The sequence below is a fragment of the Triticum urartu genome, chromosome 4 (assembly GCF_003073215.2).
Source record: "Triticum urartu cultivar G1812 chromosome 4, Tu2.1, whole genome shotgun sequence".
Taxonomy (NCBI): Eukaryota; Viridiplantae; Streptophyta; class Magnoliopsida; order Poales; family Poaceae; genus Triticum; species Triticum urartu.
Window position 1 is genome coordinate 174157133 of NC_053025.1, and position 72089 is coordinate 174229221.

Consider the following 72089-nt stretch of genomic DNA (forward strand, 5'->3'; position numbering starts at 1 on the left):
ACATTTTAGCTTCTCTAGAAGCTTATTAACCATAGTGGAGAGAAGTCACATGTCTTTAAGAGGGGAAAGACATGTTAGCATATGTTGCTTTGTTCTGATTTTCTTTTTCCCTATCTTCTCCCGTTATCCAATATCAGATTCAGGGAGAGAATGAGTTCATATCTAAGGGAAGAAAATCTTTGGAATTCATTGCATCTCTTTAATCTTTGGGGACATGTCTATATCCAAATAGAGTACGAAGTACTCACTCTCTACATGTCATCCCAGTCTTGGTACTCTTGTGGTTTTCTCAATTTTCTCTATTTAGTAGGTGTTCTTGTGTTATCTAACCCTGTTTTCTCAAGATTCACCTCTTCCAAAGCCATCTGAAGACCACAAGGTAAGTATATGCATCACACTCATGTTCATGATGATCTCTTGTTGATGTACATATTGTTTGCAAGAAGGCCTCATGAACATGAAGGTACATTTCTTATATTTACATCATTTGAGCTGATGCATATAGCCAAGATACATGTAACTCATTGCTTGCTCTGACTTGCTTATGCATTCACATGCTCTTACATACAATCTTTACATTACTGAATACATGTAGGGTGAGCCTATGCATGTTACATGTCTTTCCAAAGCTTGACCTATTACTCTTCATATCTTTATCTAAAGCTTTGATGTATGTTGTCATAAATTACCAAAAAGGGGGAGATTGAAAGCACAAGTGCTCCCTGGGTGATTTTGGTAATTAATGTCAACATATCTCTTGTTGTACTAATACTTTCATCTAGTATATTTAAGAAAGTTCAAAAAAGGTGTGGCATGGACAACGGGATAAGGAACCCCTTCAAGATGCTAAGGACAAATATTGGCAAAAGCTCAAGACTCTTCATTTCTATTTTTAGTGATCCGAGATCACATTTAGTCCATACGAAAAGCCAATACTATTAAGAGGGGATGAGGTGTTTCCTAATAATCTACTTGCTCAAAGTGCTTAGTGATATGCTCCAAAGCCCTCAACCATTTTCTCAAATCCAAATATGTCCAAAACCGAAAGTCAAACTCGGCCCCACCGATTTGATTCATCCGGCACCACCAAGTTCACTTGACATAGCCACTGCCAAAAAACCTAATCTCCTCGGTCTCATCGATGGGATCTCGGTCTCACCGAGATGGGCTTGCAAACTCTCTGTTGCCTGTTGCAACTATTTCGGTCTCACTGAGATATGCAGTCGGCCCCAACGAGTTTGTTTGACCAACTCTCTGTTAGCCTATTACTGAAATCGGTCTCACCGAGTTCACATAATCAGTAAAACAGAGATAAGGTTTGTCCCAACCCTAGCTCATCGGTCCCACCGAGTTGATCATGTCGGTTCCACCGAAAAGCCTAACATTCACATTTTGAACTGAATCGGTCTCACCGAGTTTATATATTTGGTCGGACCGAGTTGGTTCAAATGTGTGTAACGGTTAGATTTTGTGCAGAGGCTATATATACCCCTCCACCCTCCTCTCCATTTATGAGAGAGCCATGAGAACGTGCCTACACTTACACTACTCATTTTCTAAGGGAGAACCACCTACTCATGTGTTGAGACCAAGACATTCCAATCCAACCACGAGAATCTTGATCTCTAGCCTTCCCCAAGTTGCTTTCCACTCAAATCATCTTTCCACCATAGCCAAATATGTGTGTGAGAGAGTTGAGTGTTGGGGAGACTATCATTTTAAGCACAAGAGCAAGGAGTTCATCATCAACACACCATCTATTACCTTTTGGAGAGTGATGTCTCTTAGATTGGTTAGGTGTCACTTGGGAGCCTCCGTCAACATTGTGGAGTCAAACCAATGAGTTTGTAAGGGCAAGGAGATCGCCTACTTCGTAAAGATCTACCCAAGTGAGGCAAGTCCTTCATGGGCGATGGCCATGGTGGGATAGACAAGGTTGCTTCTTCGTGGACCCTTTGTGGGTGGAGCCCTCCGTGGAATTGCACAACCGTTACCCTTCATGGGTTGAAGTCTCCACCAATGTGGATGTACGATGACACCACCTATCGAAACCATGCCAAAAATCTTTGTGTCTCCAATTGCGTTTGCACACTCCAATCCCATCCCTTTACTTTCTTGCAACTTGCATACTTTACTTTCCGGTGCTCATATACTGATGAGGACATGACTACCTTGGATACGACCAAAAATATTGCATACATGCATATTTGTCAGGTGATTTCTAATGCAAACTATTCAATAATCTATTTATGTTATCCAGAACAAAAATACTTCACACACTTTTGTGTTTTGTCTAATTGCAGGTGTATGGGACATTTGTACAATCCACATATGAAGATAAGGGAAAAGGAGAAGTTTATGTTGTGTTCAAAAAGTCCTCTCACGTCACTTTTGGGCCAAGAGAAGATAGAGTCCAAGTCTTTCACGTTCTGGATTCAGATTCGGACTGCACAGACATACCTGACTCAAAACGCCAACAACTTTTTCATACGGACTCCGAATTGGGTGATTCTTTTTTTGTTGGAAACTAGATTTCGTGCTTTTTCCAACCCAATTGGATTCACCTTCAAATTCGTCCGGAGCGTTGAGTTACGGACGAAACAATCTGACGTTGCAGCAGAATTCGAGTCAAACTACAAGCCCAAAGGTGTTGCATCACCTCCACTTGGGCCCATGAGCCTTGTACGACCTAGGGTTAGTTTTAGGCTGCCTTGGGACGTCCTCCCACCTCCTTGGCCGCCACCCCTTGCTCCTATATAAGTAGATCCATCTAGTAGCTTTTTCCTTGGGATTTGTTTAGTTAAAAGTTAGCCATTGCAACTTCGTGTACTTCGTTTGTGTCCAACGACCAGACCAAGACCACTTACGGATCCCCACCATTATCAATACCTCATATATATTTGCAATATTCAGATTGCTTTATCATATTCTTGCTCGTTCTTCGATTGCTTGCAGGAATAGACCTTCGTGGTCAGGCTGACCGTGCTTCCGGCATCGTCAGTAACCTCAGGAGATTGGTTTAGCGATTGCTAAGGCGCAACGTCGTGCACGTTTGTAGTCGGATCGTCAAAGTCGTCTCCACCAAATCGATAGTTATCATCTCATCGAAAGATCGGGACACCCTCGCCTCTATCAAGTGGTATCAGTTTTCAGGTTGCTCGGTGAGAATTTCCAGTTTTCCTAGATTAGATTTATTTTCTTACCTATTGTCCAAGAAAAAGCCACAAAAAAGAGTTAGATCTATTCATCCTTGGTCCAAGCCAGTCTGAGCCTTTGCAATTTTCTTTTCATTGCTTGCATAGTTGAATTATCGGTTGCATCGTCGTGTCGAGTTGCTGGTCTTAGTGTCTAGTTCGTTTAGAGTTTCGAGTTCTGTTCACATTAGTCACGCCACCGCTGCATCATTATCTCTTCCGCTGTCCACCACCCATCCATCAATTTCCACCACGTGCTACCCACCATTCATTGTCATAATAATAGTTGAGATCGTTCACATCTTCGCTTGATCCAATCTGCATCTTATCTAGTTTGTTTTGGAAAGAGGGAGAAAAAAGAGAGAAAAAAAAAGAGAAAAAAAAGAGAAAAAAAGTCAGAGAAAAAAGGAGAAAAATCAAAAAAATCGGCACAAACTTTTTCAGAGGAAAGTTGGAGACAAAGTTGTTGATATATCCTGCTTGGCTGTTGTTTCACATCATTATCTTTACTGCCGTTGTGATCTTCACTTATATCTTGCTGTCCAGAGCTACTTAGTATCCTTCATTGATGCTAGTTGTGCTACGACGTGACCTCATTAGTGTTCTAGGCTCGCGTCTCTAGTTCGGTCTAGCCTAGGACCAGCACAGTACCGTCGTTGAGCGTTTATTCAACATTGCATCTCTGAATTGATTATTGCTAATCTTTTGCTACCATATATAGCCAACCCAGCTCCACATATTTCTACACCGTGTATACGTACGTTCCCCTGGCAATCGCTTTACACAATCTTCAGAGTTATTTGACACCGTTGGTTGCCTGTCACCACCTGTTGCTTGGTAAGAACTTGTAAGATATTGATATTTGCTTTACTGTGAGCGCTTTACCACCACACCCTAGTAGTTCATAGGAACATTATTCTTGAATTTTGTTTCTTGTTTCTACTAATCATGACAGGTTCCGAAGATAGAAGTTCTTGGACGACGGACACATCTTCACCATCACGAGAGTTGGGACAACACACACAAGCACATGGTCAGGTTATCTTTTTACCGTCATTTGAGGGTAGATTAATCCTACTACTTATCTAGCTTGGGAGCTTGAAGTAGAACAAGTTTTTAGTCACCATGACTTTTCTGAACTTGAGCGAGTGCGAGCAGCCACTAGAGCATTTACTGATTTTGCTTCTGTTTGGTGGAGTGTACATTGTAAGAAAAACATTGATAACCAACCCACAACTTGGAAAGTTTTGAAAGCTGTAATGAGACAACAATTTTTCCCTCCTTATTATCGTCGTGAATTGCTTCGCAAATTTGAACAATTTAAACAAGGCAACAACACTGTTCATGCTTACTACCAAGAGTTCAAATCTTATATGCATCATTGTGACATAGAAGAATCTGAGAATGATACAATGAATAGATTTTTTGGTGGTTTGAACCATGATATTCAGGCAAGATTTCAGTATATTCCTCGTTGCATTACTGGTATGTATGTCCGTGCTTGTACCTTTGAGAGACAGATACAGGAGGATGCATTAGGTGACTACAACAACTACTATTCCAGTTCATGCTCACCACCGCCGGTGGGTTCCTCCATCATTGCACCTCGGATTATGAGCGCGGCATCATCTCAAGGGTATGGTACATTGTCAACGTCCGTACCTACATCAGCTACATCTTTGCCACAAGGTAACAGTAAAGGTATTGATGATATAACTTCACATGAGAATGATGCATGCCTAGTTAACTTGAATGCATCATGTATTGAGTTACCTGTTGATTTGAGCACACCACCTATTTTAAAGATTCTTGTTACTGTCATGAATGCGTCAGGTGATCAAACAACTGAAATATCAACAATTTTGAGTGCACCCATTGAATTAACTATTGTTGCAAAAGAACTAATATTCAATCATTTTGATATGGCCTCCAATCTTGGTGATGATTCTGTGTCCAATGACTTATTGCATGTTTGCTTATTTAAGCATGTTGTAGCATGTAAATTTGATGCAAGTAAGGTTTATTCACCAAAGTTGGGATGGTTTAAGGATGAACATTGCGAATCTTTTGAAATGAATAAGAGCTTCACTTATATGTGCAAACTGAGTTCTAATATTTTTCATGCCTTCTACTTCTTGTGATAATTTTTTGGATTTAGTTTTTATGAACTATGAAAGTTACTCATGTATACATGTGTCATACGTGCAAAAATCAAGGGAAGTTAAACTGGATGACATATACATATACAACATGTACACCTTGTCTCTTTTGTTAGCCACATTTCAGATTAAGCAACGCCGAGGACGGCTTTGTTTTCAAAAAGGGGAGGATGATGAGGACATGAATACCTTGGATACGACCAAAAATATTGCATACATGCATATTTGTCAGGTGATTTCTAATGCAAACTATTCAATAATCTATTTATGTTATCCAGAACAAAAATACTTCACACATTTTTGTGTTTTGTCTAATTGCAGGTGTATGGGACATTTGTACAATCCACATATGAAGATAAGGGAAAATGAGAAGTTTATGTTGTGTTCAAAAAGTCCTCTCACGTCACTTTTGGGCCAAGAGAAGATAGAGTCTAAGTCTTTCACGTTCTGGATTCAGATTCGGACTGCACAGACATACCTGACTCAAAACGCCAACAACTTTTTCATACGGACTCCGAATTGGGTGATTCGTTTTTTGTTGGAAACTAGATTTCGTGCTTTTTCCAACCCAATTGGATTCACCTTCAAATTCGTCTGGAGCGTTGAGTTACGGACGAAACAATCTGACGTTGCAGCAGAATTCGAGTCAAACTACAAGCCCAAAGGTGTTGCATCACCTCCACTTGGGCCCATGAGCCTTGTACGACCTAGGGTTAGTTTTAGGCTGCCTTGGGACGTCCTCCCACCTCCTTGGCCGCCACCCCTTGCTCCTATATAAGTAGATCCATCTAGTAGCTTTTTCTTTGGGATTTGTTTAGTTAAAAGTTAGCCATTGCAACTTCGTGTACTTCGTTTGTGTCCAATGACCAGACCAAGACCACTTACGGATCCCCACCATTATCAATACCTCATATATATTTGCAATATTCAGATTGCTTTATCATATTCTTGCTCGTTCTTCGATTGCTTGCAGGAATAGACCTTCGTGGTCAGGCTGACCGTGCTTCCGGCATCGTCAGTAACCTCAGGAGATTGGTTTAGCGATTGCTAAGGCGCAACGTCGTGCACGTTTGTAGTCGGATCGTCAAAGTCGTCTCCACCAAATCGATAGTTATCATCTCATCAAAAGATCGGGACACCCTCGCCTCTATCATATACTCTTGCCATGCTTGCTTGAAATGTATTATGAATGCTTAAACTTGTGCTAAAACTCCACCTCAACTTGAAGAAGTTAAAAACTGCTACTTTTGCTTGTTGAGGGTCTAATCACCCCCCTCTAGACACCTCTTCTCGATCATTTCACTGGTGTAGTTGTGTAATGGGGTAGCTGAGTGCTGAAGCTATATGATGTTGTACTCTAATGTATTTCAATTATGAAATCCCGCTTCCTTAATAAGAAAATGAAATATATTGTGTGCTTAATATGAAATGTCAATTAGAGTAATAAATGGATTATGAATAATAGGACAATTAGCCTGCTAATGTTTGATTAACCTACTAATTGGGTTTTTCTATTGCAAACAGTTATTTATAAAACACAGTGGGCGATGACCTCAGGCAACGCACATAGTTTCTAGGAATAAACAGTGTTGGATCAAAGAACAATCACACATGACTTCCTCTTGAAAACTCTTTTGTGTTAGGCCACCTTGCGCAAACGTTTACCACATAAAAAGTGTGTGTGATGGATAGACTATGCCACATAGTTTCTTCTATGCACCATGTGTGATGCATTCAACAACGCAAATGGTAAAATTGTTAATACCATGTGCAATGGCAACGCTATCACAAATTATTTAATGGGGAAAATTGTGTGTTATGCACATGCAAACGGAAAAGTTTTCCTTGGAGTGACTATGTGGGATGTATATACGAATGGAAACGTACTTCTTGGATCGACTATGTGGGATGTACATACTAACGGAAACGTATTCCTTGGATTGTCTGTGTGGAATGTACATACGAATGGAAATGTTTAGCCGAGATTGACTGTGTGGGATGTACTTACGACTGGAAACAATTTGGCCTATATAATTGTATTTTTTAATACAACCGTACGTACAATCATATTTGATCGCTCGCCCATTACACACGACCTCATTTTGCCGAGCGTGTGTGGCCGGAGGGCCTATCGCCGATGGTTTCTGATCCTTTAGTAATGTTTAAATTTCTTGAAGTCTTCACATATGATTTGGAAAAGATCCATCAAGTCTTATCTTGCCACTCACAAGCACAGACCAGGGCGGGTTACAACCCAATGACCCATGGTCAAAACCAGTTTTGGATATAACAACTTGGGCGGCTTGTAAAGCCATAATAGGCTCAATATAGAGCAATATAACCTAGATTTGTATGACTCGGAAACTCAGTATTTGCTTAAAAGTATGATGAAAAGAAATAAAAAATCTCTGCAAAACAAAAACAAAAAATATAAACATGTATATCTCAAATATTTGTTAAGCCAGCTTGCAAGGCATGACCAAAAAAGGATTTGTTTTGAAAACACTCAGTTTTTTGCTTCGAAGAAGCATGGCATGAAAGCCTTTCATCCCATAAGATGGCTCTCAAGTGACATAAATCTGTCGTTTTAACCTTAACTAGTTCAGGGTCTTCTAAGAAGATTGACTGTTAAGAGCACGAACGGGCCGCATAGCGGAGAGACTACAACAAATAGGTGAGTTTATTCTAGCTCTCTTTAAGCCGGCTCTCACGTGACAAGAACTGCCATGTTAAGGTTGACAAGTTCAGTGTCATATAAGATTGACTGTCAAGAGTACGGCGGGTCACCTGGCAGAATAGCAAGTTGCAAAGAGGCAACTTTAACCCATAATATGGCATGGAAGCCGATCAATAGGGTAAGAGAGCCATACTCGTTGAGTAGGAAGCCCCCAAGTGACACATAATATGGCATGGAAGCCGATCATGAGGGTAATATAGCTATACTTGTTGAGTAGGAAGCCCCCAAGTGACCCATAATATGGCACGAAAGCCAATGAAGAGGGTAAGATAGCTATACTCATTGAGTAGGAAGCCCCCAAGTGACCTTATGATCAATCAATCACTAATGTAGGATGCTGCTAACGCGACACTACGATCAGAGAACCTTCGAGAAACTGTGTGCATTGCAATAATCGCAAATGGTGTTGTATGAAAACCGTCAGAAATGTATAAAACGTTTGCGATGACAGATGCATCAAAAACGGTTCAGGTTTTAGTTGTGTGTGCAATGAAGGGCATACTGTTCAGTTCAATTAACTGTATGCGATGAGGAGGAACAAAAGAAACGGGCAGCCAGATGAAGGCGTGTGCGATATACAACATACGGTTCACTCGGATGAACTATTTGTGTTTAGGAAACACAAAAGAAATGGTCATCCAGATCAAGGTGTGTGCGATATACGGCATGCGGTTCACTCGGATGAACTGTTTGTGTTGAGACATGAGAACAGAAATGGTTCAACTTAACAAGATGTGTGTGATACGCGGCAAACAGGTCTGTAATCAGAAATGTGTGTGAAGACCGATAATAACATAGACGGTTGCTGCTAAAAAGACATGTGTGTTGTGCGATGGGATTGCATATAGAACAACAACATATATATACACACACACTTATAAGGACATGCTTGCATAACCAAATTAAACATCCACTTACATAGGTGGCTACTACAACCATGGCATTTGCACACACCAAAGTAAACTATTACATGCATAATTATATAGGTGGCTACTACACACATGACATTTCCACACACACCAATAAAGTAAACAATATATTACATGCATGGTTAACTAGCATAAACGACCATCTGATCATCATCTACTTCTTGTGATGCTTGCTCTACTTGTGGCTCGATCCAGGCTCTTCGATTTGGGTAACGAGGCACTTCCTCATGTCGACGATCCGCCTGTGCATCTCGTAGCATGTGTACACTCTCTTTAGTGTGAACCTGAGGTGAGGTTCATCCAGGTGCTGCATCCAGGCCTTGTGCTAGGATATGGGACTTGTTCTCTGGGCATCCTGCTTCATCTTTTCGTAGTAGGGGTCGATGATGGCCGAGGCGAGTTCGACCAGGGAGTCTTTCTTCGTGCTGCCCCAGACCATTTAGTGGTCACGGATTTCGACAAGGTTCTTGCAGGCCAAGCCCGTAACACTAAGCGCTTTTACATCGTCTTAGGTATCCACCGTGGCGAACTTATAGTCGGTGTTGTTGACAAACCTGTTGAAACAGTCGCAAGGCTCTGTGGCCATGCAGTAGTGGTAGATGAGGACATGATAGCGCATGGACAAATGCGCGACGGCAACCTTCTGATCTATGTCGGGACGACCAACGGTGTACTGGAGGTCGATGCCGACTACCTTGTACTTGTGTCCAACAAGTAAATGCTCAACGATGTTGATGTAGTCGTCCGCCACGGCCGGGTCGATGGTGTACACCACCGAGAGATCTGTCTCCCTCGTGTGGGTCTCCACTCTATGCTCGCCGAACTCCATTAGAGCTCCGTTGGACATCCCCTCTCTATGTGTCGTCTTGGGTCTGCTTGTTGTGTTGTGGGGCACGATCAAAAGGTTGAAGAGACTAAGGTTATAATGGCCATGGGAATTAAAGGGGAAGTCGAACGGCAAGGAATATCGGCAGGCCTTGATGACAGTTCTAATTTGCAGCGTGTAACTCCATCGTGCCACACGTAACTGCATCACGTGGCAACACGCGCGGCGCAACCACATGCATATGGGGCCCCTGACGTGATCGTGCGCACGCCCAACCGCTAGCAGAGCATGCACGGAGGGACGCGAGTAGAGAGCTCCGCGGTCGCCTCAAGGAAAAGCTATCCACAAGCCGAGCACGCCGACGGACACGAGAAGAGCACGCCAACGGACGCGACAGAGTGTGCTATGGCGCCTAACGACGAGCAGAGCTTGCCGAGGTACGCGAGCAGAGGACGGCACAGTGATATGTGGCAAATAATATGAACTGTGCGAGCGATGTCGGAGACATCAAGCACGAATCAGATTAGAGTTGCGTGTGCGATATGTGGCAGACAGTTGATCCATCAGAGATGTTTGTGATGGAATAAGCCGTGTGTGTTGCGGGCAAATACTTGCTGGTGTATAACCTTAAATTTAACCAAAAAAGTGTTAATGCATGTTACATAAATTTTATAGCTGGAAACTATGTTCAAATAAGACTCCAATGATATAATCTATGGCGGCATGCATTCGTATTTTATTAGTTAAATCCTAATTATAAACCAGGATGGGGGTATAGTAGGTAATTAAATCACAAACGTTTTTTATTAACTGTATGTGTACGTGTCCTCTCGTCCTCCTCTTGCACGTCTTGTCACCCCGCTGCCGCAGACAGCTTACAGCGCAAGCTTGCACAGCGCGCGGGGGCGTTCTTTTAGCCAAACGGTGGCGCCAATGAATTGTCGGTGAGCCCGTTCCCACGCAACCTCACAGGTTCCCGCGCAAGCTTCCCGCCCGACTCGGTGAAATCCCCCAAAATCCCAATGCTTGTCGGCCTGCTATCAAAACCCTCATGGCCAGCGAGTCCTGCGTCACATTTTCCCCTCCCTCCCTGTAGCTTATCTTGTATGCTTCTCCCACAATCTCCAATGGCACCGGTCCGTAGTCTTCGCTTAGCCACTCCATCATCATCAGAGGACAGCTCAAGTTGGGAGGCTACACCGTGGTGGCAGCGCAGTACCCGGCGTAATGTAGTGCGCGTGGCGTCCCTGTGGGGTGTGCGCGGAACACCCACCACACGCCGCCGCCGCTGCCCGTCGGCAGCTATTGCTATCCGCCATTGCTGCCACATCACCGTCGAAAGCCAGGGCCATCTCCCGCTCCGCCGCCATGGCCTGAAGGCAGGAGGTGGTTGTCATGGCCGCCACCCCACTGTCGGCCACCGTGGCCATCACCCGCTCCCCCATCGCGGCCCGAAGGCGGGAGGTGGTGGTCGTGGCCGCCACCCCATCGTCGGCCACCGTGGCCGCCAGCCCACCATCGACCGCCGGGATCATCACCCGCTCCGCCACCGTCGCCCGAAGGAGGGAGGCGGAGGTGGAGGCCCGCACATACATCAGCGACCTTGCGCGCTACATCGAGTTCCTGCGGGAGGAGGAGGAGCACCTCGTCAAGCATGCAAAGAGCCTTGCCGCAGCTGTGGCCGGCGCACACGCCGACGCAGAGGCGAGGAATTAGGAGATCTACGAGTAGTCCGTCCGCTTTGAGAGGGATCTTCTAGAGCGGCATTGGGCGTTCGAGCTGGCGAGTGTCGCTGAACATGCAGCAGCGGCAGGTACTGTATTGCATTTGTCCAGCTCGTCGGTAGGCTCCTCCTCCTCCTCTGCCTCTTACTGAGCGCGGTCGACAGAGGAGAGGCTGCCGGAAGTAGCACAAAGCCCCTCTGTGGTAGTAGTATTTAGGGGCTATTTTGTTCAGTTCATCTGACTATAGATGTGTGGTCGAACTGTACAACGTACTTAAAATTAGCTAGTATATATAGTTGAACTAGCTATTTCAGTACGTGGTTGGCAACAATTGGGGAGAAGTTTGGTCAGTTCAGCTGTCGAGTTGAACTGTTTGTATAAATGAAGAACGACTGCTTAATCTATGAATGAAATCTATGCTTAATTACTAAATTTTAGTTGCAAAAATTACATATTGCTAATGATTTCTAGCTGCATATTTTGACAAATTGTGGTATTACAAGGATTGACAAATCGAAAAGTTACGAGATCAACAAATGTAAATCTTTCCAGTTTGACAAATGGCAACATACCCGATTTGACACATGCAAATCTTACCAAATTGTTTGTATGCGGTTGCACACGGGTCATCCAAAACAATCGTTTGCATTGAAGGGATGAACAAATCCTGCACTGCTCTCACTTTGCATACGGGTGTTCTATCTAAATCGTTTGCGATCAAGAGCTGCAGAAATCCTGCTCGGCACATTTTCTCTTGGCTTCCTGGGGAAGCTGTCGGTTTGCATACGGGTGTTCTAACTAAAACGTTTGCGATGAGTGTTCTATATTTAAAAAGTGAATTAAACTGCGGCTTGGGCGCCATTAATGTAGAGGATGCGAGCAACGCGGGTGGCCATTGAAGTCAAAGGGCTTGCTTCCTAGTGAGCCTACGCAGCGTACAGCTCACACACTTCCCGATGAGCCTGTGCACTCGAGGACAGCTTGCACACCTCTCGGTCAGCGTGCGCACTAGACGACGCTCGCACGCCTCCCGTTCAGTCAAGGTCAAGCAGCTGTCCGCACTGCACCTCCTACAACCATTACAACCAAGACACGTGGCGTCACGTGAATAGTTAATAGAATATTGGATTTACTAGAATTTAAAAACCAGGCATCTCAATGTCTTGCCGGCAATCAACGGTGCCCTGGTGTTTGAAATTCATTCCCGTTTCTAGCATGGGACCTAAGCATGCACCCAAGGACACATATTTGAATTTTCAACCAATTTATATGCACTGGAGCATGTGCATGTAGTTCAAATTTGAATTATGCACATAAATGCATTGAAAACTCAGTTAATGCATAAAAATGACCAAACAAACCCGGAAAATCACAAAAATTCACACAACACTCCTGTTGTTCTATGTTGACATCAGAAAAAAATTTGAAAGCAATAAGAGGCAATGGATATCGTTTCGTCCCAAAGTTGGGACGTTCCCTACTGAAAACCATCATGCTTGTTGTGAGAAGCTCCGGTTTGTGAGAAGCATATTCCCAAACCTGTCCCAGATGGGTCAAAATTTGTACCATGGCATGTTGATGCCGCTCCATGATACCATGCCAAGTTTCATGAATTTCAGACGAGTTTTGGATTTACTAGAATTTAAAAAGCAGGCATCTCAATGTTTTGCCGGCAATCAACGGTGCCCTAGTGTTTGAAATTCATTCCCATTTCTTGCATGGGACCTAAGCATGCACCCAAGGAAATATATTTGATTTTTCAACCAATTTATATGCACTAGAGCATGTGCATGTAGTTCAAATTTGAATTATGCACATAAATGCATTCAAAACTCAGTTAATGCATAAAAATGTCCAAACGAACCCCGAAAAATAAAAAAAAAAATCACACAACACTAGGTTGCTCTATGTTGACACGAGAAAAAAATTGAAAGCAATAAGAGGCAATGGATATCGTTTCGTCCCCAAAGGTGGGATGTTCCCTACCGAAAACAATCATGCTTGTTGTGAGAAGCTCCGGTTTGTGAGAAGCATATACCCAAACCTGCCCCAAATGGGAGAAAATTTGTACCACAGCATGTCGACGCCGCTCCATGATGGCATGCCAAGTTTCATGAATTTCAGACGAGTTTTGAATTTACTAAAATTTAAAAACCAGACATCTCAATGTTTTGCCGGCAATCAACGGTGCCCCTGGTGTTTGAAATTCATTCCCATTTCTTGCATGGGACCTAAGCATGCACCCAAGGACATAGATTTGATTTTTCAACCAATTTATATGCACTGGAGCATGTGCATGTAGTTCAAATTTGAATTATGCACTTAAATGCATTCAAAACTTAGTTAATGCATGAAAATGTCCAGATGAACACCAAAAATCACAAAACTTCACAGAACACTCATGTTCTTCTATGTTGACACAAGAAAAAAATTGAAAGCAATAAGAGGCAATGGATATTGTTTCGTCCCCATAGGTGGGACGTTCCCTACCGAAAACCATCATGCTTGTTGTGAGAAGCTCCAGTTTGTTAGAAGCATATACCCAAACCTGCCCCAAATGGGACAAAATTTGTGCCACGCATGTTGACGCCGCTCCGTGATAGCATGCTAAGTTTCATGAATTTCAGACGAGTTTTGGATTTACTAGAATTTAAAAACCAGGCATCTCAATGTTTTTCCGTCAATCAATGGTTTCCTGGTGTTTGAAATTCATTCCCATTTCTTGCATGGGACCTAAGCATGCACCCAAGGACACATATTTGATTTTTTTTCAACCAATGTATATGCACTAGAGCATGTGCATGTAGTTCAAATTTGAATTATGCACATAAATGCATTCAAAACTCAGTTAATGCATAAAAATGTCCAGACGAACCCCAAAAATAAAAAAATTCAGACAACAGTCCTCATGTTCTATGTGGTCATGAGAAAAAAATTGAAAGAAATAAGAGGCAGTGGATATCGTTTCATACCCAAAGGTGGGTCGTTCCCTACCGAAAACCATCATGCTTGTTGTGAGAAGCTCCGGTTTGTGAGAAGCATATACCCAAACCTGCCCCAAATGGGGCAAAATTTGTACCACGGCATGTTGATGCCGCTCCATGATAGCATGCCAAGTTTCAGGAATTTCAAGTGAGTTTTGGATTTACTAGAATTTAAAAACCAGGCATCTCAATGTTTTGCCGGCAATCAACGGTGCCCTGGTGTTTAAAATTCATTCCCATTTCTTGCATGGGACCTAAGCATGCACCCAAGGACACAGATTTGATTTTTCAACCAATTTATATGCACTGGAGCATGTACATGTAGTTCAAATTTGAATTATGCACATAAATGCATTCAAAACTCAGATAATGCATAAAAATGTCCAAACGAACCCTGAAAAATCACAAAAATTCACAAAACACTCCTGTTGTTCTATGTTGACACGAGAAAAAAAAATTGAAAGCAATAAGAGGCAATGGATATTGTTTCGTCCCCATAGGTGGGACGTTCCCTACCGAAAACCGTCATGCTTATTGTGAGAAGCTCTAGTTTGTTAGAAGCATATATCCAAACCTGCCCCAAATGGGACAAAATTTGTACCACGGCATGTTGACACCGCTCCATGATAGCATGCGAAGTTTCATGAATTTCAGACGAGTTTTGGGTTTACTAGAATTTAAAAACCAAGCATCTCAATGTTTTGTCGTCTATCAACGGTTTCCTGGTGTTTGAATCTCATTTGCATTTCTTGCATGGGACCTAAGCATGCACCCAAGGACACATATTTGATTTTTTTTTCAACCAATTTATATGCACTGGAGCATGTGCATGTAGTTCAAATTTGAATTATGCACATAAATGCATTCAAAATTTAGTTAATGCATAAAAATGTCCAGACGAACCCCAAAAATCAAAAAAATTCACACAACACTCCTCTTGTTCTATGTGGACATGAGAAAAAAATTGAAAGCAATAAGAGGCAATGGATATCGTTTCGTACCCAAAGGTGGGACGTTCTCTACCGAAAACCATCATACTTGTTGTGAGAAGCTCTGGTTTGTGAGAAGCATATACCCAAACCTGCCCCAAATGGGACAAAATTTGTACCACTGCATGTTGATGCCGCTCCATGATAGCATGCCAAGCTTCATGAATTTCATATGAGTTTTGGATTTACTAGAATTTAAAAACCTGGTATCTCAATGTTTGTGGCCAAGTGACGGTGGCAAGGTATTTGAAATTCATTCCCATTTCTTGCATGGGACCTAAGCATGCAACCGAGGACACATATTTGATTATTCAATAAGTTTATATGCACTGGAGCATGTGCATGTTGTTCAAATTTGAAATATGCGCATAAAATGCATGGAAAACCCAGTTAATGTATAAAAATGTACAAACGAACCCTGAATAATTCCAATTTTTTAGGACACACCTATAGTTGCTTGTTCATTGCAGATAGAAGTTCTAACAATTCAAACACCATCCATGTACCAGTGAGCCCATTATGTAATTCAAATGATCAAGACGATAAATCAAGTAGATCACACACAATTTATTATCACCAACCGTGTGAGATGCAGCACAAAATATCTTGGAGTACCATCGGTGTATAGTACTATAAATCAAGTAGATCGCACACAGTTAGTCTCCTTTGTGTACCCAAATTATGCAATGACGTGGATGACCACTGTAACCAGGGAAATTCGAACCAAAATTTTTGACGTTCAAACTCAACACACACGGATTGAGCTATCTGAATCATTTACGATGTTCACATATCGTACACAATTCTTAATAAGGGGCCATGTCTGATGACACTTTGCGCGCCAGTTTTTTGGCTGAAGCGATTCCAAATTTTCGGCTTCCGCGGAAATATCTACCTCCACGCCCCTCCCCCTTACCAAAGCCACATTTCCCCTCTTTCCACCTTCCTTTCCAAGTTGAAACCTTCACTCCTTTCTTGCAGCACCGTCGCCTCCTCTCTGGCGACCCTCGTTCATGCTCCTTGGCCTCGCCTATCCAGGTAGGTAATCCACACCCGACCCCCATCCTCCTCCTCCTTCCACATCCCATATGCCCCTACCACCGGCGCGAGCATGACACCTTCCACCCAAATCACAGACCCCTCCACCAAATAAGCGCCGGCCTAAGCCATGGTGCACGCAGTATAGCCATGACCTCAAGGAGCATTTGGTAGTGGAGAAGCAAATCACGGCCGCACGCGCAGATGAGGTCGCGATGGCTGCCATTCGTGCCGACCCCCAGATCTTGAAGGAGCACCTTGCCATTTACTAGCTACGCTGGTTAAGCATGCTCGGTTTACCCGTTGCATGTGTTGCTCCTGCCTTTCCTTCACAAATTCTAGTGAATTGTGCTATCTAATTTTACCGTGCAATCTGTTGCTCTAGTGTATATGTTATATATGTTGTGTAGTGTCGTGCTCACTTATGAACTGTTTTGTTAATTAGTTGTCATCTTGAGTTAACTATTTAGTTCAATTCTGCAAATGTGATGTTCAATTCTTCAGGCTGCAATTTTGTATTGTCTTCCATGTGATAAATAAATCGAATTTATCTTTACAAAATTGTGGGTGCATTCTGTTATTGTATACCCTGTGAGGAATAAATTGAATTTGGCTATAGTAAATACATGAGAAACAAATACAATTGCTACAATTGGTTGTAGTTAACTGTTTGGTTAACTGTCTGATCTTCTATTAGGAGTATGTTATATTGTGCAATGTGGTGCTCAGTTAATGTTTGGTTCATTTGTTGTGGTGTTTAGTTAACTGCTTGGTTCAATTCTATAATGCGATGTCCAATTGTCATGGGTAGAATATTGTATTGTTGTGCATGTGAGGAATTAATCGAATTTGGCTGGACTTAATACATGAGAAACATATACAAGTGCTATATTTCCTAGTTCTTAATCATGCTTGGTTTGGATAAATGGGTTTTCCGTGTGGCTTCAATTACTCTGATGAATCTGCAATGTGATTATTTTTCATCAACATATTTTACTGATAGCATGCGAACCCTTACTTAACCTGATGACTAACTACCTTATATGTGTTGTAGGGAAACAATGGGAAGCATTGAGGTTTACAATCGATATTAGCACGTGCATGGTCCGTTGTCTAATAGCACATTATTGTGCAATTGCAGGAACCATTCTAATATTTAGGTTTTTAACAATTTGGTCTTGCACATGTAGGTCCTGCTGTCAGAGGTTTTGACCCACTGTTCGACCCTTTTTGCATATGGGGAAATGAGTTGTCCGTGAATATGAGTCAAGTCAAGAAACTCAAAAAGATTGTTAGGATAAAGAAATTAGCAACAAAAAACAACAAGATATTTGTCTGTACAATGAAGAAGACATCAGTTCACTACAGGATGGTACTAACTATTATAGCTTGCCTTTTTTATTCCTTTGCCCCATTTCCAATATAGAGAAGATATTTATGCACATCCTTGTTTTTGGGCCTTCCCAAAGCAGTTCACTAATGATTATCTCTCAAACCACCTGTATGGTCAGGAGGCGAGGAAGGTATTCATACAACACCCACGGTTCAATATTGAAGTGTTCCTGAAGAGGACGAAGGATGGACGGTCAATCATCCACATGCACTTGCCTAAAGTTACAAAGACCTTCAACATCATTAAAAGGCTTAATATTTTCTTTCTGCTTCAGCAGTTTTCCAGATGAGATACATCTGTCTATGTACTGTCTATGATGCTAATTTCAAAAGGTTATAGATGTTTCATGTGAAACTTGGTCCTGGTGTAGTTGTGTAATGGGGTAGTTGAGTGCTGAAGCTATATGATGTTGTACTATGATATATTTCAATTATGAAAATGAAATATATTGTGTGCTTAATACGAACTGTCAATTAGATTAATAAATGGATTATGAATAATTGGATAATTAGCCTCCTAATTGGGTTTTGCTATTACAAATGATTTTTGAAAAAATACTGTGGGCGATGACCTCAGGTAACGCACATAGTTTCTAGGAATAAACCGTGTTGGATCAATGAACAATCACACACGACTTTCCCTTGAAATTGTTTGTGTTAGGCCACCTTGCGCAAACGTTTACCACATGAAAACTGTGTGTGATGGAAAGCCTTTGCCACACAGTTTCTTCCACACACCGTGTGTGATATATTCAATAACGCAAGCGATTTAACGGGAAAAATTTTGTGCGATGTACCTGTGAACGGAAACATTTTCCTTGGAGCGACTGTGTGGGATGTACATACAGAAGGAAACGTTTAGCGAGGACTGGCTGTGTGGGATGTACTTGCGACCGGAAACAATTTCACCATATAATTGTATTTTTTAGATCTACTGTACGTATTTCTGTATTTGAGTGCTCGCCGGTCGCACATGACCTCATTTTGCCGAACATGTATGCCATGAGGGCATATCCTCGATGGTTCCTGGGTCCTGTGGGAAGGATCCCCTATCGCCCACACTCACTTGGCGACGGTTCCAAATGCCGTCACAGAAAGGGGTTAAAAACCGTTTGTTTCGGAGCTCGCTGTACTAGTGAATAAAGACTCATCCATAGAAAATATGAGATGAAATGACAGAGGCCCTGAAATTTGGGGATGTCGGTTCTATTATGTTGATCATAAAAAGATATGTACATCAATGAAGGTATATACAATGATGAGAACCAATGACTCAAGTGTAGTAAGGCCGAAGATGAGAAATGTTCTAGGGCCTGCAGGTCTCTTCCTCAAATGTGCGGGAATATTTGTTCTCTCGTATTTCGATGAGGTCATAAGACCCGTTGTTGAGGTTTTTGCTGACCACAAAAGGTTCTTCCCAAGGAGGTGAAAGCTTATGCATCCCTACTTGGTCTTGAATTAAATGGAGCACTAAGTCACCCTCCTAAAAGGTCTGACTTCAAACCCTACAGCTGTGATAGCGGCACAGGTCTTGCTGATAGATCGATGAATGAGACACCACAAGATCACGCACCTCTTCGAGAACACGCAAAGCATTTTGATGCGATGTCTCATTGTCAGCCTCCACATAAGCCGCCACTCTGGGCAAGTCATGATGAATATCACCTTGGGAGAACTGCTTTGGCTCCATAAACCATGAAGATGGGTGTATGACCCGTTGATCTATTGGGGTGGTCCTGATGCTCCAAAGAACCGAAGGAAGCTCTTCCACCCAACGACCTGGAGTCCTTTTTAAAGGAACCATGAGCCGCGGTTTGATTCCTCTCAAAATCTCCAGGTTAGCATGTTCTGCCTGACCATTGGACTAAGGATGTGCAACTGAAGAAACATCGAGCCTGATGTGCTCCCTTTGAAAAAATTCTTTCATAGCACCTATAGACAAGTTCATCCCATTATCAGTGATGATACTATGAGGGTAACCAAAGCGGAAGATCAGCTTCCTAACAAACTGAACTGCAGTAGCCGCCTCACTATTGCTGACCAGCTTTGCCTCAACCCACTTAGTGAACTTGTCAACCACCACTAGAAGGTGGGTTTTCTTATCCTTAGACCTCTTGAAAGGTCCAACCATATCAAGCCCCCAGACCACAAATGGCCAAGTGATTGGGATCATCCACAATTGCTGAGCTGGCACATGAGCTTGCCTTGCAAATTTCTGACATCCATCACACGTACTAACAATATCCTCCGCTACTGCATGAGCTGTCAACCAGAAAAATCCATGACGAAACACTTTAGCCACCAACGATCGTGAGCCGGCAAGATGAGCATAGTCTCCTGCATGTATTTCTTGCAAAATCTCATGGCCCTCCTCAGGAGGGACACAATGTTGGAAAACACCGCTCACACTGCATCGATGTAACTCGCCATTGATAATAGTCATAGACTTAGAACGCTGTGTAATCTGTTGCGCCAAGTTTTCATCCTCGGGTAACTCGCCACGAGTAAGATAAGCCAGGTAAGGCAGCAGCCATTCAGGAATAGCCTGAAGAGCCGCCACCAACTGTCCCTCCAGGTCAGGTATAGCAAGATCCTCCTCAGATGGTAACTTGAGCGAAGGATTGTGTAAGACGCCGAGGAACACATTAGGGGGCACCGACTTATGTTGAGACCCAAGCTAGGATAGTGCATCAGCCACCTCATTTTTCGCCAATCAATGTGATCCACCTGGTTACCCTTAAAGTGAACAACGACATTATCAACCACCTAATGATAAGCCGCCATGAGCGGGTCTTTAGAGTTCCACTTGCATGAGACTTGCTAAGCCACAAGGTTTGAGTCGCCCAGACATCTGACCCGACTTAAATTCATCTCCTTGGCCATACAGAGCCCATGGAGCAAAGCTTCATACTCAGCTGTGTTGTTAGTACAAGGAAACATTAGCCTTAAAACATAAAATAATTTACCACCTCATGGGGAAGTCAAAATAACTATAGCCCTAGCCTTCTAATTGCGTGAAACCATCAAAGTGGACTATCCAGTATGTGTTGTCAGGCATTTTCCTCGGGTGTTTGCAACTCTGTCCAGTCATTTATGAAGTCCACCAAAGCTTGAGTCTTAATGGTTGTCCATGGCATATACTTAAGATTACAAGGTCCAAGCTCGATTGCCTACTTAGCAACCTGACCAGTGGCTTATCTGTTCTGAATAATATCCCCCAAAAGAGTAGAGCTGACCACAATAATAGGATGCCCAAGGAAATAATGCTTCAACTTGTGACTCGCCATGAACACCCCAAACACCAGCTTCTGCCAATGTGGATATCTTTGCTTGGATTCAGTCAAGATCTCACTAACATAGTAAGCTGGCTGCTGGACTAGGTACCCTTTCCCTACCTCCTTGTGCTCCACAACAACTGCTACGCTGACCGCCTTATTATTAGCAGTGATGTACATGATCAAAGTCTCTTTATCTATAGGAGTAGCCAATATGGGCGGCTCAGCTAACTGTTTCTTAAGGTCCTGAAATGCTTGATCAACAGCATCGCTCCAGACAAAGTGGTCCGTCTTCTTCATCATCTAATATAGAGGAATTGCCTTCTCTCCCAGGTGACTTATGAACCGGCTTAAGGCTGCAATACGACCCGCCAAGTGCTGAACGTCATTGATACACGCCGGCTTAGAAAGCGAAGTGATGGCCTTAATCTTCTCTGGGTTAGCTTCAATGCCCCGTTCTGAGACCAGAAAACCCAGCAGTTTACCTACACGCACACCAAAAACACATTTGGATGGGTTAAGCATCACCTTGTAGACCCCGAGATTGCCAAAAGTTTATTTCAAATCATCCAGGAGAGTTTCCTTCTTTCTAGACTTGACCACAATATCGTCCACATAAGCATGAACGTTGCACCCAATCTGACTATGAAAACAATTTTGAACACAACGCTGGTTAAGTTGCCTAGGCACTCTTTAACCCAAAAGGCATGGAAACATAGGAGAAAGATCCAGAAGTTGTGATGCAGGATGTCTTCTCTTGGTCGTTAACTGCCATCTTGATCTGATGATAACCAGAGTAAGCATCCAGGAAGCATAAGCTCTCACAACCCATTGTTGCATCATTGATCTGGTCGATACGAGGGAGAGAAAATGGATCAGCTGGACAAGCCTTGATGAGTATGTGACTACCTTCGATACGACCAAAAATATTGCATACATGTATATTTATGAGGTGATTTCTAATTCAAACTATGTAATAATTTATTTATATCATCCAGGACAAAAATACTTCACAAACTTTTGTGCCATGTCTAATTGCAGGTGTATGGGACATTTGTAAAATCAACATATGAAGATAAGGGAGAAAGAGATGTTTACTTGCTGTTCAAAATGTTCTCTCACATCACTTTTGGCCCAAGATAAGATAGAGTCCAAGTCTCTCATGTTCTGGACTCAGATTCGGACTGCACAGACATACCTAACTCAAAACGTCAATAACTTTTTCATCCGAACTCCAAATTGGGTGAATCTTTTTTTGTTGGAAAATATATTTCGTGCACTTTCCAACCTAATTGGATTCACCTTCAAATTCGTCCGGGGAGTTGAGTTATGGACGAAACAATCTAATGTTGTAGCAGAATCCGAGTTAAACTACAAGTCCAATGGTGTTACGTCACCTCCACTTGGGCCCATTGGCCTTGTACGACCTAGGGTTAGTTTTAGGCTGCCTTGGGACGTCCTCCCACCTCCTTGGCCACCACCCCTTGCTCTTATATAATTAGATCCATCTAGTAGCTTTTTCCTAGGAATTTGTTTATTTAAAAGTTAGTCAATGCAACTTCGTGTACTTCGTTGGTGTCCAACGACCAGACCAAGACCGCTTCCGGATCCCCCACCATTATCAATACTTCATCTTTATTCGCAATATTCAGATTTCTTTATCATATTCTTTATTGTTCTTCGATTGCTTGCAGGAATAGACCTCTCAGAGTTGGTTTTGCGATTGCTAAGGCGCAACGTCGTGCATGTTTGTAGTCGGATCGTCAAAGTTGTCTCCACCAAATCGATAGTTATCATCTCATTGAAAGATCGGGACCCTCGCCTCTATCAAGTGGTATCAGTTTTTTGGTTGCTCGGTGAGAATTTCCAGTTTCTACTAGATTAGATTTATTTTCTTACCTATTGTCGAAGGAAAAGGCACAAAAAAAGTTAGACCTATTCATCCTTTCTCCAAGCCAGTCTGAGCCTTTGCAATTTTCTTTTCATTGCTTGCATAGTTGAATTATCGGTTGCATCATCGTGTCGAGTTGCTATCTTAGTGTTTAGTTCATTTAGAGTTTCGAGTTTTGTTCATATTAGTCATGCCGCCGCTGCATCGTTATCCCTTCCATTGTCCACCACCCATCCATCAATTTCCATCATGTGCTACCCATCGTTCATTGTCATAATCATAGTTGAGATTGTTCACATCTTCGATTGATCCAATCAACATCTTATCTAGTTTGTTTCGGAAAGAGGGAGAGAGAGAAAAAGACAGAGAAAAAAAGAGAGAGAGAGAGTAAAAAAAAGTCAGAGAAATAGAGAGAGAGAAAGAAAAAGAAAAAAGTGTGAGGAAAAAAAGAGAGAAGAAAGAAAATCAGATTTATCTAGACTCAATCTCGTAGTTGGATTCGGATTGGAATCTGTTTTGTGCACTGTTCAGTAAAACATGCAAAACTTCTTCATACGAAGTCCGTTCTGGCTCTGCGAGTACTCAAATGAAAGCTAGCGACGAGGTGCATCTAAATAGTTGCAGAAACTATTTTAATATTTGGCAGCTCAAAATCGGCTTCTAAATAGGTCTTTTTGCCCTCCGAAGTTCGTGAACACAGCCTTTTCCAGTTTTTTAGTCCAGTTTTAGAATTTTTTGACTCCTCATATTAACTAGGAATGGAGTGATTCTTTTTTCTTTGAAAGCTTGAGTCAGTGCCATTCTTGAGAAAAATTACCAGAAAATTGGCTCAAACTTTTCAAGAGGAAAGTTGGAGAGAGAGTGGTTGATATATCCTGCTTGGCTGTTGTTTCACATCATTATCTTTACTGCTATTGTGATCTTCACTTATATCTTGCTGTCCAGAGCAACTTCGTATCCTTTATTGATGCTAGTTGTGCTACACCGTGACCTCATTAGTGTTCTAGGCTCGCATCTCTAGTACGGTCTAGCCTAGGACCAGCACAGTATCGTCGTTGAATGTTTATTCAACATTGCATCTCTGAATTGATTATTGCTAATCTTTTGCTACCAAATATTTAAGCCTTCCAAGATCCACATATTTCTACACCGGGTATACGTACGTTCCCCTGGCAATCGCTTTACTCAATCTTCGGAGTTATTTGACACCGCTGGTTGCCTGCCACCACCTGCTGCATGGTAAGAACTTGTAAAATATTGATATTTGTTATACGGTGAGCGTTTTACCTCCACATCCTAGTGGTTCATAGGAACATTATTCTCGGATTTTTTTCTTGTTTTCTACTAACTATGGTAGGTTTCCGAGTTGTTAATTCTTGGGCTTCATCGATCGTGGGAGATTTGCCATCACTTAAGAAAATACAACAACCGTCACAAGAGGAGCAACAACATTAGAATGCACATAATCAGGTTAATGTTTCCATGCCACCATTGACTGGTCGTTTTAGGCCTGATTTATATATTGAATGGGAGTCCCAAATAAATGCTATATTTGCTTCCCATAATTTTGATGAGCGTGAAAAATTTCAAGCTGCAGTTAGTACTTCCAGTAGCTTTGCTTTAGTTTGGTGGAGTTAATATTGTCGGTTAAACCCTAATTTTACCTACTACTTGGGATGATTTAAGACTTCTCATGAGAGATAGATTCATTGATGTTTATTATACTCGTGCCATGATTAAAAAATTACAACATTTAAAACAAGGCACCAACATGGTAACAAAATATTATGATGATTTACAAACTATCTTGTTGCACTCATTTTTAGAAGAAGGTGAAGAAGATTTTATGGATAGATTTTTGGGAGGATTAAACCGTGATATTCAAGAGATACTAATCCATGAAGAGTGTTATCCTATGGACCATTTGTTTCGTCTTCCTTGCAAAGCTGAACAGAAAATAAAACGACGTGTTGCCCATGAGGAGAATAAGCGTGCGGTGCACATTCCAAGAGTTGATACAGACGTTTCTTTAGCTACTAGGTGTACTATGACAACCACATCCGTTGTTGCGAGGACTATATCATCTCCACCATGTGACACATCACCACCAAGAGTGCCTACATCATCTGAGTTGATCATAAGAGGGAATGACAAAGGTATAGATTTTCCACTTTCACATGAGAATGATGCATGCCTAGTTAACTTGAATACATCATGTGTTGAGTTACTTATTGATTTGAGCACATCAGCTATTTTAGCGAATCGTGTTACTATCATGAATGTGTCATGTGATCAAATAGCTAAAATACCAACAATTTTGAGTGCACCCATTGTATTAACTATTGGTGCAAAAGAACCAATGTTTTAATCATTTTGATATGACCTCTAATCTTGGTGATGATTCTGTGTCAAATGACTTATTGCATGTTTGCTTATTTAAGCATGTTGTAGCATGTATATTTGATGCAAGTAAGGTTTATTCACCAATGTTGGGATGGTTTAATGATGAACATTGTCAATCCTTTGATATGAATAAGAGCTTCACTTATATGTGCAAATTGAGTTGCAATATTCTCATTCCATCTAATACTTGTGATAATATTTTGGCCTTACATTTTATGAACTATTAAAGTTACTCATGTATACATGTGTCATATCTGCAAAAATTAAGGGAAGTAAAAATGGATGACATATACAACATGTACACCTTGTCTCTTTTGTTAGCCACATTTCTGATTAAGCAACGCCGGGACAGATTTGTTTTCAAGAAGGGGAGGATGATTGTAAGTGCATCAAGTGCCCCTTAGTGATTTTGGTGTATTGAAGACTTATAGGTTAAGGGACTAATGAGTTTGTGAGTGTACAAAGGTCTATAAGTCTATGAGGATTTTGATATTTACAGAGAAAGTCGACCCCTAAAAATGAAGTTCCTCGACTGAAGACTTTGGATTTCTGAAGACGTTTTGAAGACTTTGAAAGTGAAGAAATTGGTGTGACCTTAAAGACTTGGTATTCATTCGAGGAACATGAAGCGTGAAGACTTTTGTTTTTGTAGTTTCTTTTTCTCTTTCTTGAGTCATAGGAAACACCATGCTGTTAAAGGGGGTCGAGGAAATACTAAGGAAAAATTTCCATGTGATGCTCAACTCAAAATCCTACACCTACCAATCCCTTCAAGTGAAGCTATTGGAAATCTCATACAGTCCAGTCATATTCTTCAGTGACAGAGATGAAGTTCTTCTAGTCTCTGAGGAATTTGTTCTGACTGAGGAGTTAGGAATTCGCCAGTGCAGATTGCCTACACGGTGAGGAACATGATAGCCCTGAGGATTTTGCTACTCAAACTTCCGACCATTGCTGTGCTATGCGCCAGCTGTCCCAAAATATCTATCCACCTAATGGTCATATCATTGAAGGGCATTTATGGCTTATCATGTCGGGCTGCTCCCTAGGCTATAAATAGCCGCCCCCTACAACCACTAGCTGGTTGGCTGCTCCAAGAGAAACCGACACTTGTCATTTGAGAGCAACCCATCCTCCGAGGACTTTGAGCGAAAATCGTCAAGTGAGGAAAACCCAAACCCAAACACCTACAAACCCCAAGTGATTGAGCATCACTGACGAGATTGATCCTGCGTGGATCTGACGCTTGTTACCTTTGAAGACTGTGCTTCTTCTAGACGGTTAGGCATCAAGGTCTAGAGCATCCAAGAGGAATTGTGGATCGCCGAGTGACCAAGTTTGTGAAGGTTCGGAAGTCACCTGAAGACTTACCATGAGTGATTGGGCGAGGTCTGTGTGACCTTAGCTCAAGGGGAATACGGTGAAGACTGAGTGTCCTGAGCTGCGTGTTCAGGACTCGGTGTCCGGGACTGTGTGTCCTTAGGTTAAAATACCTAGCCGCCCTAACCAGACGTACAACTGAGACAGCAGTTGGAACTGGTCTACCAAACCTTTGTCTTCACCAAGCTTACTGGTTCTATTTCCTCAACTCTTTCATTTCCTCATAACTGTGTTGAGTGCTTGTTCATATCTATGCTTGAAGACTTTGACTGAAAATTTTCTCAAATTCCTCAGTTCAATTTCTTCAGTCTGTTTGTCTACATCCTGTGTTATCCTGTGCTTACGCTTCCTGTACTCTGTGCTTGTCTTCATTTCTTCATGATGACTATGCTTCTGTTCTGTTTTGTTTACTTTTGAGTACTTATTCCGCTGCTAGTAGTTCTTCGCTAAGGAATTTCCTCACGTGTAAATTCCTCAGTGAAGAATTCATAAAAATCGCCTATTCACCCCCTCTAGTCGATATAACGCACTTTCAATTGGTATCAAAGCGAGGTACTCCCTTGTTCTGTGTGATTTTGGTTTAACCGCCTGGAGTTTAGTTATGTCGACTGCAAGTATGATCAAGGTCTCTACTGGGTGTCCTACCTTCGATGGGACGGACTACCCCTACTGGAAGAATAAGATGCGAATGCATCTTGAGGCAATTGATAATGATCTCTGGTATGTTGTGGAAAATGGAGTTCCCTCACTCTCACCTTCTCTGAATGCTGCTGATGTGAAGAGATTCAAGCAACTGGATTCTCAAGAGAAGAACATCATATGTGGCCATCTGAGCAAAGGACAGTATGGAAGAGTGAGTGCTTTGGAAACTGCTAAGCTTATCTGGGATAGGCTGTACAAGGTGAATGAAGGAGTCTCAACACAGCGTGACTCTCGAGTTGATGTTCTTTGCAATCTCTTCAACCGCTTCAAAATACTCGACAATGAAAATGTTCAACAAACCTTCGATTGCCTCACTGACATCTCAAATGAGCTTCAAGAACTTGGTGCCACTGACATCACCGACCATGAGGTGGTGAAGAAATTGCTGAGGTCGCTTGATTCCTCATTTGCCACTCTATCATTGATGATACAAGAACGTGCTGATTACAAGTCACTTGATCCCGCTGATATCCTCGAGAAGCTAAATACTCATGAGTTCCAGCTTGCGGAAAAGAGAGATCTCTATGGTTCGAGCTATGGCAGATCACGCGCACTGAAGGCCAAGGCAGTATTTGAGTCTGAAGATGAAGACTCTGGTAGCAGCCTTGGTGATCCTGAAGAACTAAGCCATGAGCTAGCACTGCTCGTGAAGAAATTCCAGCAGTTCTCAAGACGTGGTTGCTTTGGAAGACCCTCAAGGAGCAATGATTCCTCATCCAGTGACTACAGTAGGAGGCTCTGTCACAAATGCAAGAAACCTGGACATTACATTCAAGATTGTCCTCAATGGGAAAAGGAAACAAAGAAGAAGAAATACAAGGATTACAGTTCTGAGGATGCGAAGAAAAAGAAGAAATCCTCAAAATCTTCATCATCAAAATCCTCATCTCACAAGAAGAGGAGCTCCAAGAAGGCTAGGGCATTCATTGGCAAGGAAAATGGACTCTGAGGCTGAATCTGAAGAAAATGGGGAAGAGGAGGAGTCTGAGGAGTCCGAATCCGGAGTGGCGAGCCTAGCCCTCACTACTGCGTTCATCAGCAAGTCTATCTTCAACACTAAAGAAAATGACCTCACCAACAAAGCTGATGAAGGTGATGATGACTATGCTCCCACCTATTGCTTCATGGCAAAGGGTGCCAAGGTACTCAAATATACCTCCTCTGAATCACGTGAGAATGAATCTGATGAAAACCTTAAGCCCAGCTATTCTAAACTTGCTAAGATTGTTGTAAAACAACAAAAGGCTTTTGAAAAGGTTCAAAACATGCTAGACAAAAGTGATGATATGTTGGGTGAAGAAATGGATCGCACTAAAGCCTTGGCTGAAAATCTTTAGAGACTTCAGACTAGGTTTGACAACCTTCAAGGTCATCATAACGCTCTCTTAACTGATCATGAGAAGCTTTCTTATGAATTTCTTCAAAGAAAGCAAGATCTTGAAAAGCTAAGAGTGAGTTATGAAGATCTTCAGAAGGAGCATGATTCATTACTTGCTCAACAAACCAGCGCTTCTCAAGAAGAATTTGTTCCTCCATGCTTAAAGTGCATTGAACGTGAAACTGCTAATTCTTCACCATAATGTTCAAATGCTGCTAATGTTTCAAATTCTTCACACGCCTCTGCTATCACTAATTCCTCATCTGAGGACACTGCTAGTATCACTGACGATGCAGGGTTGAAGGAATTGTACATGACAGGCATGTACAAAAGCCTCAAAGGGCATCAGACTCTTTGTGATGTGCTTAAAAAGCAGATCCTCAACAGGAACCCTAGGAAAGAGGGTATTGCCTTTGAGAGGAAACTCAATGCTGATGGTTCATATTGGAAGCCTGAGCAGTACCCCAAAACTACATGGGTTGCTGCAAAGGGACCTCCAGTTGATCCCTCTAACTTATCTGGATTTGCATGTGAATCTCCTTGTTCTGATGATGAGTCATTTGACTCCAACTATAAACTGTTCAAAAATCAGAATGGTGAAGTATTTGCTAGATATGTTGGCACTAACTGCAGGAACGGTTCCCCTATGAAGAAAATCTGGGTTCCCAAAAGGTGCCTTGAAAATCTTTAGGTGAATGTCCTCAGGACACCTCCTGTGAAGAATAGGAACCCCAGAGCAAATTCTTCATATGGACCAAATTTGTCATATGGATCCAAGTCCTCATACGGACCAAACTCCACAAGAGGATCAAATTCCTCAAAAGGATCAAAGTTCTCATACGAATATCATCGTGCTAACAACTCTGTTTCGCAAGGAAGAGCTAAGGGCTATGAATATGAGCGTTATTCTTCTAATCATCATGTTCATAAGTCCTCGAAGAATTTCTTTGCTTATTCATATGCTTATCCTAACTCCTCTTATGTGAAACGAAATGGACTGGCTTCTATGCCACCTTTCTCGTATGGAGCTCGCAGAGTGATGAACTCTTTGCCACCCCTTCAGATGTGGGTCGTGAAGAAAAGGAACTAATCCCTTCTGTAGGGCCAGGTCTCCAGACGTACGTAATCGTCTGAAGAATTTGCTGGAGACCTAAGTATGCCTGAAAGGACGCAGGCTAATCATGAAGAAATGAACTTTCATTTCTCACGTCCTCATACTGCTTTATCTGTTCTACTGCTTGATGAAATTGATCTGATGAATTGATGTCATATTCTTCACTGATGAAGTATATGAGTTCGTAAGTTGCACTAATTCATCTGCAGGATGATCAACCCAAAGCCACTGAGTGGGTCCTTGAAAGTGGATGTACAAATCATATGACTTGTGACAAGAATTTATTGATGGATGCTCCATTATCTCTATCGCATCTGAAGCATATCATCTTTGCTGACAAAGGCAAAAGTCAGGTATTGGGTCTAGGTAAGGTTGCGATCACAAAGGATCGACACATGGACAAAGTCATGCTTGTCGAGTCCTTAGGATACAACCTCATGTCTGTCTCAATGCTTTGCGATCTAGATATGGTTGTTGTCTTTGGCAAGTACCATTGTGTTGTGGTTATGGAAGCTAACAATTCCAAAGTCTTCGAAGGCTTTAGGAGAGGAGACCTGTATATTGCTGATTTTTCTACAGGACCACGACCATCCGTGTGCCTACTTGCAAAAGCTTCACAATGCTGGCTCTGGCATCGATGACTTGGTCATGCAGGCATGAGGAATTTGCACACGCTTGTGAAGAAGAAGCATGTCATTGGCATCGAGAATGTCAAATTCCTCAAGGATCACCTATGTGGAGCCTGTGAAGCTGGGAATATGACAAAGGCTAAGCATCCAGCAAAGACTATCATGACCACCACTCGTCCATTTGAATTGCTTCACATGGATCTCTTCGGTCCTAACCATTATTCTGCAGTTTCAAATGATGCATCTCAATATGGCTTTGTTATTGTTGATGATTACTCTCAATACACATGGGTACACATTGTTACTTACAAACATGAAGTGCAGGAAGTCTTCAAATGATTTTCCTCGAGGGCTTCAACCAACTTTGGTGTGAAGATCAAGCACATCAGAAGTGACAATGGAACTGAGTTCAAGAATTCTGGTCTTGATAACTATCTTGATGAACTTGGTATTACTCATGAGTTATCTGCTCCTTATACTCCTCAGCAGAACGGCGTCGTGGAGCGCAAGAACAAGACTCTTGCTGAGATGGCTCGCACTATGCTTGATGAATACAAAACGCCTCATCGTTTCTGGATTGAGGCAATTGATACTGCGTGCCACATCATCAACAGAGTATATCTTCACAAATTCTTCAAGAAGACAGCCTATGAACTCCTCACTGATAAGAAACCCAATGTAATTTATTTCAAAGTCTTCGGTGCTAAATGTTGGATTAGAGATCCTCATCACAATACAAAATTTGCACCGAAAGCACATGAAGGTTTTATGCTTGGTTACGGAAAGGACTCGCACACCTACAGAGTCTTCAACAACGTTCTTCACAAGGTTGTTGAAACTGTAGATGTGCGGTTCGATGAAACTAATGGCTCGCAAAGAGAGCACCTACCTACTGTGATAGATGAACCAGCACCTGAGGAAACTATCAAGTTCAAGGCTACTGAGGATGTCATTCCTACTGAAGAATCTGCTGAAGAATTCATTCCAGAACATGAAGAACGTCGAGCTAATGCACCTGAAGAAAATACTAAAGAAAATGGTGCTGAAGAGAATGCTGATCAAAGTCCTCAACGACAACCAGCTCATCCTCACATTGCAAAATAAGTGCAAGTTTAAAAGATCATCAATGACATCAAAGCGCCAGGTCCTCTCACGCGCTCAAAAGCTTCACATTTATCTAACTTTTGTGGGCACTATGCTTTTGTTTCTATCTCAGAGCCTGCTAAGGTAGATGAAGCATTTCTGGAGCCTGAGTGGATTCAAGCCATGCAAGAAGAATTACATCAGTTCAAACTCAACAATATCTGGGAACTGGTCAAACATCCAGATCCTCGCAAGCACAATATCATTGGCACAAAGTGGATCTACCGCAACAAGCAAGATGAAAATGGCATTGTGGTGAGGAATAAGGCACGGCTTGTAGCTCAAGGCTACACATAGGTTGAAGGAATTGATTTTGATGAAACTTTTGCACCTGTTGCTAAACTTGAGGCTATTCGCATATTACTTGCTTATGCTAACCATCATGATATCACTTTTATATCAAATGGATGTGAAAAGTGCATTCCTCAATGGTAAGCTTGAGGAAGAAGTATATGTTGCTCAACCCCCAGGTTTTGAAGATCCAAAGAATCCTGACAAAGTCTTCAGACTCAACAAGGCCCTCTATGGCCTCAAGCAGGCCCCTCGGGCGTGGTATGATACTTTGAAGGAATTCCTCATGAAGAAAGGCTTCAAACCCGGTTCACTGGACCCTACTCTTTTCACTAAATCTTATGATAGTGAATTGTTTGTGTGCCAAATATATGTTGATGATATTATCTTTGGCTGTACAGACCAACGTTATAGTGATGAATTTGCCTATATGATGAGTGAAGAATATCAAATGTCTATGATGGGAGAGTTGAAATTCTTCTTAGGTCTTCAAATTCGTCAACAACGCAATGGCATTCATATCTCAGGAGAAATATCTCAAGGATGTACTGAGGAAATTCGGCATGCAAGATTGCAAAGGCGTCAAAATTCCTATGCCCATAAATGGCCATCTATGCACTGATGAAAATGGTATCGACTTCGATCATAAGGTATACCGCTCTATGATTGGTTCTTTATTGTACTTATGTGCATCTAGGCCAGATATAATGCTTATGTTTGCATGTGTGCCCGATTTCAAGCTACACTGAAGGAATCACACCATAAGGCTGTGAAGCATATTCTTCGATATCTAGCTCACACACCAACACTTGGATTATGGTACCCCAAGGGCTCGGCTTTTGATCTCATTGGATATTCTGACTCTGACTATGCTGGTGATCGTGTGGACCGCAGGTCAACATCTGGTACATGTCATTTCCTCGGACGATCTTTGGTCTGTTGGTCCTCGAAGAAACAGAACTGCGTATCACTATCTACTGCTGAAGCTGAGTACATTGCCGCCGATTCTTGCTGTGCTCAATTGCTATGGATGAAGCAAACTCTCAAGGATTACGGCGTCAACATGAAGAATGTGCCTCTCTTCTCTGACAATGAGAGTGCCATCAAGATTTCTCACAACCCAGTTCAGCACCTGAAGACTAAGCACATTCAAATTCGTCATCATTTTCTTCGTGATCATGTGTTGAAGGGTGATATTTCTATTGAGCATGTGAAGACTGAAGAACAGCTAGCCGATATCTTCACAAAGCCCTTGGATGAGAAGAGATTTAGCAAGTTGCGGTGTGAGCTAAATATCCTAGAATCTTCGAATGTTCTTTGAAAAGTACACTCATCCTAACACTTATGCAAAATTGATGACTTAGATGTGCAACACATGAAGAAATGTTTTTCTTCAATCAATGAAGAATAACAATCTAAGTGTGAAGAAATTAACGAAGAATTTGATTCTCAGAACCCTACGATAATTGTACGCGGTGTCTGAAATCATCATTCTTATACGGTGGGTCACGCCACCACCAAAAGTTGAAATTCCTCAGTTGTTCAAATTCTTCAACTTTGCATTGTCTTCACTATTTCCGTTGTTTTTCTTCATTGGCTATATATATACATATATATATATGAGTTTATGTCCTCTACAACATTCACTTATGGCTACTTCTTCAAGTTGGTTTTTCTGCTAAGTGAATGTGATCGGACCCTTCCCCCTCTATGCTATACTAAACTCAATCTGTTCACAAATTCTTCATGTGCGTTCTATTTGAAACTCGTTCAAAATCTTCACTGTGTCCTTGTCTGCTGAAGAAATTACGAACGGCACTTTTAACTTATCTTATCCAATTTTTCGGCGTTGCCGCTCAAACCGTTCTGCATCCGACGACATACTTATCCACTCACCCACGATCTAACACGATCTCCACTTCTCAGTACGTGGGTGACACATGTCATGCGAATGAGAAGGGTCAGGGGCACGTTCGTCCAAATTCTTCGGGCGAACGGTTTTTCACCATGGTTATAAATACCCCTCTCCCCTTCCTCACTTCTTTTACTGCGCGCGACCTCTCTCCAGTTCGATCTTCTCAAACCCTAGCGCCGCCGCTACTTCATCGTCGCCGGTGAGGAAGAGCTTCACTGCCTCGACCTCGTCGCCGCCGTACTCACGCCGGACGCGCAAATCTTCACTCCGCCGCCACCGTAGCTGTCTTCCTCTGCCAAGTTAGGGTGTGGAAGATCTGCACTGACAAACTTCACATCTCCTCACTCTAGTTCGTCGTGTTCTTCATTCAAGGTAATTAAAAGTTACTTTTACTTCCCTCATTGATTCGAATGATTATCTACAAAATCTTCAAAGGTGTTTTTCTTCATATCTTCACACACTAAAACACCTGTCATATCATTTGTTCTTGATTCATTTCTCTAAGCTGCGAATTTCTCTTCAACATTCCTCAATTGTGCGGATTTCTGATCTGTACAAATCTAGAACCTAGGACTAAGAACGCTTAGTGAAATTCTTCAAGACTTATCTGGTCAAATTCCTCAAACTTGTTCTTTATAAAACCTTCTGAGAATGCATATGACCTCTCCAAATTCCTCGCAACTATACTCTGTTCACAGGTACTCATGTCAGCTGCTGAATCACTAGGTTCTCATCAACTTAACTCATTTGCAGCGTTCCTCGAAGAAAAGTTGCATACTTCTTCAGAGAATTCAATTGTTCAAATTCCTCAACTGAAGAAAATGGCTGACGGTAAGAAGCCACAGAAAGGAGGAAAGAAGGCTGAGGTCAACACAACGTTTGAGATCCCTGATGATATATATGCTGGGTACTGCACACCTCCCGAGGAAGACAAAAATCAACGCAAGGTGCACGTTCAGAAGATAGAGAGGAGATGGGCTAGAGAGTGGAGGGAGTACAGATATGTCACTCCCAAATACATGAAGAAATTCGCACTCAATCCTCCATCCTCAAGACCTCCATTGGCACCTGGCCAAATAGCTGATCCCACTAGCCTCAAGCATGGTGAGGATTATCCTGATGAATGGGCCAAGCGCTAAGCCAAGTTGGCTAAACAAGCCGAAGAAGCTGTGAGTAAATTCAATGAAGACTCTACTGCTGCTGCCACTGAGGCCTCTGTCAAGCCTAAGAAGGCCATGTCAAAGAAGCCTGCGCACAAGCCAAGTGCTTCACCTTTAGTGGTTTCAAGGCCAAGTTCCTCACCAATGCCCTCACGGCTAGAATCTTCAAAGCCCTCAAGGCCAACTTCTCATGCTGCTCCTACTCCTGCCAAATCCTCAGCTCCTCCAAAGTCCTCAGCTGCTCCGACAAAGTCCTCTGCACCTGTGCATCTCGCCACATGTCAAAGGACTACAGGCGTCTCAATTGCCTCGGGAGCTTCAGCTAGTTCCTCAACTGCACCAAATTCTTCAACGGGACCCTCTCTACTCAACACAAAGGCCACTGCTGGACGAGGTCCTCGCCCTAGTCCTTGGAAGAAGCAGGTTGCCTTCCAAGTGTCGTCTGAAGAAGATGAAGCTGATGATGATGAACTTGCTGAAATCATCAGAGATAGGCAAGTCAGGGCTGCTAGAGCCAAAGAAACAGATGTGCCACTACTTTTGGATCCGAAGTTGATCATCGAATTCATTGATGTTTGGCACAAGGACCCCAACACTCCCATGCCTGACTTCAAGCTGACTCCTGGCCAAAGTCACATGCTGACCCACTTCATTCAAGAAGAAAAATGGAAATTTGAGAAGGCTAGGCAGATCAAGAAAGCGCAGTACAAGAAGGAGCGCTATCTGAAGAAAAACGTTGTCTCTATGACAACTAAAGAACTTATCACTGTTCAAACTGAGATCAAGAAACTCAGCGATGAATTTGACGCATACCGCACTGACTGGCTTGGAGCCAAGGTGCGCTTTGTGAAACATGCTGATAACTTCACCTCAAATGTTGCAGCCCCAACGCAACATGAAGTTCCTCAGGCTGAAGCATCTGCTCAGCCGACTGAAGAACATGCCAACACCACTGATGAAAATGAGGGTGCTGAAGAAAATGTGAGTTCCACGACTGATGACTGCATTCCAGCCGCTGAAGAAATTGCCATGGTATCCACTACTGGTGCACCTGAAGAAAATGAAGAAATCAAGGCAACTGCATCAGTTGTTCCTGATGAAAATCAACCAGATTCCTCTGCTACTTCTGCGCCAACACGGACTCCGATCCTTTCATCTGCGTCAGATGTGAAGAAGACCAAGGATGCAGAGCATGCAGCAGTGAAGAAAAGGAAAAACATCAGCTACTTCAGACTCTTCAGCTCCGAAGAAGATGAAGCCTTTGACCAGCTCGTTTGAAAATCCCATTGATGTTCTTCCTCTCTCTACCATGCCATCAAAGGACCTTGTTCCTTTCGATGAAGAATATGTGATCCCCAGCTGATCTGATTAAAAAAATCCTTCTGCTACTTCGTCCGAGAAGTTGGATGAAGAAATTGAAGTGGATGAGATCCCTTCAACACCTGTCATTTCCTCGCCTCTGCCTCAGTTCACTGCCGAAGAAGCTGGAGTTGAAGAAATGGAAGATGAAGATGTGGACTGCTCCACACCAGTGATGTGGTGAATTCTGGGAAATTCAGCATCCAAACTCTCGAATGTTCACACCATTACAGCAAATACCTCAGTCCCCTGTACAAACTATTCAAATGGGCTCTAAAGAAACTCACCCCACTTCATCTGTACGAGAAGAAATTCCAGCCACTAGTGCTGAAGAAACTGCTGCTGCTGAATATCTGAAGACGCAGACTGCCACTGAAGAGGAACCAGAAATTCCTTAGCCTAAAGAACCTGTGATTGAGATTCCTGAGGTCATGATGCAACTCACTGACACTCCTCTGCCCAAGCCAAAGGATCCATTCTCCAGGAAGCATAAATTCAAGGCTGATGATTTCTTCGGCGAGCACGTATTCTTCATAGACTATAACCCTTATGACTTCGCTCGCATTAGGAAGAGGCGTTTCTGGACAGCCAGCCAAGCCAATTTCTATTCCTTAGTGCTGTTCAACAAAAACAAAATCTTCTACCATGAGCACATTCCTCACGTGGATATGGAATCTCTGTCGTGCTTCATGCCAGTCCTCAGTGTTCTTCACGACGCTGGACTGTTAAATTTCTGCTCTGACATTTGTGATTGGAATGAAGAACTGATTCTTCAATTTTATTCGACGCTGCACATCACAGGAGATTTGGAAGATGTGTATTCATGGGTGCTGGACTGGACGTCTAAGAACACTCACTACACAGCACCAGCTACTGAATTTCTTCGTGCCTTACCACTCAGTCCTCCCCTTGAAGAAGCTCGTTGCATTTATAGTGAACCTGAGCTTACAAAACACTACATGAAAGTTCTGGTGAAACTTTTGAAGCCTGGTCACGCCCCACGAACCAAATTCCTCGCGAAGGAATTACTATATGTGCCCAGAACTGTCTATCGCATTCTAACGAGGACAATGAGTCCCATCAAAGGCCACGACTCATCTGATGAGAAAATTGTTGGCATCATGAAGAATCTGGTATTCAATATCGTTCATGGCATTCCTGTCAATTATCATGATTTCTTCATGATGACTCTGGCAAATGTTGCACTTTCTCCATTTGAGCTGAAGCCTTATGCACACTGGATCATGAAATTCCTCAGGACAAGGACTTCACTCAACTACAAAGCTGATTTCTATAATCATCTCAGCTACTTGCTCCCAATTGAAGTCCTCAAGCGGACCTATTCCTTAATTGATGAAAAGGGCAAGGCACCAGCTGTTATAGATGAAGGCATTCGTCCATTGGATGGACAGTTTCGCAAAGTTGCATCTTATTCCATCAATGATGCCTCTGCCACACATGACTCTACCACACATGACTCTGCCAATGCACCCAAGTCTACTCCTCAAGCCACTGCTCCTCGTGTGATGACTGACCGTGAGCTTCTACTTAGTCTTCACTAGAAGGTGGATCGAAACCATAAATGGGTTAAGCGTCAGTTTGGTTCATTTCTTCACAACATGACTGCTAGCCACAATGCAGTGAAGAAAAACCATTACTACCTCCATGAAGTTTTCGGTCGCACCTGGGCGCATCTGTATGGTGAAGAAGATCTCAAGAAAATGGGTCTCAAGGAAGATTTTGACTGGTCTGCACCTCCACTGAAGAAATTCAAGAAGGTCAAGGTTCCTTCCTTGGTGGCCAGCTCATATTCTTCATCGCGCGACACCGATGAGAATGAAGACTTGGATGACACTGCAGCAGGCACTTCCACGACAAACGACCCCAACAACGCTGGCGCTCCTTCATCAACTTGATATTCTTCAGGGGCGTTAGTCCTCATATTCGATCCTTTTGGTCATTTGATTACAAAGGGGGAGAATTTTGAGTTAGTCTTCAAGCGGGTCTTTCTATATGGGCGTTTTTATTTCTTAAGTTACAACTCTCGTCCTTCTGAGACTTTATTGGATCGAGTTGTAAACTAAAACCCGATGGTGCTCTGATACTTTTGATTTGTTTTTTGCATGCTTATTCCTCATATATGCTAATGCACTCATGCTGAATTACATCAGTCACCATATTTCATCATGCATTTCAAATTCTTCATTGTGATATGTCAAATGTGTGTATGAATTACAAGCTATAGGGGAGATCTCCATGATTCTACTCTTCAAGTGTGCAATGCTTCAAAAGCAAATACCTCACCGTGCACATATTCAGGGGGAGTTCTTCTATATCTAGCAATCAAATTCCTCAATATCAGTATTTACACTTCATATGTTTATCCCCGTTGAAAACTTAACCTATATTGTCATCAATCACCAAAAAGGGGGAGATTGTAAGTGCATCTAGTGCCCCTTAGTGATTTTGGTGTATTGAAGACTTATAGGTTAAGAGACTAATGCGTTTGTGAGTGTACACAGGTCTATAAGTCTATGAGGAGTTTGATATTTACAGAGAAAGTCGACCCCTAAAAATGAAGTTCTTCGACTGAAGACTTTGGATTTCTGAAGACTTTCTGAAGACTTTGAAAGTGAAGAAATTGGTGTGACCCTGAAGACTTGGTATTCATTCGAGGAACATGAAGCGTGAAGACTTTTGTTTTTGTAGTTTCTTTTTCTCTTTCTTGAGTCATAGGAAACACCATACTGTTAAAGGGGGTCGAGGAAATACTAAGGAAAAATTTCCATGTGATGCTCAACTCAAAATCCTACACCTACCAATCCCTTCAAGTGAAGCTATTGGAAATCTCATACAGTCCAGTCATATTCTTCAGTGACAGAGACAAAGTTCTTCTGGTCTCTGAGGAATTTGTTCTGACTGAGGAGTTAGGAATTCGCCAGTGCGGATTGCCTACACAGTGAGGAACATGATAGCCTTGAGGATTTTGCTACTCAAAATTCCGACCATTGCTGTGCTATGCGCCAGCTGTCCCAAAATATCTATCCACCTAACAGTCATATCATTGAAGGGCATTTATGTCTTATCATGTCACGCTGCTCCCCAGGCTATAAATAGCCGCCCCCCTACAACCACTAGCTGGTTGGCTGCTCCGAGAGAAACTGACACTTGTTATTTGAGAGCAACCCATCCTTCGAGGACTTTGAGCGAAAATCATCAAGTGAGGAAAACCCAAACCCAAACACCTACAAACCCCAAGTGATTGAGCATCACTGAAGAGATTGATCCTGCGTGGATCCAACTCTTGTTACCTTTGAAGACTGTGCTTCTTCCAGACGGTTAGGCATCAAGGTCTAGAGCATCCAAGAGGAATTGTGGATTGCCGAGTGACCAAGTTTGTGAAGGTTTGGAAGTCACCTGAAGACTTACCATGAGTGATTGGGCGAGGTCTGTGTGACCTTAGCTCAAGGGGAATACGGTGAGGACTTAGTGTCCTGAGCTGCGTGTTCAGGACTGAGTGTCCGGGACTGTGTGTCCTCAAGTTTAAATACCTAGCCGCCCTAACCAGACGTACAACTGAGACAGCAGTTGGAACTGGTCTACCAAACCTTTGTCTTCACCAAGCTTACTGGTTCTATTTCCTCAACTCTTTCATTTCCTCATAACTGTGTTGAGTGCTTGTTCATATCTGTGCTTGAAGACTTTGACTGAAGATTTTCTCAAATTCCTCAGTTCAATTTCTCAAGTCTGTTTGTCTTCATCCTATGTTATCCTGTGCTTATGCTTCCTGTACTCTGTGCTTGTCTTCATTTCTTCATTTCTTCATGATGACTATGCTTGTGTTCTGTTATGTTTACTTTTGAGTACTTATTCCGCTGCTAGTAGTTCTTCGCTAAGGAATTTCCTCACCTGTAAATTCCTCAGTGAAGAATTCATAAAAATCGCCTATTCACCCCCCTCTAGTCGATATAACGCACTTTCAATGATGAGGACATGACTACCTTCGATGCGACCAAAAATATTGCATACATGTATATTTGTGAGGTGATTTCTAATGCAAACTATGCAATAATTTATTTATGTCATCCAGGACAAAAATAATTCACAAACTTTTGTGCCATGTCTAATTGTATGTGTATGGGACATTTGTAAAATCAACATATGAAGATAAGGAAGAAAGAGATGTTTACTTGCTGTTCAAAAAGTTCTCTCACGTCACCTTTGGCCCAAGAGAACATAGAGTCCAAGTCTCTCATGTTCTGGACTCAGATTCGGACTACACAGACATACCTGACTCAAAACGCCAATAACTATTTCAGCCGGACTCCGACTTGGATGATTCATTTTTTGTTGGAAAATATATTTCTTGCACTTTCCAACCCAATTGGATTCACCTTCAAATTCATCCAAATCTTTGAGTTATGTACGAAACAATTTGATGTTGCAGGAGAGTCTGAGTCAAACCACAAGTCCATAGGTGTCACGTCACCTCCACTTGGGCCCATTGGCCTTCTATGACCTAGGGTTAGTTTTAGGCTGCCTTGGGACGTCTTCCCACCTCCTTGGCCACCACCCCTTGCTCCTATATAGTTAGATCCATCTAGTAGCTTTTTCCTAGGGATTTTTAGTTAAAAGTTAGCCAACGCAACTTCGTGTACTATGTTTTTGTCCAACAACCAGACCAAGACCCCTTCCAGATCCCCACCATTATCAATACTTCATCTATACTCACAATATTCATATTGCTTTATCATATTCTTGCTTGTTCTTCGATTGCTTGTAGGAGTAGACCTTCATGGTCAGGTTGATCGTGCTCCGGCGTGGTCAAAAACCTCTCGAAGTTGGATCAGCGATTGCTAAGGCGCAATGCCATGCACGTTTGTAGTCGGATCGTCAAAGTCGTCTCCACCAAATCGATAGTTATCATCTCATCGAAAGATGTGGACCCTCGCCTCTATGATGCCTTGTTGAGGTTTGTGTAGTCAACACACATACGGCATGTGCTGTTTTCTTAAGTACAAGCAGAGGGTTAGCCAACCACTCAGGGTGAAAAACTTCCATGATAAACCCAGGTGGCAAGAGCCAGGCTACCTCTTCTCCAATAGCCTTACGTCGTTCTTCATTGAAACGACGAAGGAACTATTTTACCGGCTTAAACATGGGATCCACATTAAGGTTGCGCTCAGCAAATTCTCACGGTACACCCAGCATGCCAGAAGGCTTCCATTCAAAGATATACCGATTCTCATGGATGAACTTGATGACTGTGCTTTCCTATTTGGGATCCATGTTAGCCCCCACAGTGAACTACTGAGATGAGTCACGAGGGACAAAATCCACTTGCTTGTTATCGTTAGCTGACTTAAACTTCAACAGAGGGTCTTGTTCAGTAGTGGGCTTCTTTAGAGGGGTCATATCAGCTGGGTCAACATTGTCCTTGTAAAATTGAAGCTTCTTAGTAGTACAAGCTAATTCTGCATAAGCTGCATGTCCTTCCTCACACTCTAGGGCGACTTTCCAATCACCATGTACTGTAATTGTCTTGTTTGGCCCTAGCATCTTAAGTTGTAGGTAAATATAACAAGGGTGGGCCATGAACCGAGCATAAGCCAGCCATCTAAACAAAGCATGATATGGACTCATGATCTTAATCACCTCAAACCACAATGTCTCTATTTTGTAACTATATCATAACCAAAAGCCACTTCTAGCGATATCTTTCCAATAGGGTAAGCCGACTTACCAGGCACCACACCATGGAAAACTGTGGAAGACGGCTTCAGATACTTGTCAGTCTGATTCGTCCGGCGAAAAGTGTCATAGTATAGGATGTTGATGCTGCTACCTCCATCCATGAGCACCTTAGTGAACTTATAGCCACCTACCTGAGGGGCCACCACAAGGGCCAAGTGACCAGGGTTATCAACCTGCCCGTGGTGGGTGATCCGCCCTACTCCATGATATCGTGTGCTCGGACCATCTCAAATATTGCGGAACAACTGGCTCTACTGCATGAACCGCATGTTTATGAACCTTCTGATCTCGCTTGCAAAGACTTGTAGTGAAAACATGGTACTGACCCCCCACTAAGATGTTTTGGATTGTTCTGATACCTTGACTGATTATTTTGCTGCTGGTTACCCTGACCAGACTGCTGATTATGACCACCATGGTTACCTTGACCGTGATAACCAGAATTTGAGCCGCCACCACCAAAGCCGGATCCTGACACGCCAGGCGGCCCATTCCCATTACCATGATGCTAGTTAAGGCTGTGATTTCTGAACTCCTGCATGATTTAACAATCCTTCCAGGCATGAGTAGACGGCCTATTGTGAAGACTATGCTTCGGGCAAAGGTCATTAAGCATTTCCTCTAGATTGAAAGGCTTTGATCCACCAAAAGGCGGCTTACCATAACCATTGCGGCGCTAGTTTTTATGCCCAGTGTTGGTGTTAGCCACTAGATCTGACCTGCCATCGGGGTGTCTTTACTTACCACCATTACCCTGGTTGTTGCCATTGTTCCCTGTCATATTCTGCTACTGACCCTTACCATTATTGTTCTTCTTGCCCTTGTTGGATTTCTCATCATCAGAGCTGGGGTCCTTTGTGTTATCAGAGTCTGCATACTTGGTGAGAGCCGCCATGAGGTCTTCCATGTCATTGCAATAACACTTGAGCCGTCCGAGCTTCTACTTAAGGGGGACAAAGTGACAATTCTTCTCTAAGATTAGAACCGCTTGACCTGCCGCAATACTGTCAGACGAGTGAATAATAGTGGAGACCTGCCGAACCTAATGGTGGGCCGACTCATCCTCATGTTGCACGCAGTGATCCAGATCAACAATTGTCAGAGGCTGCTTGCATGTCCCTTGAATTTTTTTGATGAAACACGGCTTTAACTCAACCCATGAGTTAATAGAATTGGGTGGCAAACCCTTCAACCATGTGCGGGCAGGCCCTTCCAACATCACGATGAAATACTTAGCACAAATAGCACCGCTGACATCTAACATCTTCATGGCTAGCTCATAACTCTCAATCCAAGCTTCTAGAGGGAGGTCTGCTGTATAATTAGGTATCTTGCGAGGACCCTTAAAATCTTTGGGTAGACCATCATTACTTCAAGCCAGCACCAGACACGGCACCCCGAGACTCCTAGTGCTCAACACGGCTTCAGCTGAAGCTGAAGGAATCACATGTGGTGACTCATAAGCCCCCTGGTTTGCTGCTTCCGCCTCTTGGTGGGCCCTGTCAGCGTTCATGAGTGCTTGAGCCGTGATTCAAGGATCGGGCGGGTTCCGGTGTCGTTCACTTCTAAAGACTATGGGCGACTCAATATGCCGGCTATAACTACGGCTTGGGAGGGGAGTTGAGTGCACACGGTCATGGTTGTAGGAATAAGCCACTTGCTATGCGATGGCTGTATTTAAGAGCTCCACTGCATTCCGGGTCTCAACCACGACTGGTGACTCATTGGTGATTCGAATCGCCGCCAACCGGGTTGCTGGTTCTAACATGTTAACCACCGGGTTAGAAAAATTCCCAAGTGGCATCAGGACACGCAGAGGCGGTGTCTAATTGGGGGCGGGTTAGGCGCTTGCTCCTCCCTCCGAGCTGGCTCAGGATGGCGAGGTTGAGCCGCCGCCCAATTTCTTGGCATATATGGGTTTTCACCCACCCAACTGGAGTGCTTGGATCTGCCCCCGGCGTGTTAAATAGATTCATGGGCTCGTAATGCAAAGGTAGATGAGTTTGATGCCTCCTACGAAGAACCGCATTGGAAGCATTCTGATCCAGGCTTAAACACCAGGCTTCTGCCTTTAGGTGCTCTGATTCAGCCTCAATCTAAGCCCGCAACACTGCCATCCTGGAATTCTGTCACTACCCAAGATTATTGCTTGTATTAGTTGCATCATAGAGCACTCATGTGTCATGTCTAAAATTTTGAAACTTGGAATTGAGGAATATTTTGAAGCCTCACAAATTTAATTAAAGAGCAAGAACTATGAAAATTGCATTTAGTGAAACCAAAATGATCTTCATTAATGTTTGATATTTTTGGCAAGGGCTTTGATCCAAACCAAAAATAATTGACTATTTTAAGAAATTATTTTGGGCACTGAATTTAAATCATTATGCTATTTGAATTTGAATTTATGTTCATATAACTAGAATATATTTTCAAATGTTCCTGCAATAGTTAATGTGCCTTTGGAAAAGTCCAGTTAAGTCACATAAATAATTACAGAAAGTTTTGGCACTGGATTGAAATTCATTTTGAATTTAAACAGTGGCAAAGTTAAAAACAAAACAAAACAGAAAGAACTCACCTCCCCCAAATTACCTGGCCGGCCCAGCCGAGCTGGCCGCTATCAGTTATCCCCTACCTCTGCCAGTAGGCAAAGGTAGGAAAGCAAGCGCATGAGCCCAGCAGCCAACTCCTGCTTCGCGCTGTCGACGCCTGCTGCATCCTTGCCTTTGCGCTGTGGTAACGCCTGGATGCCCTAGACCTTCTCCCTCTTCCTCTGCTCACTTCCTCCCCTGTCTCCCTTGCTCGCCACCTCATGGCCGAGGCCGCCATGGCCGCACCGTCATCATCTACGTAGCCGCAGCCACCCCCTTGTCCCACCATCATCTCAAGAAGAAGCGCCTCAACTTCCTCTCGCCTTCCACAAAGTCAAGTGAGCCCGAGACACGCTGGTTCATCGCCATCATCTCCGTCTTTAACGTCATCCATCAGAGAGAACCGCCATCGATCCCTTGCTTGCCCGTCATCCCTGAGATCTCTGAGCCCCAAGTTCTACTCCCTGTGAGGCCGCTATCGTTTCCCCTCTCTCCTCTCTACCAATTTCATCCCCTAGACCCAATCCCCATCACGGCCAATCTCCGCTGTCATCTGTCGTGTTGTGCCCCATCGCTGCAGCCCACGTTTGCAGATGTCGAGCGCGTCGTCTTGTTCCCCGCACCATCAGGAGCTCAGCGAGCCCCTTTGCCAGGTCCCCCGTGCCCTGCAGCATCGTGGGCGCTTTCCCCATGCTCCGGCCGCCGCAAACCTCATCACCGGTGTCGATTTTGGCAGCCCTGCGACCCGCCGCCTGCTTCATATGACGCGCATGAGTGCGCTGGCCCAGTAGATGCCCTCCGCCGGCCATTTGGTTGTCGGAGGAGGATTCCCGATGACCTCGGCCACGTCTGGCCTCGCCGATGGCCTAAACTCAGGTGACACTGACATGGCGAGATTAGATTAGGTGCTAATCACCCAGTTAATCAACCCTGGGTGGATCACATGTGGAACGAGCACTGTCAGTGACACAATTAAAGTAAAATAACCCCTGTTAACCCCATGAGTCAGTGACAGGTAGAGCCCACCAGTCAGATTTGACTTTGGTCAATACTAACATCACCGTGACTTAGTGCTGATGCAGTAAAGGTTTTCTGGAATTGAAAATAAATCAGAAATGATTTATCAATTTCAGAAAATAACCTAAACCTCAAAAATCCATAGAAAATAAATTATCACTCCAATGAAAATAATTTATATATGAAAAATTATTTGAAATATCCAAAGAATCTGTTTATGGCATTTTCATGCTTGTTTGAACACCCTAAATCTGATGTACATAACAATTTGTTGACATGAAGTTTGAATTTGAGCCTTGGGTGAAAAGCAACTTCATATAAATTGTTGCTAGTTGAATTAGTCCAAATCACATCATATTTTCAATGTCATGAGCATGCATCATATTGTTGCATTGCATTGATTGTGTTCCCTCTTATTTGCTGGTGGTTGTCCCCTCTCAGTAGACATTGTTCCGACGATGTGTTAGATGACACTGATGAAGACACAATACTATCTTCAGAAGTGCCAGGCAAGCAAACCCCCATTGAGCATTCCGATAGAATCCCACTGTCTCGCTCCTGCTCTCTTTTACTACATTAGGACAACAACAATTCAACTGTTACATGTTGTGGTAGTTGAACCCCATTCCTTTGCATGACCTATCTTTGCCATAGTAAATAGTTGAAACCCACTAGCATGAGTAGGAGTTGCTTGAGCCATGATGTACCTACTCATTTATGCTTGCTTTGTTATGCCTGCTATGCTTAGAGTCTTGTCAGGTCTGATTCATTTGGGATGGATTGGGATGGTGATGAACATGTCCTACTGTTGAGAGCTAAGTGTGTGAACACGATTTGGTAAAGGTAGCGGTGAGAGGCCATGTAGGAGTACATGGTGGGTTGTCTCATTGAAACCGTCCTCAAGAACTGAGTTTTGTGTTTGTGCTCCAAGATAGCTACTAGCACACTTTGGGACCTGAAGTATGACCCCGCTCGACTTTTTAATCACCCTGATCTCTGTCTAGGAGTTGCAGCTAGTTTCTGGTGTTTGTATGTTGTGCTAATAGTCTACCAGGTGGCACCCGGTACAGGTGGGCTTGGGACAAACTAGGCACCGTGGCCCGGTATACCAAGCGTTGAACCATCCGTCGAGGTGGACTTGGGAACCCTGTGCACATCATTTGGGGTCCTAGTGGAAACCTCGGCCGGACTTCCTTGCGGATACAACTCAAATAGGCGACAAACCTGGACTAGAGACTTGTGTGGTTAGTCAGGTCGTGGACGAAACCCCCGCCGAGCTTTCGCTTGAAGGTTGCCGAGTACATGACGTGTAGCGGCGCTAAGTAGTGGGAGCATGTGTGAAGAAGTACACCCCTGCAGGATAATATGATCTACTCGAATAGTCACGTCCGCGGATATGGACTACTTGGAATGCCTACATTGTTCATAGATAACTGGAAGTGGATACTCTAAAATGTGCAAGATAAGCGTGAGTGCTATGGATGGACTTCTCCTAGGGAGACGGGAATGGATCCATAGTGGTGTATTGATATGGTGAATATGTGGACTCGTGTGTGCCACCTCAAAAGAGTTACCAGCAGTTGTAGTACAGGATAGCCACTGAGTCAAAGTTGGCTTCCTGCAGTAAAACTCCACAACCCCTTTGTTGATACTGATGCATATGTAGATAGTTTTGACGTAAGTCTTGCTGGGTACATTTGTACTCACATTTGCTGAATTTATGTTTTTGCAGAGAGACTTTAGTCTCGCTAATAGTTACACGTGGATGCTACCTCTTGAGCTTATGTTGGTTTTTCCCTTGAAGAGGAAAGGGTGATGCAGCAAAGTAGAGTAATTATTCCCCCTAGCTTATGAGGACCAAGGAATCAACCCAGTAGGAGACAATGCACAAGCCACTGAATACCTGCACAAACAAACACCAAGTTGCACCCTACGCGATAAAGGGGTTGTTAATCCCTTCACAGTTATTTGCAAAGTGAGATATGATATATATGGATACTCGATAAAGTAATATTTCTGGTATTTTTGGTTTATAGATTGTAAAGTAAAAGATTGCAAAGAAAGTAAATAGGAAACTAAAATTGTAGATCGGAAACTTATATGATGGAAAATGGACCCGGGGGCCATAGGTTTCACTAGAGGCTTCTCTCAAGATAGAAAATATTACGGTGGGTGAACAAATTACTATCGAGCAATTGATAGAAAAGCGCAAAATTATGACGATATCTAAGGCAATGATCATGAATATAGGCATCACATCCATATCAAGTAGATCGACTCCTGCCTGCATCTACTACTATTACTCCACACATCGACCGACTGCTGCCTGCATCTAGAGTATTAAGTTTATAAGAACAGAGTAATGCATTAAGTAAGATGACATGATGTAGCGGGATAAAATCAAGCAATATGATGAAAACCCCATTTTGTTATCCTCGATGGCAAGTATACAATACGTGTTGGTTCCCCTTCAGTCACTAGGATCGAGCACCTCAAGATTGAACCCTAAGCTAAGCACTTCTCCCATTGCAACGAAACCCAATCTAGTTGGCCAAACCAAATCGATAGTTCGAAGAGACTTGCAAAGATACCAAATCATGCATAAAAGAATTCAGAGAAGATTCAAATAATATTCATTGATAAGCTCATCATAAATCCACAATTCATCGGATCTGGCAAACACACCACAAAAAAGTATTACATGAAATAGATCTCCAAGAACATCAAGGAGAACATGGTATTGAGAATCAAAGAGAGAGAAGAATCCATCTAGCTACTAGCTATGGACCCATAGGTCTGAGGTAAACTGCTCACGCTTCATCGACATATATGTTGTAGCTATTATTATGACACTAAGGTATCCTAGAGAACCACCTAGTAATATAGACATGTTATGTGTTCCCAGCGTGATGAATTTGGCCACCATTCTCGAAAGCATCTTGTGATGTTTAGTTAGTAGGTATTCCACTTCTGGGTTCTTGAACCCAAGATTCACCCTACTTACTTCCTGTTGATAGTGTTTGCTCGTTCCTTTAGGATATTACTTACCTTTGTGATAGTCCTCGAGATCCGTGGTATATCATTCTTCCAATACCATGAACCAATATGGCTGAAGTTCTTTTGAAATCTGAAGATCACAACCAGAGTGCTCTTGATTAGTTCTCTATTCTACATTGTGAATATGCCAGTCCTACCTTCTGCATGGATTATCCGGAAAAACATATTGAACATTGTTCGACATGCTAATCCATGCATTCACAACTCAGAAAATCATGTGTTGCTTTTGAGTTGTTCCCTTTGTAGCTGCATTCCAACCCTAATCTATCAGTTGATAGTCAAGTGTAGTTGTGCATTCGTATTCATCGTTGCCTATTATTTTTGTGGTCCGTCAAGCCATTCTATTCTTGAATGACTAGGAGAAACAAACCCCGGTAGCTCATCCATTTCTAGGATTGGGTCAAAGTAGTTGTATTCCGCAGATCAGAATGCCAATCCAGCTTCCTATCTGTTCTACCTTGAAGTGTTACCCTCTTTATGTCAGGAATATCATAGGAATTACACATCATCTTATGAATTCTTGATGCAATGATACTTCTCGCATCATTGTTCTATCCTCGGTCACGTGTTGTTGACATTAGAATGTTGACAAGTGAACCATGATGTGTGAAATCAATACTCCTAGAAACCTTTTTGCTTGGTAGTTAACGGAAAATAATCTCATTCTTAGCCTCTTGGTTACCGAATCGTCAATCTAAGATTGATCATGCTACCTAGTCCATTTTTCCTGGTGCACTCTCCGATCGATGAGTTAGGATTATGTCAATTTCTTGCTCTTTTGATCATATCGTCTTGCCCTGAAAAGCAAGATTGCTCTTGAGCTTAATAACATATTAGTGCTTCATGATTTTCCGGATATCTTCATGGAAGTATCACCAAGTTGTCCCCTGGCCGTTATGTTGAGTTCATGATCAAATTGTTTCCCTATAAACCACCTCTTCTCCAAGAATCTGCATTGGATACTCTGTAGCTAGTTGGTTAAGCTAAACAACAACTTGGAGAGTTGGAAGATAAAAGCTTTGCCTAACCTAGTTCATTTCAAAGGTATATCTTTTGTGTGTGTGTGTGTTCAAGAAAGATGATATCTCCATCGATTGGTCCTCGCGGTCAGTTGTTGGATCTATTGTCTTGTCAAAACTTTGATTTGAGTGTGGGCCATCGTCAAACCAAATCAGAAGCAACGATGTTCGGAATGTTGTATTACTCGTGGTTGTATCCTCGAGCATACACCATTATATCTCTTGGTCTGACAAATGTTATCATCTTGTTTACATAGTTATGGAACTCCATTTATATGGAAACCTGGATGAATTGTTGTTGAGCTCATCAGTGCCATTTTTATCTTCTCCATGATTCATGTTGAACATCAAGCTAGTGTTGGAAACTTGTGTAAGCATTATCTTCATGTTCTATTCATGAAGCATATGTTTGATGAAAGAAGCGCCTTCCTCTAATATACATGCATTTGGTGCAAGTTGCCGCCGTGAATTCGAGAAAGTTAGTTTTGCTTCCTCTGGAATCATCCCAAGTCAGTCATGTATGTGCGAAGTATACTATGGCTTGAGAGATTAGCTACCTCCATCCCACATGTATTTCCTAGCACACCAAGCCACTGATTGATTTTTTCAAGGATAATACGTTCTAAGTGCTAGTCCTGAAGGTACCAGACGGATTTGTACAAGATTCCGTTATCGTCAATGATGTTTCCCCACCTGAACTCGATAGTGTTTTGTTGTAAGATTACTATGTGGTCATGTTTGTCTGGGATAGCGTGTTCACATGTGTGTAGTAGAACTAGCTAATGTTTTGGAGCTTGCTATCATAGCTCACTTCCCGAGAATCTCGCAACATCATCTCGTCAGTTTGTGTTGGAAACTTTCTTTTCCAGACATGTTGTCTGAAATATCCTGTTACCAACCAGATCTGAATCTCAGGCAGATATGATGGTTGGAACTTTTCTAGGATCTATGATGTAGGTTCCGGCAAGGTTGATGTTGGCAGACACACCTAGCCGGAAGATCCATTATTGTAGCTTCCTGATTAAGCAATCTGACCATCTTCACCACGAGGATTTGGTATGACTTATTCCACGAGTTGTTCCTTATGGATTCTTGTGTTCCCGAAGTCCAACCTTTACTTGATGGCCATGTTGATGCCTTTAAGCATGAGCGTGGTATCTTAAACATCAAGGAGAACATTAGAAGTGGAGTGCTAAATGTCTCTCGGTCGATCATCCAGATTTTATTTCCCTGGCCTCGCTAAGGTGAAATCTGAGAAAGTGTTGTCTTCCCTTGCATCTTAATCCTCCATCATTACTCATCATGGTAGTATGAAGTGTTGCCAAGATCTTGGCAGAAATGTTGGTAAAACCTTGATGAATATGGAAGTGCTCAAGTTCTTGAAAGCACGCTCAAACACTAGGTCATATCCTCGGTATCAATTGGAATGTGTCTTTTGTTTGCCGAGTTGTCCTATAACTCTAGTTTTCTTTCCAAACTGAGTATGTCATCTCTTCAAACTCCTTCAAACGATCGTTTGTGAATTGCCTCGGGCCAGTATGAAGAGTTCCAATGATCTAAATATCAAAAGTAATTCTTTTTGCCACTTTAGGGAATAATTCTACGAGTCGCCTTCCTAAGGTGCCCGTTATGGGATCATGGCAATTATTTCCTCGCTACTTTGAAACCTATGCACCATCTTACTCAAGCATGGAATTATTGCCTACCTAATTGAACCTTTGTCATCTATTCCTCTCCATCCCTCTTTATGTGTACTTTGTGTCTCAACTCAAGAGGTATTCTTATGTCTCACTCCATGAGTTTATCTTGAGTTACTCAATATTCAAGAAGATCGATTCCTGTAGAATTTTTTTTGTCATCATCGTGTTGGATGAAGATCTCGAAAGCAAAGACGTCAAGGTCAATATGAAGCAATGAATCAACATCTTCGAGAAGGGCAGTTGGATCGAGACGACTGTATTAGTTTTGTGTCCCCTCTATCTTCTTACATCACGTCTTCAATCTCGGGACGAGATTCTTGTTTAGTGGGGGTGAGTTGTCACAGCCCAAGATTATTGCTTGTATTAGTTTCATCATAGGGCACTCATGCATCATGTCTAAATTTCTGAAACTTGGAATTGAGGAATATTTTGAAGCCTCACAAATTTAATTAAAGGGCAAGAACCCTGAAAATTGCATTCATTGAAACGAAAATGCTCTTCATTGATGTTTGATATTTTTGGCAAGGGCTATGATCCAAGCCAAAAATAATTAACATTTTTAAGGATTATTTTGGGCACTAAATTTAAATCATTATGCTATTTGAATATTTGATTTTATATTCATATAACTAGAATATATTTTCAAATGCTTCTGCAATAGTTTATGTGCCTTTGGAAAAGTCCAGTTAAGTCACATAAATAATTACAGAAAGTTTTGGCACTGGATTGAAATTCATTTTGAATTTAAATAGTGGCAAAGTTAAAAAATCAAAACAGAAAACAAAGCAGAAAGAGGTCACCTGGCCCAACTTACTTGGCCGGCCCAGCCCAGCCCAGCTGGCCGCTGCCAGTCGTCCCCTACCTCTGCGAGTAGGCAGAGGCAGGACAGTGAGCGCACGAGCTGAGCGGCACCTCGTACTTCACGCTGTCGATGCCTCCTGTGTCCTCGCCTTGCACCGTGGAAACGCCTGGACGCCCTGGACCTTCTCCCTCTTCCTATGCTCACTTCCTCCCCTATCTCCTTCGCTCCCCACCTCATAGCCAAGGCCGCCATGGCCGCACCGTTGTCGTCTGCGTAGCCGCAGCCACCCCCTTGCCTCACCATTGTATCAAGAAGAAGCGCCTTGATGTCCTCTCGCCTTCCACCAAGTCATGTGCGCCTGAGACACGCTGCTTCGTCTCCATCGTCTTCGTCTTCAACAACGGCCATCGGAGGGAGCCGCCATCGATCCATCGCCTGCTGGTCGTCCCCGGGCTCTCCGAGCCCCCAGTTCTACTCCTTGTGAAGTCGCCGTCGTTTCCCTTCTCTCCTCTATGTCAGTTTAATCCCATACACCCGATCCCCATCGTGGTCGAGCTCTGCCACCGTCTGCTGTGTTGTGCCCCATCGCTGTAGCCCACGTTTGTAGATGCCGAGCGTGTCGTCTTGTTCCTCGCACCACCAGGAGCTCAGCGAGCCCCTTTGCCAGGTCCCCCATGCCCTGTAGCCTCGCCGGCGCTTTCCCCGTGCTCCGGTCGCCCCAAACCTCATCGCCGATAACCCACAAGTATAGAGGATCACAACAGTTTTTGAGGGTAGATTATTTAACACAAATTTATTGATTCGACACAAGGGGAGCCAAAGAATATTTGAAAGTATTAGCAGGTGTGTTGTCAATTCAACCACACATGGAGATTAATTACCTGCAGCAAAGTGATCAGTAGCAAAGTAGTATGATAGCTTTGATAGTAGTAGCAACAACAGTAGTAACGGTAACAGTGATAGTAATGATTTTGTAGAAAGTGCAATAGTAATAGTAGCAGTAGTAACTTAGCAAGAACAATATAAGAGAAATTCATAGGCATTGGACCGGTGAATTCGTTGGATGTTATTCATCATATAATAGTCATAACCTAGGGTGATACGGCACTAGCTCCAGTTCATAAATCTAATGTAGGCATGTATTCCGTAAATAGTCATACGTGCTAATGGAAAGAACTTGCATGACATCTTTTGTCGTACCCTGCCGTGGCAGCAGGGTCCTATTGGAAACTAAGGGATATTAAGGCCTCCTTTTAATAGGGAACCGGAACAAAGCATTAACACACGGTGAATACATGAACTCCTCAAACTACGGTCATCACCGGGAAGTGTCCCGACTTTTGTCACTCTGGGTTTGACGGATCATAACATGTAGTAGGTGACTATAACTTGCAAGATGAGATCTAGAACATAGATATAATGTTGATAACATAAACGGTTCGGATCTGAAATCATGGCACCCGGGCCCAAAGTGACAAGCATTAAGCATGACAAAGTCATAGCAACGTCAATCTTAGAACATAATGGATATTAGGGACCATGCCCTAACAAAACAAACTCAATTACATGATGAATCTCATCCAACACCTCACCGACCAGCGAGCCTACGAAGGATTTACTCACTCCCGGTGGGGAGCATCATGGAATTGGCGATGGATAAGGGTTGGTGATGATGAAGATCGAATATCCCCATTTCTGGAGCCCCAAACGGACTCCAAATCTGGCCTCCCGATGAAGAACATGAGGTGACGTCGGCTCCGTCTCGTGAAATGTGATAATTCTTTCTCCTTGATTGTTTTCTCCAAATATGTGATTTTATAGTATCAGGGATGGAGTTTGCGGGGCCACTAGGTGGGGACAACCTACCCGGGCGCGCCTGGAGGGGGGGCGCCCTGATGGGTTGTGCCCACCCAGGTGCCCCCCTCTGGTGGTTCTTGGCTCCAAAAATCCTTATTTATTGAATAAAAAATCCTCGCAAAGTTTCGTTCCAACCGATAAATTTTACTTCTACACAAAAACAACACCATGGTAGTTGTGCTCAAAACAACATCATTCCATGTTAATTTCATTCAAATCATGCAAATAAGAGTCCAAAACAAGAGGAAAAGCATTAGGAAAAGTAGATACGACGAAGACGTATGAACTCCCCCAAGCTTAAACATTTGCTTGTCCTCAAGCGATTCAATTGATAAACTAACAGTGAAAAAGAAAAACTTTTACGAACTCTTTTGCTCTTGTTTACATAAATAAACTTAAACGACACCTAGGTTTTCAGCCAAGATTATAACTAACCATGTTGACAATAACTCTTAAAAATTATATTAACTCATATCAATGACATAATCAGCCAGCGAGCAATAATAAGATATCTCAAACAACAACACATTGTCAAAACAACCATGATATAATATGACAATAATGGTATCTCGCTAGCCCTTTCTGAGACTGCAAAACATAAATGCAGAGCACCTCCAAATTTCAAGCAGTGACTAAACATTGTAATTCATGGTAGAAAAGATCCAGTCATGATGCACCCAACATTAGCTACTAACAATGCAAGAGGATGACAATAGTGCTCTTAGGTTCTGGCGCTTATTTGAGAAGGTGATGACACAACATAAAAGTAAAATAGACAGTCCCTTCGTAGAGGGAAGCAGTGATTTGGAGCGGTGCTAGAGCTCATGTTTTTAAAATAGAGGTAAATGAAATTTTGAGAAATGTACCCTTCTTGTTTACTTCGCGACCATTAGTTATCGGTATGTTCCATTCTAAACACATTAGTGACGGTTCCCAAGCGATAAAAGTAAAGGTTTACTCCCCCTCCACCAACAATCACACTCCACGGCTTGTCCGAAACAACGGGTGTCGTCCATACCAACAACAGTCCTGGGGGAGTCTTATTTAATTATTTGTAATTTGAATTCGGGACTGGGAATCCCTATTACCACCCCTCTCATGCAAGGATGAGTGAATAAACACTCATCATGAGAATAACCCGCTTAGCATGGAAGGTACTGACTACCTCCCGTCGCTCTATGAACAATCCAGGCACACAAAAAGGATATTTATTTGATGTTTTTAGAGGTGGCACATGCAAATTTACTTAGGACGGCAGTGTAATACCGTATATAGGTAGGTATGGTGGACTCATCTGGAATAACTTGGGTTTCAGGTTTTTGATGCACAAGTAGAATTCCCGCTTAGTACAGGTGAAGGCTAGCAAATAGGTTGAGAAGGGGCCAGCTAGAGAGCGAAAACGGTCATGAATATGCATTATGCATAAGTAACATTGGATACAACCATGAGTAGGATATGAACACCATGAACATAAATATCATAGAGGCTATGTTGTTTTGATTCAACTACATGCATGAACATGTGCCAAGTCAAGACACTCGAACATTCAAAGGAGGATACCATATTAGCATACTACATCACAATCATTTTAGTGCAATGTTGGCATCCAAGATAAATCATTATCCACTCCTAGCTAATTAAGCATGGCATGCGAAACTATAATCTCTAATTGTCATTGCAAGCATGCTTGATCATAACATGCTGAATCATGGATACTAGGTTAAACATATTTCCGAAAATAGAACAAGTCGAGTTCATACCCGTTTCTCTCTGCCACATCCAGTTCTTCAAATATAGTCATTATTTCCTTTCACTTGCACGACTGGATGATATGAAAATAATAATAGTGCAAGAATGCCATGGACTAAGCTGGAATCTGCAAACATTTTATTCGGAAGGAGAAGACAAAGTAATATGGGCTCTTTGTTAGATCAACAATAATGCATATGAGAGCCACTCAACATCAATCCCTGGTATGACTCAGTAAAAAGGGAAAAGAAACTCATAGAAACACACTAAAATATTTTTGGAGTTTTTGGTTTTTTTCTTAAACAAGCAAATAAAAGGGGAAAAACAAAAACGAGAAAACTATTTACACGGGAAAGCTCCCAACAAGAAAAAGAAGAACAAGGAAATCTTTTGGGTTTTCTTTTTAGTACTACAACAATTTAAACTAGGAAGAAAAACCGAAAAGAAGCAAGAAATATATTTTTGGATTTTCTCAAAGTTTTTCAAACACACAAGAAGAAAGCGAGAAAATAAATTAGTATGGATAATTCAATGAAAGAGTGTGGACACCAACAACTGAAATGAAATGTGTGAACATGAAGGTAATGTCGGTGGAAATACATACTCCCCCAAGCTTAGGCTTTTGGCCTGGCTTGGTAATCAGTTAGTAGCCTACATAATGGTCGGAGTGATAGCTCACGGAGGCTTTAGGTGCAGATACCTCAGACCACCGTGCAGCCACAACCGCCGCGCTATGAGCTTGGGCCTCGCTCTCAAGAACATAATATCTTCCTTAATTGTGAACATCAAATATAGCAGGTGCAGGCAAATATGTGTCCAAAATGGAACTTTTATTAAACAATAGGTTATAAGTGAAATTATGGGGTTCACCACTAAGGATCTTATGACGTTTCATAGCATCAAAGTCTAAGTACTGCGCGGGTAAAATAGAGTCATAAGGCCAAGGTGAAACACCTAGCTCTCTTGTTAAGCGTGTGGCATAAATCCACCATAAAAATATCCACTACCAGTGTTGTGTTGCAACCTGCGTGCAACAAACGCTCCAAGATTATAACTTTTGTCACTAGTGAGAGCGGTGCATATGAGGCTCAAGTCTGTAGCACAAAGTGTACTACAATCTTGTTTGCCTACAATGCATTTCCATTAAATAATCTGAAGTACTAGATTGAGGGAAAATGAATGCTCTTTATTCTACCTTGTGTCACCCCCCTAGTCTCACCATAGCAAATACTAGTCAAGAAAATCTCGAAATCAGATATTGGTGGTTCGTCAAGTGAACCCCAGAATGGGATTTTGCAGCAGTAGGAAAATCTCTCTAAAGATATGGTTAATGGATTTTCATACGGTTTAAATGACACCCTAGACTCACGGGGATGGAATTTAAATCCTTTTGTAAATGATTCAGTGAGTTTGAGATGTTGGTTGCACTTATCTGAAATGTAGGGACCGAGCTCGGCATTGTGAACATATTGCTCAAATTCTTCCTTAATGCCCACACGCACCATATAATCGTTGCTTGGCCATAAGCATGATTTGGTGACGGCATCTCGTATGGAGCTTTCACTTGGTTCAACATAAGACCGACGAGAGGAGATGCTACAAGAAGATGCCTTCAAGGACCTCCTCCTCGAAGAACTCCTTCCAACGAGGTTCATCATATTCACATACAATTTTCCGAAAAATTTTGGGACACAAAATTTGTTAACAAAACTTCACAAGATTGAAAGCAACTACTCATAGGGATGCACAGAGGCTATATCAAGCATTCAAACTACTTAGAACTCTAAGAATTCAACATGCAAGCTCATCTACACCAGCACCAGGAGTAAATAATTATTCAAAATATAAACCACTAAAGCAAAACTAATTGGACCAACTAAGGAGTCACATACCAAGCAACAATCCCCCGAAACAGTTTCGGAAATGGAGCTTCGAGCAAAGAGATCGAAATCCGCGGGTTTGAGAGCAAGAACACGAGAGAGAGAGAGAGAGAGAGAGAGGGCAATGGTGATTTTTTCTAGAGGTAGGTGATGATGTGGGATGAAGAGATAAGTTAGGGGGCCCATGTGGGGACCACCACGCACCAGGTCATGCCTGGGGGTGCTGGCATGCCCAGGTGGATTGTGCCCACCTGGTGCACACCCCTATGATGTTATTTGCATAAAAAATTCTTAAATATTCATAAAAATATCGCATTAAAATTTCAGAGCATTCTGAGAACTTTTATTTTTGGGTCATTTTTTATTGCATGTGAAATTTAGAAAATAGACAAAACATGGCATTTTATTTTATTTAACTAATGAAAACAGGAAACAAAAGGTAGGAACACAAGGTAGTGCTTACTAAATTTATCAACTTCATACCTCTAAAAAATGATCCATTAATAAGGTTTGATCAAGTCTTATTAACAACCACTTTCGATTAGCATGAACCGAAGAACTTTCGTAAATCACTAAGTTACCTCAATGGGGATATGAATGTCCCCAACAATAAGCATTTCATATTTCCTTTTAACAATAGGTAGGGGTAGTTGAAAACTTCCAATAGTGATTGTCGGAGATGTTTTAATAACATTAATACAATTCACTTGGAATTGTTTCTTTGGAAAGTGCGATGTATGCTCATTACCATTGATATGAAAAGTGACCTTGCTTTTGTTGCAATCAATAACAGCCCCTGCAGTATTCAAAAAGGGTCTACCAAGGATAATCGACATGTTGTCATCCTCGGGCATCTCAACTATAATAAAGTCAGTCAAGATAGTAACATTAGCAACAACAATGGGCACATCCTCGCAAATGCCGATAGGTATGGCAGTTGACTTATCAGCCATTTGGAAAGATGTCTTAGTAGGTGTGAGTTTATTCAAATCAAGTCTTTTATATAAAGAGAAGGGCACAAAACTAACCCCAGCTCCTAAATCACATAAAGCAGTTTTCACATAGTTTCTTTTGATGGAGCAAGGTATAGTGGGGATTCCCGGATCTCCATGTTTTTTAGGTACTCCATCTTTAAAAGTATAATTAGAAAGCATGGTGGAGATTTCATCTTCTGGTATTTTTCTTTTGTTGGTGATGATGTCTTTCATGTACTTTGCAGAAGGAGGCATTTCAAGATATTAGTCAAGCGAGTACGCAAAAAGACTGGCCTAATCATTTCAGCACAGTGTTCAAATTCTTCATCATCTTTCTTTTTAGTGGACTTGGGTGGGAAAGGCATAGATTTTTGAACCCATGTTCTCTTTCCTTACCATGTTTTCTAGCAACAAAGTCCCTTTTATCATATCTTTTATTTTTGCGTTGTGGGTTATCAAGATCAACTGCTGGCTCTATCTCAACATCATTGTCTGGTTCTTTATTATTTGTTTGAGTGTCTTCATGAACCTTATCATTATCTTTTTTATTATCAAAAGGTGAGTGTTCACTACCAGACTGAGTTTCAGCAATAGAGATAGAAACTTCATTATGATTATCAGGAGGTTTTTCTACTTCACGTTCACTAGAGGCATACAAAGTCCTATCTTTTTCTTCTTCTTTGTCTTTTTACAAGGACTAGGCACATCAATGTTAACTCCTTGAGAGTCTTGTATAATTGTTTTTGGGTGTCCCTCGGGATAAAGTGGTTCCTGAGTCATTATACCTCCTCTAGTCATTACTCTAACAGCATGATCATTGATCTTATTATTCATTTCGTCAAGCAATTCTCTTTGAGATTTAGCAACTTGTTCTAATTGAGTTTGAACCATAGAAGCATGTTTTCCCACACCTCTAACATCATTTGAGATTATAAATAACAAGTCACTCAAGCGAGCAATCATATCAGAATTGTATTTCAATTGTTTCATAACATTTGCATTGAAGTGATATTGCTTTCTAATGTAATTGTCAAACTCATAAAGGAATTGACTAGAATGCATATTATAAGGATTGTCATTATCACTGAATTTCATTAAAGAATTTACCTCTACGACCTTAGATGGTGGCGGTGTATCAAGCTCATGTATTTCTTCAATAGGAGGTAAATTTTTGACATCCTCAACTTCAATACATTTTTCCTTCATAGATTTCTTTGCCTCTTGCATATCTTCAGGACTGAGATATAAGATACCCGTCTTCTTCAGAGTAGGTTTAAAATCATCATAATTTTTCAATATGTTATTCAATAATTCTTTGGCCTGTCCAATAGTTCGTTCCCTGAAAACACAACCAGCACAACTATCTAGGAAATCCCTTGAAGTATCGGTTAGTTCATTATAGAAGATATCAAGTATTTCATTTTTCTTAAGAGGATGATCAGGAAAAGCATTAAGCAATTGGAGAAGCCTCCCCCAAGCTTGTGGGAGACTCTCTTCTTCAATTTGTACCAAGTTAAATATTTCCTATAAGGCAGCTTGTTTCATATGAGCAGGAAAATATTTTTCAGAGAAGTAATAAATCATATTGTGGGGAATACACACACAACCAGGAGCAAGAGTATTATACCATGTCTTAGCCTCACCCTTTAATGAGAACGGAAATAATTTGAGAATATAATAGTAGCGAATTTTCTCATCATGAGAAAAAGGGTGGCTATATCATCCAACTTAGTAAGTTGCGCCACAACAGTTTCAGTTTCATAACCATGGAAAGGATCAGATCCAACCAAAGTAATTAACTCTGGGCTGACAGAGAATTCATAATCGTTATCATCAACAAAGATAGGTGAAGTAGCAAACTGAGGATCACATTTCATTTTAGCATTCAAAGTCTTTTCTTTATACTTGCATAATAATTTTTCCAGATCATCTCTGTCCTTACAAGCAAGAATGTTTCTAGTTGTCTCCTCATCCATAACATGACCTTTTGGTATCTTAGGCAATTCATATCTAGGAGAACTAGATTTAGTAGGTGTTTCAAGATTTTCAGTTTCAAGCTCTTCATGAGTTTCAACAATTTCATCAGTTTCAGCATTCACAAAAGCTTTAGTTCTAGCAATTTGTTCATCAAGAAATTCACCTAGTGGCACATTATCATGATGCAAGGTACTAGCATCATCGTGAGTAGCATTCATACCTGAAGTGGCATCATCAATAACTTGCGACATATCAGAACTGATAGCATGTAGTGGTGTTGCAAGTCTACTTATAATAGAAGGTGAATCTAAAGCGGAGCTGGATGGTAGTTCCTTACCTCCCCTCGTCTTAGAGCGACAAATCTTGGTCTTAGCATCCTTCAGATTCTTCATAGTGATAATTTGATAATAATCCCAAGTGACTCAAAAAATATAGCTATGCTCCCCGGCAACGGTGCCAAAAAAAGGTCTTGATAACCCACAAGTATAGGGGATCGCAACAGCTTTCAAGGGTAGAGTATTCAACCCAAATTTATTAATTCGACACAAGGGGAGCGAAAGAATATTTGCAAGTATTAGAAGTTGAGTTGTCAATTTAACCACACCTGGAGATTAATTATCTGCAGCAAATTGATCAGTAGCGAAGTAGTATGATATCTTTGATAGTAGTAGCAACAGCAATAGTAACGGTAACAGTGATAGCAATGATTTTGTAGCAAGTGCAACAGTAACAGTAGCGCTAGTAACTTAACAAGGACAATATAAGATAAATTCGTAGGCATTCGATTGGTGAATTCATTGCATGATATTCATCATATAACAGTCATAACCTAGGGCGATACGGAACTAGCTCCTGTTCATAAATATAATGTAGGCATGTATTCCGTAAATAGTCATACATGCTTATGGAAAGAACATGCATGACATCTTTTGTCCTACCCTCCCGTGGCAGCGGGGTCCTATTGGAAACTAAGGGATATTAAGGCCTCCTTTTAATAGGGAACCGGAACAAAGCATTAACACACGGTGAATACATGAACTCCTCAAACTACGGTCATCACCGGGAAGTGTCCCGACTTTTGTCACTCTGGGTTTGACGGATCATAACATGTAGTAGGTGACTATAACTTGCAAGATGAGATCTAGAACATAGATATAATGTTGATAACATAAACGGTTCAGATCTGAAATCATGGCAACCGGGCCCAAAGTGACAAGCATTAAGCATGACAAAGTCATAGAAACGTCAATCTTAGAACATAATGGATACTAGGGATCATGCCCTAACAAAACTAACTCGATTACATGATGAATCTCATCCAACTCCTCACCGACTAGCGAGCCTACGAAGGAAGTACTCACTCCCGGTGGGGAGCATTATGGAATTGCTGATGGAGAAGGGTTGGTGATGACAAAGATCGAAGATCGCCCTCTCCGGAGCCCCAAACGGACTCCAGATCTGGCCTCCCGATGAAGAACAGGAGATGGCGGTGGCTCCGTCTCATGAAACGCAATAATTCTTTCTCCTTGATTGTTTTCTCCAAATATGTGATTGTATAGTATCAGGGTTGGAGTCTGCGGGGCCACCGGGTGGGGACAACCCACCTGGGCACGCTTGGAGGGGGCACGCCCTGGTGGGTTGTGCCCACCCAGGTGCCCCCTCCAGTTGTTCTTGGCTCCAGAAATCCTTATTTATTGAATAAAAAATCCTCGCAAACTTTCATTCCTATCCGAGAACTTTTATTTCTGCACAAAAACAACACCATGGTAGTTTTGTTGAAAACTGCGTTAATATGGGTTAATTTCATTCAAATCATGCAAATTAGAGTCCAAAACAAGAGGAAAAGCATTAGGAAAAGTAGATACGACGAAGACGTATCAGTCACTGGCGTTGATTTCGGCAGCCCCGCGACCCACCGCCTGCTTCATCCGATGCGCATGAGTGTGTTGGTCTAGTAGATGCCCTCCGCCGACCATTTGGTCGCCGGAGGAGGATACCCGATGACCTCAGCCGCGTCTGGCCTGGCCGACGGCCTATACCTTGGTGATGCTGACATGGTGGGATTAGATTAGGTGCTAATCACCCAGTTAATCAACCCTGGGTGGATGACATGTGGGACCCGCACTGTTAGTGACACAATTAAAGTTAAATAACCCATGTTAACCCCCCTGAGTCAATGAAAGGTAGAGCCCACAAGTCAGATTTGACTTTCGTCAATGCTGACATTATCGTGACTTAGTGCTGACGCAGTAAAGGTTTTCTGTAATTTAAAATAAATCAGAAAGGATTTATGAATTTCAGAAAATAACCTCAACTTCAAAAATCCATAGAAAATAAACTATTACTACAATGAAAATAATTTATATATGAGAAATTATCAGAAAAATCCAAAGAATGTGTTTATGGCATTTTTCATGCTTGTTTGAACACTCTGAATCTGTTGTACCTGACAATTTGATTAAATGGCATCTGAAATGCCTTACATGGAGTTTGAATTTGAACCTTGGGTTTAAACCAACTTCATTTAAAATATTGCTAGTTGCATTAGTCCAAATCACATCATGTTTGCCATGTGATGATAATGCATCATGTTATTGCATTGCATTGATTGTGTTCCCTCTTGTTTGCTGTTGGTTATCCCCTCTCAGTAGACGTTATTCCAGCGATGTGATCGATGACACTAATGAAGACACAATACTATCTTCAAAAGTGCCTTGCAAGCAAACCCCCATTGAGCATTTCGATACAATCCCCCTCTCTCACTCCTACTCTCTTTGACTGCATTAGGACAACAACAATTCAACTGTTACATGTTGCGGTAGTTGAACCCCATTCCTTTGCATGACCTATGTTTGCCACAGTAAATAGTTGAAACCCACTAGCATGAGTAGGAGTTGCTTGAGCCATGATGTGCCTACTCATCTATGCTTTCTTTGTTATGCCTGCTATGCTTAGAGTTGTGCCAGTTCTAATTCATATTGGATGGATTGGGATGGTGATGAACATGTCCTACTGTTGAGAGCTAAGTGTGTGAACACGATTTGGTAAAGGTAGCGGTGAGAGGCCATGTAGGAGTACATGGTGGGCTGTCTCATTAAAACCGTCCTCAGGAAGTGAGTTCTGTGTTTGTGATCCAAGATAGCTACTACCACATGTTGGGCCCTGAAATATGACCCCGCTCGACGTTTTAATCACCTTGATCTCTGTCCAGGAGTTGTAACTAGTTTCTGGTGTTTGTAGGTTGTGCTAATAGTCTACCAGGTGGCACCCGATACAGGTGGTCTTGGGACAGACTAGGCACCATGGCCCGGTGTACCAAGCGTAGAACCATCCGTCGAGGTGGACTTGGGAACTTTGTACACATTGTTTGGGGCCGTAGTGGAAACCTCGGCCGGACTACCTTGCAGATGGAACTCAAATAGGCGATAAACCTGGACTGGAGACTTGTGTGGTTAGTCAGGTCGTGGCCGACACCCCCGCCAGGCTTCCGCTTGAAGGTTGCCGAGTACATGACGTGTAGCGGCGCTAAGTGGTGGGAGCATGTGCGAAGAAGTACACCCCTGCAGGGTAATATGGTCTATTTGAATAGTCGTGTTCGCGGATATGGACTACTTGGAACGCCTACATTGTTCATAGATAACTGGAAGTGGATACTCTAAAATGTGCAAGATAAGCATGAGTGCTATGGATGGTCTTCTCATATGGAGACATGAACGGATACATAGTGGTGTATTGATATGGTGAATATGTGGACTCGTGTGCGCCACCTCAAAGGAGTTACCAACAGTCATAGTACAGGATAGCCACCGAGTCAAAGATGGCTTGCTGTAGTTAAACTCCACAACCCCTTTGTTCATACTAATACATATGTAGATAGTTCTGATGTAAGTCTTGCTGGGTACATTTGTTCTCATGTTTGCTTAATTTATGTTTTTGCAGAGAGACTTCAGTCTCGCTAATAGTTCCAAGTGGACTTCGACATTTCGGTTGTTACCTCAGCTACGATATTGTACCGTTGGGAGGGTCTTGTAGATAGTCAGGCTTATTAGCCTTTTTCATTTGTAGTTGTATGTACTCAGACATGTTATGCTTCTATTGCTTATACGCACTGTATGTTGGATTATGTGACCCCTGTTTGTAATAAATGCTATGATGGCTCTTCTGGGACTTTATCTATGTGAGTTGTTGTGATGCCATGTTGTATCTTGTAAGTGCATCTAGTGCCACCCCTAGTTGGTTTTGGAGTATTGACAACAAACTTGGTTGATGGACTAATGTGTTTGTGAGAATTGCAGGATAACACAGGTAGTAGTCCCTTATTGATTCAGTTTACCTACCAGAGATGACCCGTAAAAATGTGTGAAGACATTGGAGACAATGGTGGTCTGTGAAGATATCCACTATGAAGACACATGAGAAGACATTCACATGAAGACTATGGAGTGCGAAGACATAGTTGTTTCATAGTTTCCTTTTCTTCTTTGTTGAGTCATAGGAACCACCGTACTGTTAAGTGGGGTCCAAGTGAACAAAGTCAGAGTGACTAATGTGATGCTCAACCAAATCCTATCTCTTCGAGCGAAGACAATGAGAGCAAATCTTATCCAGAGCTGGATGAGTCAGCTTTACTTGTAGCCCAAGTCAAGCTGCCGCGTGTGTTTGAAATCTAATGGTTGGACATGTGTTAGTTCCTTAGTGACCTAGGGTCATTTCGCACAAATCAGGTCGGGTTGCCTCTTCGCTATAAATAACCCACCCCCTACACCATAAATTGGTGGCTTCTCAGAGTTAGTGCACGGCTTTTGTCGTTTGAGAGAAACCCACCTCCGAAGCATTTGAGATAGAGATCCTTGCAAGGATAAAGCCCTAAACACCAAGAGCCAAAGAGTGTTAGGCATCACTGAAGTCTTTCTGTCTGCGTGACCTGAAGACTTGTTACACTTGAGGACGATGAGTCCTCCAGCCGATTAGGTGTCGCGTTTTGAGCATCCAAGAGTCATTGTGGATTGCCGGTGAACAAAATTTGTGAAGGTTTGTAAGTCTACCTTGAAGACTTACCAGAGTGATTGGGCGAGGACTGGGTGTCCTTATCTCAAGGGGAATAAGGTGAAGACGCGGTCTTCTGAGTTGAATCTCAGCCTCCCTAACGAGACGTACAATTGTCACATCAACTGGAACTAGTCTACCAACCCCTTGTCTTTACCAAGCAACAGGTTATATCCTTCTCTTTACTTTACTTTACAGTTTGTCTTCATGAAGTCATTGCTTACATGTATGATCTGATTGACTTCACTGAGTGAAGACTGTTTATTGTTTGGCTTCATACTATCTTCCATCCTGATCCATACTACCTAGCTGCCGATTCATCCTGAGCCCCTGTGTTTTGAAGACTTTCATAAAAATCGCCTATTCATCCCCCTCTAGTCGATAACTAGCATGTTTAATTGGTATCAGAGCAAGGTGCTCCCTTGTTCTGTGTGATTCGGTTTAACCACCTGGAGTTTTAGCTATGTCGACTGCAGGGATAATCAAGGTCTCCGCTACGTGCCCTATCTTCGATGGCACTGATTATCCCTACTGGAAGAATAAGATGTGTATGCATCTTGAAGCCATTAACGTCGACCTCTGGTATGTCGTCAAGAACGGCGTTCCCAAGGTCGGTGTAGGTGTAACCGCAGCTGATGTCAAGAGGTTCATTCAACTGGGCTCGACCGCCAAGAACATCATCTGTGGTCATCTGACCAAAGGACAGTATGGCCGTGTGAGTGCTCTAGAAACTGCAGAGCTAGTCTGGGACTGGCTCTCCAAGGTCAACGAAGGCGTCTCAACCCAGAGAGACTCAAGGATTGATGTTCTTCGCAACCTCTTCAACCGCTTCAAGAGAAACGACAATGAGAATGTCCAGCTCACATTTGATCGCCTCATTGATATCACAAATGAGCTTTGCACACTTGGCACCACTGAGATCACCAAGCACGAAATCGTCAAGAAGCTCCTGAGATCACTTGACAGCTCATTCGACACCCTGGACCTGATGATTCAAGAACGTCACGACTTCAAGACTCTCGATCCGTCTGACATACTTGAGAGGCTCAACACACATGAGCTCTAGTTATCTAAGAAAAGAGATAACTATGGTCCCAACTATGGCCGAACTCACGCTTTGAAGGCAAAGGTTGTTTCCTCATCTGATGAAGAATCTGACTACAGTTCTGGGGATCCTGAAGACATTGGAAAGGAGCTTGCCATTCTTGTGAAGAAGTTCTAGAAGTTCACCAAGAATAAAGGCTTCAGAAAGTCTTCAAGATCTAGCTCAGGAAATGATGAAGCTTCCACTCCTGACCACAACAAGAGAACATGCCACAAATGCAAGAAACCTGGTCACTACATCTCTAAGTGTCCACAGTGGGACAATGAGACCAAGGAGAAGAAGAAGAGCAAGGAATATGATTCTAATGACAAGAAGAAGAAGAAATCCTCAAAGTCTTCTTCAAAGTCTTCATGAAAGTCTTCATCACACAAGATGATCTCATCAAGCAAGGCTCGTGCATTTGTTGGCAAGGAGATGGATTCAGTGGAGGAATCTGCTTCTAAGGAGGCGGAGGTGGAGTCTGAGGAGTCTGATTCAGGCATGGCAAGCCTGGCTCTAGCTTCAGCCTATGTCGCCAAGTCCATCCTCAACACTGGAGACAATGGCCTCGTCACCAACGCTGATGCTAATGATGAGGATGACTCTGCTCCCACCTACTGCTTCATGGCATGAGGTGCCAAGGTAAACTCACTCGACGCTTACTTTCAAATATCAAGTGAAGATGACTCTGAATGTGAATCTAAACCTAGCTACAAAACACTTGCTAAAATTGCAACTGAACAACAAACTGCTATGGAACATATTCAAAAGTTGCTAGACAAAAGTGATGACCTGTTGGATGCGGAAATGACCCGAACTCAGTCCTTAATTGAAGACATTAAAAATCTTCATGTTAAGTACGAGGAAATTGAAAGTTGTCATGAAAGGCTCTCAACTACTCATGAAAAGCTCTCCTATGATTATCTTCAAAGGAAGCAAGAACTTGAGAACTTGAGAGCGACTCATGAAGATCTTCAAAAGGAGAACGAGTCACTCTGCGCTCAAAAGATCAGTTCCGCTCAGGAAGGGTTTGAACCAACATGTCTAAAATGTCTTGAGCGTGATAATGTTGTCTCTGTTGCTAAATGTTCTACTGCTACTACTGTTGCAATATCTTCAACTGCTGATGTGGAAACTAACCCCTCCACTAAGGATATCACTACTATTGCTGATGAGAATGCCCAGTTGAAGACATTGCTTGGAACAGGAATGTACAAGAGTCTCAAAGGGCATCAGACACTATGTGATGTCCTCAAGAAATAGATTCTGAACCGAAACCCTAGGAAAGAGGCTGTTGGGTTCGAGAGGAAAATTAATGTTGATGGTTCTTACTGGAAGTCTGAGCAGTACCCAAAAACCACATGGGTTGCTGCAAAGGGACCTTCAGTGGATCCATCTACCTTATCTGGCTTCACTTTGGCTAACCCGATTGTCATTGGTGAATCCTTTGATGCAAACTATAAACCGTTTAAGAATCAGAATGGTGAAGTGTTTGCCAGGTATATTGGTACTAACTACAGGAATGGACCACCTTTGAAGAAGATCTGGGTGCCCAAAAGTTATCTTGGGAAATTTCCTGTGAATGTCATCATGACACCACCTGGGGAGAAGACAAACCCCAGACCAAAGGATTCATATGGTCCAAAGGCTTCATACAGACAAAGGACTCACCAGAGTCACCTTAACACAAATGTTTTGCACGGAAACCATACTCAGACTTATGAATATGAGCGTGTTTCGTCAAACCTCTATGTTCATAAGACCAAGAACTTTTCTGCTTATTGTTATGAGTATTATTCACCTCCTGCAAGGCTATTTGCTAGGGCTCCAAAGCCGAAGTTCTCAGATGCTGCACTTAGATTCATTGCTTCTAAGCTACCCCTGAAGATGTGGGTGGTTAAGAAAAATTAACTCTCTTTTGTAGGGAAAGGTCTCCAGCCGGAAATCAAAGGCTTCTGATGCTTATGCTGGGGACCTAAAACATCTTGTGGGACGCAAGATAAAATGCCAAAATGGTCTTACTATGTATTTCATCCCAGGATTCCTTGACAAACATCCTATTTATCCTAACCATGATCTGAACTTTCATAATCCGCTTGTTCGTCAAATTTTTATGCTTCACAATACTCTTGGTGAAGCCTATCCCCCAAACTGCACTGTAGGGTATGACACCAAAGGCTTCAGAATGGATTATGGACAGCGGATGCACTAACCACATGACTGGTGATCAAAGTCTTCTCATGGATTCAACCCTACTCCATTTGACAAGAGACACATCACATTTGCTGACACCGGTAAAAGCAAGGTATAGGGTCTAGATAGAGTTGCAATCTCAAGGATCAACACATGGATAAAGTGATGCTTGTTGAATCCCTTGGTTTCAACTTAATGTCTGTCTCAATGCTTTGTGATCTGGACATGATTGAGATATTGGGAAAATATCATTGCCTTGTGCTTATGGAATCTGACAAATCTCTAGTATTTGAAGGGTATCGAAAAGATGATCTGTATATGGTAGATTCTTCAGCAGGACCACAGTTGGCCGCATGTCTTCTAGCAAAAGCTTCAGAGTGATGGCTATGGCATCAGAGGCTAGGGCATGCTGGCATGAGGAACTTGTACACTCTCACGAAGAAGAAGCATGTCGTAGGCATCGAGGGCGTCAAGTTCAAGGAGGATCATCTTTGTGGTGCCTGCGAAGCTGGAAAGTTGACTAGGGCCAAGCATCCCTTGAAGACAATCATGACGATGAATCATCCATTCGAGTTGCTTCACATGGACTTATTTGGCCCTACTCATTACTCTACCCCTACTACCACTGCTTGCCTCTATGGCTTCGTCATTGTTGATGATTACTCAAGATATACATGGGTGCACATAATCCTCTATAAGAATGTAGTGCAGGATGTCTCCAGACGGTTCTCCAATCGTGCCCTGACCAACTATGGCATCAAGATCAAGCACATCAGAAGTGACTATGGCACAGAATTCAAGAACACTGGCCTCGACACTTATCTTGATACATTGGGCATCACACATGAGTTCTCAGCTCCATATACACCTCAGAAGAATGGCATCGTGGAGCGCAAGAACAGAACCCTCATTGAGATGGCACGGACAATGCTTGATGTGTACAAGACACCAAGGAAATTCTGGCCTGAAGCCATTGATACTGCATGCCATGTCATCAACCGTGTTTATCTTCACAAGCTTTGAAAGAAGACATCCTATGAGCTCCTAACTGGTAAGAAGCCAAACGTCAGTTACTTCAGAGTATTTGGTGCTAGGTGCTGGATCAAGGATCCACATCACACTTCAAAATTTGCACCGAAAGCACATGAAGATTTTATGCTTGGCTACGGAAAGGATTCGCACTCCTACAGAGTCTTCAACCTCTTTCACTATAAAGTGGTTCAAACTATGGATGTGCGGTTCAATGAGACTAAAAGCTCGCAAAGAGAGCACCTGCCAAATGTGCTAGATGAAGCCTCACCAAGTGAATCTATCAAGCTTATGGGTACTGGAGAAATCATACCTTCAGAGGCACGGGCTGAAGAAGAAATCATCATTTCTACACCTAATCAACCCGAAGACTCTGCTCAGCCTGAAGTCAATGCTAAAGATGAAGACAATGATCATCAGGAGAAAAATCTTCGTCCAGTTCATCCTCGTGTTGCAAATTAAGTACATATTGAGAAGATAATCGATAGCATCAATGCACCTGGTCCACTCACTCGTTCAAGAGCTACACAACTAGCAAATTTTTGTGGGCACTTTGCATTTTTCTCTGTATCTGAACCCAAGAAAGTTGATGAAGCCTTCATGGAACCTTAATGGATTCAAGATATGCAAGAAGAGCTTCAATAGTTCGAGCTAAACAATGTTTGGGAACTGGTAAAGCGTCCTGATCCTCGCAAGAAAAATATCATAGGCACCAAATGGATCTATCGCAACAAACAAGATGAGCATGGTCAAGTCGTCGAAAACAAGGCTCATCTCGTTGCTCAAGGTTACACTCAAGTTGAAGGGATTGACTTTGATGAAACATTTGCTCCGGTGGCTAGGCTTGAAGCCATTCGCATATTGCTAGCCTAAGACAACCATCACAACATCCTTCTATACCAAATGGATGTAAAGAGTGCCTTTCTCAATGGAAAAATTGAAGAAGAACTGTATGTTGCACAACCACCTAGTTTTGAAGACTCAAAGCATCCTGACATGGTATACAAGCTCAACAAGGCACTATATGGCCTCAAACAAGCCCCTCGCACTTGGTATGACACACTCAAAGACTTCCTGAAGAGCAAAGGCTTCAAACCTGGTTCTCTGGATCCCACAATCTTCACGAAGACATATGATGGTGAATTGTTTGTGTGCCAAATCTATGTGGATGACATTATCTTCTGTTGCACTGACAAGAGATACAGTGATGAGTTTGGGCATATGATGCAAGAGCAATATCAGATGTCCATGATGGGTGAGCTAAAATTCTTCCTCGGTCTTCAAATCCGTCAGCAGAGCAATGGCATCTTCATATCACAAGAGAAATACCTCAAAGATTGCCTGAAGAAGTTTGGAATGCAAGCTGCAAAGGGTACACGATGCCAATGCCAACCAAAAGTTATCTGGGCCCCGACGACAATGGTAAAGAGTTCGATCAAAAGTTATACCGCTCCATGATTGGTTCTTTACTCTATTTATGTGCATCTAGGCTAGATATAATGCTCAGCATTTGCATGTGTGCCCGATTTCAAGCGGCACCTAAGGAATCACATCACTTAGCTGTGAAGCGAATTCTTCGATATTTGGCTTACACCCCAACACTAGGATTATGGTATCCAAAGGGCTCAGAGTTTGATCTAGTTGGATTCTCAAATGCTGATTATGCTGGTGACAAGGTTGATCGCAAGTCCACATTAGGCAAATGTCACTTTCCTGGATGATCTCTTGTTTGTTGGTCTTCAAAG